Raw genomic sequence first — 72,089 nt, forward strand, 5'->3', positions numbered from 1 at the left:
TTCCTACTCTGAAGGCTGACTGAGGCTCCAGGACTCCCTTCCACCCCTACTGAGCTTCCCTTAGCCTACACAGGGTCTAGGATGCTTCCAGCTGACCTTCCTGCCCTCTCTCCTTCACTGGGACTCAGAGTTGCATTGTGATCTGATGGCTTTTCCAGCATTTCTGTCTCTATCCTGATTTTCTCTCACAAGTATTTCCCCTAATAAATCCTTACACATTTAATCCTGTATTGGGGTCTAAGTTCAGGACCGCAGCTATCACAAGTGGTATCAAGGGCGATCCATGAAAATGACCAAAACTGGAAATTTGAAATAAGCTTTCCCACTGCCTGTCAGGCCAAGAGGATGCCATCTAGGTTAGTGGGGAACAAAGAAAGTCCGTGGCAGAAGTTGCATCTGAGCTGTCGTGGGTCTCACCAGTGCTAACCTGAGAAGATGCTCTGGTTAGGGGAAGCTATGGCAGATGTGGTGATAGAATGACCTGCACAATAATGATGGAGTTGGGGGTAAACCCACAAAGACAGTGGAGTTGGCTGGTTACTTCCCAGCTGTGTTGATGCTCTATAAAAGGATAATGAGAATCTGCAGGTTGTTAACAGCTGTCACTGGCTATGTGTGAGAGTCTCTGCAGTGTCTCATGGAGAGGCCTTTACCTCCTGGATCAAAAGAGCAGATAGCATGGAATGGTAGCTGAACATCATTATGGTGGGCACAGTGCTCTAGAGACGTTTGATACTCAGCCAACACAGGCCTTTTATAGGAAAGTCAGGGCCCTGGTGGGGGAACCTCAGATTCTGCAAACTAGAACAGAGTTATCTGATGGGTGCCCTCCTCCAGGACCCCCTGGGCATGCAGAGGAGGCTCACCCTTCTCTAGTAATCGTTCCCACTTCCTATGCTGAAAGATGCTACAGAAGCCTCACCCCTACGATGCAGCAGGAATCCCACTCAGGAGCTTTGCAGGAACTAGCCAGCATGTCCCCATAGGGGCCTGGGGTGCACTTCTGGGATTGGAATTTGAGGGCATTTGATCAATAAACTAGAATTTCAGTCTGGATGAATAAAAATCCTTTGGCTTGGAGGCACTTTCTCAGGACATGGGTTTATCAAAGACCCCAGGACATGGGGTAAACCCACTACTGGGGTGAGTCCATATAGACTGGAAAAAATGATGCCCAACTCTCAACAAGGTAGATATGACCTAGTTATCCTGGAACATGTAGAGGATGCAATAACAAGGATGAGGGAAGTGGGCGTGATGAAGGCCCACCAGGACCATGCTCCACAAGAGGACCCAGAGGGCACACCTTCCACCACAGCCTCAGGAACATGCTGTGGAGAGGGACCTGCATCACTAAGAAGTGTCGGGGTGTTATCCTCTGCAGGCTGGGGGTGATGATAGTAAAGGTCCCAGAGTTGTGCTTATTCATATCTCTGGGGAGAATGTGGGCCTGAAGAGACTGAGAACAAGTGGTGGCAGTGACCTGCAAAAGCCGGAGGGCATGGTTACCATGGCAACCTCAGAGGAGCAGCCAAGGGGACTCAAGCTGCAGGGAGTGTGGGGAAAGTTAGTAGAGAGGACACCAGGGTTACAAGAGGCAGCCAACAAGGGCACTGCTTGATATATATGATAAGAAAGCAAGAATTGAGGAGCAGGAGGCTGAGGGTGTTCGACCACATACAAAGCCATGATCCCCTTCTCAATGCCTAGACCTCAATCAAGATTCAGACTCAGATCTCGGTGACAGAGGAGGAGTCCATATCCCTAGAGAAAGGACCCTGGGACGCCATGGAGGTATATGGCTGGGACAATTCCCTCAGTCTTTTGGCAAGGGAACCTATAGCTATTTACTCAGGAGACTGTACATTGGGGAAGGGAAATAGGCAGAACTAGGGGGGATCATTTTCATTGCATGTAAGCTGATATTGATGCCCAGATGCCCACAGCACAATCACCTTCTCCATCACAGTGGGGCTTACGGAGGCCAGGGAGTAAACCTGGACACATTATGGCCCGCAATGGGACTACTGGATGCATAGACCCAACCATGATTATCTTCCAATTCCCTGAGTGCATAATTGACACTGATGCTCTGGTAAGTGGAGTCACCCCCACACTGGGTCCCCAGTCTGTGGTATAAGGGATCTCTTGATGCCAAAGGCCAAAGGGAAACCTCTGAAACTGCCCCCATCCTGGCCAAATAAAAAATCATAGTGTGTCCCAGGGTGGGTCTTGTGAAGGACACTGCAAGTATTGTGGGAGTCACACCACCATTACAAAGCTGAAGGAGGCGGGGTGGTGTTGAGGCTGCCTATTGTTTCCATGTAATCCAGCAATCTGTCCCTGAGGAAGCCTAGTGAGGCCTAAAGAATGAATGAGATTACTCCAGATATGGCCAAGTAGGAGTTATAAGTGCAGCTTTTGTGCTGTCTGGATATCACTGGTAGAGCAGATTAACAAAGCCTTGGGCACACAGTGTGCAGCTGTGGATTTGGTGAGTGCATTTCTTTCCATTCCAATTACAAAGGGGATATGGAGTGATTCACATTCATGTGCGATCCACAACACATTGAATTATAGTTTGCCTCAGGACTTTTGTAACTCCCCTGTCCTCTATAGTATAGTCTTATGACTATACTAGACATACTGGATATCCTAAAGGATAATAAATCAGCTCATTTCATTCACAACTTCATGTTGACTGGGGCGAATGAGCAGCAGGTAGAAAGTGCACTGGCATCGTTGGCAAAACATTTGCACTTCAGAAGGTGAAGATAAACCTTACAGAGCTTCAGGAAAGGTCACTGTAGTGAAGTTTTATGAGTCCAGTGTTTAGGGGAATGCAGGGGTGTCCCCTCCTAGGTAAATTACAAAGTGTTGCATTTTGCATCCTTACTGCAAAAAAAGAAAGCACACTCCCCGGTGAGCCTCTTGGAGTTCTGACAACAGCACATTCCACATGTAGAAATGTTGCTTTGGCCCACACTCTAGGTGACACAGGAGGAGGCCAGCTTCAAGTGAGGCCTACACAGGAAAGCACCCTGCAGCAGATACAGGCTGCGGTGCAGCCACCATCCCTCAGACCTCTTGGTACTGGAAGGGGCAGGGGTGGGGAAAGATGCAGGATGGAGCTGAACCAAGCAGCAGTGGGAGAGTCATGGTGGAGGGCCTGGGATCTGGAGTAAGATCATGTCATCCACAGCAGAGACATGGCTCCCCATTAGAAGCAACTTTTAGTGTTCCTGGTCCTGATTCGATAGAATGCTTAACCACAGGACACCAAGCAACGATGTGATTCCAAGTACCTGTGTGAATTGGCTTCTGTGTGACCCAGAAAGTCATAGATTGGACAGGCCCAACAGCATCCATCATGAGGTGAAAATGGTCCACCTGGGTTGTGCTTGAATCCCATGTTGACACCCCCAGAAAACACCCAAGTCTGAAGCAGCACTGAACAACCAAATAGACAAATGGAAGTTAGCCAGCCTTCACCATGGGTCAATGCAGGCCTGGTAGGATGGGCACATGAATGGAGCAAGCACAGTGGCAGGCATGAGGCTACATATGGGGCCAGAAGTACTGACTCCCCATTATCAAGACAGATCCAGCTGCTGCCACCTCTGAATGTCCAACTCATCAGCATTTGAGGCCCACCATGTGCCCTAGTGGGGCACTATTTCTTTAGGTGACTAACTAGCCACTATGTAACAAGTTGACTACATTTAGCTACTTCCATCCTAGAAGGGCCTGAGGTTCATCTTCACAGGGGTAGGCTCATATTCCATGGGTGAGTTTTCCTGTCCTGCTCTCGGACACTCAGCCAGCACCACTCTCTGGGTGCTGTTGACACTCCTAATCCACAGGCTAGGCGGTGCTCCCAACCCAGTATCTGCCTGAAGGACCCACTTGGCAGGGAAAGTTCCAGTGTTTCCGTGGCTATGGGTTTCACTGATCTGATCACCATTTGCACCACCCAGGGGCTGCCAGCCACAAGGAATGCTGGAAATGTCTTCTACAGGCAAAACTCAGTGTCATCCTGGAGGAAGCACTCTGAGGGGTGGGGGCCGTTTTTCAGGACATGGTGCATTGTTTGAATCAGAGACATCTCTATGGTGCTGTGTTCTCAATAGGAAGAATATGTGGGTCTAGAAACCGAAAGTTGGAAGCAGGTTTGTCTCCATGTCCAGTCTCTTAGATTCACCCACTGGGGTATTTTGCACGTTTTATCTCCCAACTTTGGGCTGTTCAGGGCAGGAGGTCCTTAAAAGGAGACACATGACAGCCCATTGAACTACACATTATGGTTGTCACCAGAGAAGTTTGGACAGTATGTGCCCAGAGACCAGCTGGTGAGAAAAGGAGTCTCTTCCTCTCCAGGTGCAGGTAACAGATCCTGATCTCCAGGAGGAGGCATGGCTACTTTCACACAATGAGGGCAGAAGTGTGTGTGTGAAAACCAGAGATCTACTTGGGGGCCTTCTGGTTTGCCTTGTCCCTTTGTAAATGTGAGCAGAATCATCCAGCAATCCAGCCTGAGAGGATTTGATTTCCAAGGGCCCAGACCTCTCAGGACAGAAGGTTTGAGCCACACTCCTGGGTAATCACCCAAGGCCCCACTCCTGTGCTCTGACATCCTCAGTGTCATTGGTGCAGAGACCCTGCTTCCCATGGGCTGTTCCCAGCAAGTGATGGGTCACACCAGTGACACTGAGGCAGGACATTCCTGGGAGACCAGGGACTCCTCTGACGGACAGCAGTGGCTCAAAGACTCCTCCATGGCTTTGCTCAACTCTCCTGAGATTGCCTGTGGTCTAGGACACATCCAGTAAACCTTCTATCCTTCTGTCCATCACTGGGGGTCACATTTGCATCTTGGTCTGTTGCCTTTCCCAGGGTAACCTGCCTCCGTTGCTATATCTCTGACAGGTGTGTCCCCTAATAAAATCCTGTAACTTTAATCCCATGATGACACTTGGAATGCAAAATCATTTTCATCTGCACACCAGTGACCTCTTACTTACTCCAATTTGTAAAATCCTTTTGTTTGTTCAACTTCTTCTACCTGCATTGGCTCCATTTTGCTAGTATTTGTATTATGCTTTTGAGATAGTCCATTTTTGTTGCTTTAAGTCACTAAATTTGGGGGTAGTTTGTTATACAGCAATGGATAACTAATGAAGCCCTCTTACATTTCTGTTATTCTATAGAGGTTAAATACATCCGTTTTATTTCCTCCCATTTTGATAATATTAGCCATATATTGGGTTCCTAGTTTCTCTACGCCTGTTTTTTTCTTTATTTTCGTTTATTTTCTCCTTTATTCCTTCCCTTTCTTCTCACTTCTATCTCTCCCTCCCTCTCTTTCTTTTCTGTTTCCATTTGCCCTCCCTCCCTCCTTCTCTTCCCCTTCCTTCTTTGCTTCCTTCACTCCTTTCTCCTTCTTTCTCTCCTTTCCTCCATTTTTTTTCTTTTTTATTATGACATATTCTGACATATAAAATAACCCTATGTGTTTGTACTATAAGGAAACATTTTCTGAATCTATATGTTAAAAGTATAAAGCCATGGTATATAGGATACAAGTTAACAACAGGAAGTTATTAACAGAGTCTGAATAAGAATGCCTGCTATAGGCTGGGCATGGTGACTCATGCCTGTAATCCCAGCACTTTGGGAGGCCTAGGCGGGCGGATCACGAGGTCAGGAGATAGAGACCATCCTGGCTAACACGGTGAAACCCTGTCTTTACTAAAAATACAAAAAAAAAAAATTAGCCGGCGTGGTGGCGGGTGCCTGTAGCCCCAGCTACTCAAGAGGCTGAGGCGGGAGAATGGCGTGAACCCAGGAGGTGGAGCTTGCAGTGAACCGAGATTGTGCCACTGCACTCCAGCCTGGGCGACAGAGCAAGACTCCGTCAAAAAAAAAAAAAATCTGCTACAATTCTGCAGCCAAGGCAGTTGCTATTAACTCTTAATTCCTTCAACTCAGTGTTTTCAGAACACATCAACATCACATATTACACATTTATTGTAAAAGCTTAAGTTGGCACAATTACTTTGGAAATCATATTATCATTATTTAGTATGGTTAAAGGCCATACAACATATCATCCAACCATCCCACTCCTAATCATACACTCTGGCGGCTTTCTCGCCTATGTGCCCAGGAGACATGCACACTAATGTTTATGGCAAAAACTGGAATCAGCCTCCTATACGTCAATAGCAAAGTAGTGAAATTGTGGTATAACCATAAAATGTAAACCTTCAGCAGTAAAAATGAGTGAATGACAGCCTCCCACACAACAGATAACTCCTATACATAATGTGCATCATGAGAAAAGAAATGCAGTAGGAATTTCTGTACAGGAAGCTTAAAAACCAGTGAAACTAATATTTGGTTTGAGATTATATATACTTATTGTACAAATCTTTAAAGAAATACAAAGTGATAATAAAAACAAGACTCAGGATGGGGTCTCATTCTGGGGGATGTGATTGGGCAGCAGCCCAGGGTGGCTTTGCGGGTTCTGTGTCTTACGCCAGTGCTGGGAACCCAGGTAACTACTAGATTATAACTCCTTAAACAGTATTTTTCAAACTAAAATATACCTGTTTCTTAAAAAATGAAAGAAAAAAATATCAAAGTTCATTGCAAGGATCCGTAACAAGAACTACTTACATTGGAAGAAAACCACAGAGAATTGTAAGGAGCCACATGACAGAGAGGCTCCTTACAGGATGCCATGACAATACCCTTCGCTAAAGGGCCATATGATCCTTGGCTCACAGGCATCTCTCTAGATTTTCAGGTATACAAGATTCAATCTGATGTGCAAGGTAATTCCATCTTGCAAAGGATTTGATTTGTTACATATTCCACACATACAACTGAATTAAACTTTTACAGAATTGGAAATGCACATCATTGATCAAAATAGATGAAACAATAAAAGAGTATAAAGGAACAACCAGTGATGGAATAGCAAATATGAATGGAAAACACAACAGGATTGCTCAAAAAAACTTGAAAGCACAAAATTGCAGTGCTATTTAGAATCATAGTGGTGTCCAAATCACTTCTATCGTATCTGATTCAATACCAGAACAAAAGATGTTAAGTTTATTACAGAATGCTCACCAAATAGCCAGTTTTTGAAAAATCTTATGCCTCAGTTGGAGCTAACCATTTTGGGCTACTGCATCCAACCAAAGCTATTGACATCTTGCTAAGCTAGATGTGTTAACTGAGGTATGAGATTCACATTTTTGTAAATTACAACCAATTAGGCAAATTTTTTAAAGTGAAATCAAGTTTATGAGAGAAGTAAGGAAACAAAAGAATGGCTACTCAATAGATACAACAGCCCTTTTTTTTAAGTGTAGGCAAATGTTTTTTGAAGATGATATTTCAATAAGAAAATTGGCACTTGGGGCATATTTCAACTAAATGTGAGACATCTTAGTTGAAACAAAGACTTATTTTCAAGTCATTATTTTTATGGCACAGAAGTCTTTGGAATATTTGCTCTAGTTACTCTGGGTTCTCAACTGTTGACTCATTGAAGAGAATATTGTTATTAAAGGTATTTGCAAAAAAAACTCAGACATACTATTGTATCCTCTTTCTCTGTCTCAAACTGTTTTCCCCACAACACCCAAGGCTCTGTGATGTCTCAAACTTTTAATCATTAATTTAAAAAGAGAAGCTTATCACAGAATTAGAAGAAACTATTTTAAAATTCATATGGAACCAAAAAAGAGCTCATATAGCCAGGACAATCCTACACAAAAAGAACAAAGTGGGCGGCCTCAGACTACCTGATTTCAAACTATACTACAGGCTACAGTAACCAAAACAGCATGGTAACAGACTAATGGAAGAGAGTAGAGAACTCAGAAATAAAACTGCATATCTAAAACCATCTGATCTTCAACAAACCTGATGAAAACAAGCAACAGGGAAATGATTCCATATTTAATAAATGGTGTTGGGAAAACGGGCTAGCCATTTGCAGAAAACTGAAACTGGACCCCTTCCTTACATCTTACACAAAAATTAACTCTAGATGGATTAAAGACCTAAATGTAAAACCCAAAACTATAAAAACCCAAGAAGAAAATCTAGGCAATACCATTTGCCTGGGCATGGGCAAAGATTTTATGATGAAATCGCCAAAAGCATCTGCCACAAAAGCAAAAACTGACAAATGGGATCTAATTAAACTAAAGAGCTTCTGCACAGGAAAAGACACTGTGATCAGAGTGAACAGACAACCTACAGAATGAAAGAAAATTTTTGTAATCTATCCATCTGACAAAGATCTAATATCCACAATCTACAAGGAAATTAAGCAAATTTACGAGAAAATAACAAACAACCCCATTAAAAAGTGGGCAAATGAAATGAACAGACACTTCTTAAAAGAAGACATACATGTGGCCAACAAACATATGAAAAAAAGCTCATCATCACTGGTCATTAGAGAAATGCAAATCAAAACCACAATGAGATACCATCTCATGCCAGTCAGAATGGTGATTATTAAAAAGTCAAGAAACAACAGATACTGGCAAGGTTGCAGGGAAATAGGAACGCTTTAACTGTTGGTGGGAATGTAAATTAGTTCAACCATTGTGGAAGACAATATGACGATTCCTCAAAGATCTAGAACTAGAAATACCATTTGACCCAGCAATCCCATTACTGGGTATATACCCAAAGAAATATAAATCATTCTATTATAAAGTTACATCCATGTGTATGTTCATTGCAGCACCACTCACAATAGCAAAGACATGGAATCAACCTAAATGCCCATCAACGATAGACTGGATAAAGAAAACATATGACATGTACACCATGGAATACTATGCAGCCTTAAAAAGGAAGGAGATCATCTTTTGCAGGGACATGGAAAAAGCTGGAAGCCATTATCCTCAACAAACTAATGCAGAAACAGAAAAACAAACACTGCATGTTCTCACTTATAATTGGGAGCTGAGCAATGAGAATCCATGGGCACCGGGATGGGAACAACACACACTGTGTCCTTTTGGGGGAGGGCAGAGGTGGGGTGCGCATTAGGAAAAATAGCTCATTCATGCTAGGCTTAATACCTAGGTGCTGGGTTGATAAGTGTAGCAAAACACCATGGCACACGTTTACCTATGTAACAAACCTGCACATCCTGCATATGTACCCTGAAACTTAAAATAAAAATTAAAAAGAAGCTTAAAGCATTAAAGAAAAATAATCACATGAAAGAAGCATTTGATTTACAAAATCCTGAAATAATAATTTTAATTTTGCTTTCAACATGTATGCAAATCCCTTGATACTCCTCCCTTCCAATGGTGCAGCTTAATTCCTTCCCTGTGAGTTCGCCTTGGACTTAATGATGCACTTCTGATATGGCCTCACCCTGTGTCCCCACCCAAACTCATCTTGAATTGTAATCCCCACGTGCTAGGGGAAAGACATGGTGGGAAGTGATTAGATCATGGGGATGTTTCCCTCATGCTGTTCTCATGATAGTGAGTGAGTTCTATGAGATCTGATGGTTTTACAAGAGTCTTCCCTGCCACCCCCGCTCCCCACAACCTTGCATTTCTCTCTCCCACCACCATGTGAAGAATGACATGCTTCCTTCCCCTTCTGCCATGATTGTAAATTTCCTGAGGCCGCCTCCTCAGTCATGCAGAACTGTGAGTCAATTAAACCTCTTTCCTTTATAAATTACCCAGTCTCAGGTATTTCTTTATAGCAGTGTGAGAACAGACAAATACAACTTCTAACTGATAGAGTAGTGCTGATATAACAGTTTTTGACTCTGGGTGTAGAACATAAAACTCACTGCAGCTTCTCTCTCTCTGTCTCTGGGATCATGAGCTCTGGGGGAAGCCAACTGCTGTGCCATAAGCAGCCCTGCAGGAAGGTCCATGTGGCTAAAAACTGAGGCCTCCTGGGACCGGACAACAAGGAACCATGTGAGTGAGCCATGTTTCATGTAAATCCCAAGCCCTAGTGAAGCTCTCAGACGATGCAGCCCTGGACTGGACTGTAACCTTGTGAGAGGCTCTGAGCCAGAAGCACTCAGGGAAACCTTGCTCCTGGATTCCTGACCATTGGAAACTGCGGTAGATGATGTTTGTTGTTTTGCGCTGCTAAGTTTTATGTAATTTGTTATGCAATAGTAAATAACTAATACATTTTCATAAGAGAGGATGATTTATTGCACTTCAATTTTCATTTGCTCTAAATTTATGATCATGATTATTACTATTTTTGAGACAGCATCTTGCTCTGTCACAGAGGCTAGAGTGCAGTGGCATGTTCACCATTCACCGCTGTGTTGACTTCCTGTGCTCAAATATCCTCTGACCTCAGCCTCCTGAGTAGCTGGCTGGGACTACAGGCATGAACCACCATGCCTGGATAATACTCTAATGTTTTCGTAGAGATGGAGGTTTCACCATGTTGCCCAGGCTGATCTCAAACTGTTGGAGTCAATGGATCTGCCTTCCTCTGCCCGCCACAGTGCTAGGATTGTAGGTGCCAGCCACCACACCTGGCATGAATTAATTATAAGCTATTAAACCTGTCACTTGATTTTAAGAGGTAAGGTGAATCTCCATGGCTGAAGAGGATGTATTTTATTATCATTCACAATGATCACTTTACTTGAACTTCAATTTTCAACTGTGTCTCAATTAAACACAAAAGGAAAATCCAACCCTTGCTAGGCTGATTCTATAATAGCCCCAACAACCAGCTCCTGGTCATCCACCTTCCCCCAATTATTCAACCAACTCTACTGTAGGTGCTGCTGTGAAGGGATTTAGCAGATATAATCAAGGTCCTCAATCAGTTGACTTGAGGCTGGGTTTAGCCTGCTTGGACAGTCCTAATCAGGTGAGCCCATGAAAGGACTGGGTTCTTCCTGAGCATAGAGATTCACAGTGTGAGAGGGATTCAGTGTGAGGGGTTTCCTCCACTGTGGGCTTTGAAATTGAAGGGGCTGACTAGAAAAGAATGCTGTTTGGCTCCAGGCATTCAGCACAGCCCTCCCTCCTCTCTACCTTGACAGCTAGCAGGGAACAGGAAACTCAGTCTTAACGACTGCCAGAAACTGAATTCTGCCGCCTCTATATATGCTTGAAGGAGGATTCAAAATGAAAACACAGCTTTGGGAAGCCCTGAATAGAGACCCCGTCTACATCATGCCTGGATTTCTGCCTAAAGAACTGTAAACAGATCAGTGGATGTTGTTTGGGCAGGTGTGGTAGCACACACCTGCAATCCTAATATTTGAGGGGCTTACACAGGAGGATCACTTACACCCAGGAATTTGAGACCAGCCTGGGTAATGCAATGAGACCCTCATCTCTACAATTTTTTTTTTAATTAGCTGGGCATGGTGGCATTTGCCTGTAGTTCTAGTTACTCTGAAGACTGAGCCAGGAGGATCCTTTGAGCCCAGGATTTCAAGGCTGCAGTGAGCCATGACTGTGTGACTGCACTTCAAAATGGATGAGAGAAAGAGACCATTTCTCTAAAAATAAATGAATTAATTAAATAAATGGGTATTGTTTAAAGCCAATATTTGTGATAATTTGTTATGCAGTCATAAAATTCGTACACAGTCTCAACAGACAAATGGAATGAATTTATGAATTGATATGCACACTAGTTACATAAAATAAAAACTTTCTCAATCTTTTCCAGTATTATTTTATAATTTTATGTGATGAAATTAAATTTTAATACACTCATATTTCATTTATTCAGTCAACAAAAATTAATTCGGGGAATAGGAGCAGCTCCAGTCTACAGCTCCCAGGGTGAGCAACACAGAAGACGAATGATTTCTGCATTTCCAACTGAGGTACCAGGTTCATCTCACTGGGGACTGTCAGACAGTGGGTGCAGGACAGTGGGTGCAGTGCACCAAGCATGAGCCAAAGCAGGGTGAGGCCACACCTCACCCAGGAAGCGCAAGGGGTCAGGGAATTCCCTTTCCTAGCCAAGGAAAGGGGTGACAGATGGCACCTGGAAAATTAGGTCACTCCCACCCTAATACTGCACTTTTCCTATGGTCTTAGCAAACGGCACACCAAGAGATTATATCCCATGCCTGGCTCAGAGGGTCCTACGCCCACAGAGCCTCGCTCATTGCTAGCACAGCAGTCTGAGATCAAACTGCAAGGCAGCAGCAAGGCTGGGGGAGGGGTGCCCGCCATTGCTAAGGCTTGAGTAGGTAAACAAAGCGGCCAGGAAGCTCGAACTGGGTGGAGCCCACACAGCTCAAGGAGGCCTGCCTGCCTCTGTAGACTCCACCTCTGGGGGCAGGGCATAGCCAAACAAAAGGCAGCAGAAACCTCTGCAGACTTAAATGTCCCTGTCTGACAGCTTTGAAGACAGTAGTGGTTCTCCCGCATGCAGCTTGAGATCTGAGAACAGACAGACTGCCTCCTCAAGTGGGTCCCTGACTCCCAAGTAGCCTGACTGGGAGGCATCCCCCAGTAGGGGCAGACTGACACGTCACACGGCCGAGTACTCCTCTGAGACAAAACCTCCAGAGGAAAGATCAGGCAGCAATATTTGCTGTTCACCAATATGCATTGTTCTGCAGCCTCCGCTGCTGATACCCAGGCAAACAGGGTCTGTAGTGGACCTCCAGCAAACTCCAACAGACCTGCAGCTGAGGGTCCTGACTGTCAGAAGGAAAACTAACAAACAGAAAGGACATCCACACCAAAACCCCATCTGTACGTCACCATCATCAAAGACCAAAGGTAGATAAATCCACAAAGACGGGGAAAAAACAGAGCAGAAAAACTGAAAATTCTAAAAATCAGAGTGCCTCTCCTCCTCCAAAGGAATGCAGCTCCTCACTAGCAATGGAACAAAGCTGGAAGGAGAATGACTTTGATGAGTTGAGAGAAGAAGGCTTCAGACGATCAAACTTCTCCGAGCTAAAGGAGGAAGTTCGAACCCATGACAAAGAAGTTAAAAACCTTGAAAAAAGATGAGATGAATGGCTAACTAGAATAACCAATGCAGAGAAGTCCTTAAAGGACCTGATGGAGCTGAAAACTACGGCACGAGAACTAAGTGATGAATGCACAAGCTTCAGTAGCTGATTCGATCAACTGGAAGAAAGGTTATCAGTGATGGAAGATCAAATGAATGAAATGAAGTGAGAAGAGAAGTTTAGAGAAAAAAGAATAAAAAGAAATGAACAAAGCCTCCAAGAAATATGGGACTATGTGAAAAGACCAAATCTGCATCTGATTGGTGTACCTGCAAGTGACAGAGAGAATGGAACCAAGTTGGAAAACACTCTGCAGGATATTATCCAGGAGAACTTCCCCAATCTAGCAAGGCAGGCCAACATTCAAATTCAGGAAATAGAGAGAACACAACAAAGATACTCCTCAAGAAGAGCAACTCCAAGACACATAATTGTCAGATTCACCAAAGTTGAAATGAAGAAAAAATGTTAAGGGAAGACAGAGAGAAAGGTCGGGCTACCCACAAAGGGAAACCCATCAGACTAACAGCTGATCTCTCGGCAGAAACTCTACAAGGCAGAAGAGAGTAGGGGCCAATATTCAACTTTCTTAAAGAAAAGAATTTTCAGCCCAGAATTTCATATCCAGCCAAACTAAGCTTTGTAAGTGAAGGAGAAATAAAATCCTTTACAGACAAGCAAATCCTGAGAGATTTTGTCACCACCAGGCCTGCCTTACAAGAGCTCCTGAAGGAAGCACTAAACATGGAAAGGAACAACTAGTACCAGCCACTGCAAAAACATGCCAAATAGTAAAGACCATTGAGGCTAGGAAGAAACTGCATCAACTAATGAGCAAAATAACCAGCTAACATCATAATGACAGGATCAGATTCACACATAACAATATTAACCTTAAATGTAAATGGGCTAAATGCTCCAATTAAAAGACACAGACTGGCAAATTGGATAAAGAGTCAAGACCCATCAGTGTCCTGTATTCAGGAAACCCATCTCACGTGCAGAGACACACATAGGCTCAAAATAAAGGGATGGAGGAAGATCTACCAAGCAAATGGAAAACAAAAAAAGGCAGGGGTTGCAATCCTAGTCTCTGATAAAACAGACTTTAAACCAACAAAGATCAAAAGAGACAAAGAAGGCCAATACATAATGGTAAAGGGATCAATTCAACGAGAAGAGCTAACTATCCTAAATATATATGCACCCAATACAGGAGCACCCAGATTCATAAAGCAAGTCCGTAGAGACATATAAAGAGACTTAGACTCCCACACAATAGTAATGGGAGACTTTAACACCCCACTGTCAACATCGGACAGATCAATGAGACAGAAAGTTAACAAAGATATCCAGGAATTGAACTCAGCTCTGCACCAAGCAGACCTAATAGACATCTACAGAACTCTCCACCCCAAATCAACAGAATATACATTCTTCTCAGCACCACACCACACTTATTCCAAAACTGACCACATACTTGGAAGTAAAGCACTCCTCAGCAAATGTAAAAGAACAGAAATTATAACAAACTGTCTCTCAGACCACAGTGCAATCAAACTAGAACTCAGGATTAAGAAACTCACTCAAAGCTGCTCAATCACATGGAAACTGAACAACCTGCTCCTGAATGACTACTGGGTACATAACGAAAGGAAGGCAGAAATAAAGATGTTCTTTGAAACCAACGAGAACAAAGACACAACATACCAGAATCTCTGGGATGCATTCAAAGCAGTGTGTAAAGGGAAATTTATAGCACTAAATGCCCACAAGAGAAAGCAGGAAAGATCTAAAATCGACACCCTAACATCACAATTAAAAGAACTAGAGAAGCAAGAGCACTCACATTCAAAAGCTAGCAGAAGGCAAGAAATAGCTAAGATCAGAGCAGAACTGAAGGAAATAGAGACACAAAAAACCCTTCAAAAAATCAATGAATCCAGGAGCTGATTTTTTGAAAGACCAACAAAATTGATAGACCGCTAGCAAGACTAATAAAGAGAGAAGAATCAAATAGATGCAATAAAAATGATAAAGGGGATATCACCCCCAATCCCACAGAAATACAAACTACCATCAGAGAATACTATAAACACCTCTATGCAAATAAACTAGAAAATCTAGAAGAAATGGATAAATTCCTCGACGCATACACCCTCCCAAGACTAAACCAGGAAAAAGTTGAATCTCTGAATAGACCAATAACAGGCTCTGAAATTGAGGCAATAATTAATAGCTTACCAACCAAAAATAGTCCAGGACCAGATGGATTCACAGCCGAATTCTACCAGAGGTACAAGGAGGAGCTGGTACCATTCCTTCTGAAACTATTCCAATCAATAGAAAAAGAGGGAATCCTCCCTAACTCATGTTATGAGGCCAGCATCATCCTGATACCAAAGCCGGGCAGAGACACAACAAAAAAAGGGAATTTTAGACCAATATCCCTGATGAACATAGATGCAAAAATCCTCAATAAAATACTGGCAAACCGAATCCAGCAGCACATCAAAAAGCTTATCCACCATGATCAAGTGGGCTTCATCCCTGGGATGCAAGGCTGGTTCAACATACGAAAATCAATAAACATAATCCAGCATTTAAACAGAACCAACGACAAAAACCACATGATTATCTCAATAGATGCAAAAAAGGCCTTTGACAAAATTCAACAACCTTCATGCTAAAAACTCTCAATAAATTAAGTATTGATGGGACGTATCTCAAAATAATAAGAGCTATCTATGACAAACCCACAGCCAATATCATACTGAATGGGCAAAAACTGGAAGCATTCCCTTTGAAAACGGGCACAAGACAGGGATGCCCTCTCTCATCACTCCTATTCAACATAGTGTTGGAAGTTCTGGCCAGGGCAATTAGGCAGGAGAAGGAAATAAAGGGTATTCAATTAGGAAAAGAGGAAGTCAAATCGTCCCTGTTTGCAGATGACACGATTGTATGTCTAGAAAACCCCATCATCTCAGCCCAAAATCTCCTTAAGCTGATAAGCAACTTCAGCAAAGTCTCAGGATACAAAATCAATGTGCAAAAATCACAAGCATTCTTACACACCAATAACAGACAGACAGCCAAATCATGAGTGAACTCCTATTCAAAATTGCTACAAAGAGAATAAAATACCTAGGAATCCAACTTACAAGGGATGTGAAGGACCTCTTCAAGGAGAACTACAAACCTGCTCAATGAAATAAAAGAGGATACAAACAAATGGAAGAACATTCCACGTTCATGGATAGGAAGAATCCATATCGTGAAAATGGCCACACTGCCCAAGGTAATTTATAGATTCAATGCCATCCCCATCAAGCTACCAATAACTTTCTTCACAGAATTGGAAAAAACTACTTTAAAGTTCATATGGAACCAAAAAAGAGACCACATTGCCAAGAGAATCCTAAGCCAAAAGAACAAAGCTGGAGGCATGATGCTACCTGACTTCAAACTATACTACAAGGCTGCAGTAACCAAAACAGTATGGTACTGGTACCAAAACAGAGATACAGACCAATGGAACAGAACAGAGGCCTCAGAAATAACACCACACATCTACAATCATCTGATCTTTGACAAACCTGACAGAAACAAGCAATAGGGAAAGGTGCTGGGAAACTTAATAAATGGTGCTGGGAAAACTGGCTATCCCTATGTAGAAAGCTGAAACTGGATCCCTTCCTTACAACTTATACAGAAATTAATTCCAGATGGATTAAAGACTTCAATGTTAGACCTAAAACCATAAAACCCAAAAGAAAACCTAGGCAATACCACTTAGGAAATAGGCATGGGCAAGGATTTCGTGACTAAAACACCAAAAGCAATGGCAACAAAAGCCAAATTAGACAAATGGGATCTAATTAAACTAAAAAGCTTCTGCACAGCAAAAGAAACTACCATCAGAGTGAACAGGCAACCTACAGAATGGGAGAAAATTTTTGCAGTCTACCCATCAAACAACCCCATAAAAAGTGGGCAAAGGATATGAACAGACACTTCTCAAAAGAAGACATTTATGCAGCCAACAGACACATGAAAAAATGCTCATCATCACTGGCCATCAGAGAAATGCAAATCAAAACCACAGTGAGATACCATCTCACACCAGTTAGAATGGCGATCATTAAAAAGTCAGGAAACAACAGGTGCTGGAGAGGATGTGGAGAAACAGGAACACTTTTACACTGTTGGTGGGACTGTAAACTAGTTCAACCATTGTGGAAGACAGTGTGGCAATTCCTGAAGGATCTAGAACTAGAAATACCATTTGACCCAGCCATCCCATTACTGGGTATATGCCCAAAGGATTATAAATCATGCTGCTATAAAGACACATGCACATGTATGTTTATTGTGGCACTATTCACAATAGCAAAGAATTGGAACCAACCCAAATGTCCATCAATGATAGACTAGATTAAGAAAATGTGGCACATATACACCATGGAATACTATGCAGCCATAAAAAGGATGAGTTCATGTCCTTTGTAGTGACATGGATGAAGCAGGAAACCATCATTCTGAGCAAACTATCACGAAGACAGAAAATCAAACATCGCATGTTCTCACTCATAGGTGAATTGAACAATGAGAACACTTGGACACAGGATGGGGAACATCACACACTGGGGCCTGTCGTCGGGTGGCGGGATGGGGGAGGGATAGCATTAGGAGAAATACCTAATGTAAATGACTAGTTAAAGAGGGCAGCAAACCAACAGGGCACATGCATACATATGTGACAAACCTGCACGTTATGCACATGTACCATAGAACTTAAAGTATAATTTTAAAAAAATGTAAGAGAAAAGAATACCAAAGTTAATTGCAAGGATCCTTAATAAGAACTACTTACATTGGAAGCAAACCACAGAGAATTGTAAGGAGTCATGTGACAGAGAGGACCAGGATGCCATGAAAACGGACTTGGCTAAAAATAGGTCATTTGACCCTTGGCTGACTGGCATCTCTCTAGATTTTCAGTTATACAATGTTCAATCTGCTGTGCAAGGTAATTCCATCTTGCAAAGGATTTGATGTTACATTCTACCACACATACAACTGAATTAAACTTTTACAGAATTGGAAATGCAAATAATTGATCAAAATAAATCAAACAAGAAAAGAATAGGAATAACCAGTGATGGAATATCAAATATGAATGGAAAACAGAATAGGACTGCTAAAAAGAAAAAAAAACTTCAGAAGCACATAATAGCCGTGTTATTTAGAATCATAGTGGTGTGCAAATGACTTCTATCACATCTCATTCAATACCAGAGCAAAAGATGTTAAGTTTATTATGTAATGCCCACCAAATAGCTAGCTTTTGAAAAAAAACTTGTTTCTCAATTTGAGCTAACCATTTCAGGCTACTGCATCAAACCAAAGTTATTGGCATCATGCTAAGCTAGATGTGTTGACTGAAGTATGAGATTCACACTTTTGTAAATGAAAAGCAATTTGATTAGGCAATATTTTCCTAAGTGAAAGCAAGTTTATTAGAGAAGTAAAGAAACAAAAGAATGGCTACTCCATATAGCGGAGTTTTTGTTTTTTTTTTTAAGTGTAGGCAAATGTTTAGTGAAGATGATATTTCAATAAGAAAATTGGTGCTTGGGACGTGCTTCCACTAAATTTGAGATATCTTAGACAAAACAAAGTCTTATTTTCAAGACATTATTTTTATCAGACTGAAGTCTTGGAACTATTTGATCTAGTTACTCTATGTTCTCAACTGTGTTAACTAATTGAAAACAACATTGTTATTAAAGGTATTCACAAGAAAAATTCAGAGATACTGTTGCATATCCTTTCTCTGTTTCAAACTGTTTTCTCCTAAGCACCCAAGGCTCTGTGATGTCTGAAACAGTTAATCATTAATTTTAAAAGATAAGCTTATCGTGGAATTAGAAAAAAAACTATTTTAAAATTCATATGGATCCAATAAGAGCTCATATAGCAAAGAGAATACTAAGCAAAAAGAACAAAGCTGGAGGCAGCACACTACCCCACTTAAAATTATACTATGAGGCTACAGTAAACAAAACAGCATGATACTGGTACAAAAACAGGCACATAGACCAATGGAACAGAATAGAGAATTCACAAAAAAAGTCCGCACATCTACAACCATTTGATCTTCAACAAACCTGACAAAAACAAGCAACAGGGAAAGGATTCCCTATTTAATAAATGGTGATGGGAGAACTGGCTAGCCATATGCAGAAAATTGAAACTAGACCCCTTCCTTACACCTTACACAAAAATTAACTCAAGATAGATTAAAGACTTAAATGTAAAACACAAAATTATAAAAACCCTGAAAGAAAATCTAGGCAATACCATTCAGGACACAGGCATGGGCAAAGATTTTATGATGAAATCGCCAAAAGCGTCTGCCACAAAAGCAAAAATTGGCAAATGGGATCTAATTAAACAAAAGAGCATCTGCACAGAAAAAGAAACTATCAGAGTGAACAGACACCCTACAGAACGGGAGAAAATTTTTGCAATCTATCTATCTTACAAAGGTCTAATATTCAGAATCTATAAAGAACTTAAGCAAATTTACATGAAAAAACTTCATTAAAAAGTGAACAAAGGACATGAAGAGACATTTCACAAAATAAGACGTACATGTGGCCAAAAAAACATGAAAAAAAGCTCAACATCACTGATTACAGAAATGCAAATCAAAACCACAAATGAGATACCATCTAATGCCAGTCAGAATGGCAATTATTTAAAACTACATAAACACCAGATGCTGGCGAGGTTGTGGAGAAATAGGAAGGCTTTTACACTGTTGCTGGAAATGTAAATTGGTTGAACCATTGTGGAAGACAGTTTGGTGATTCCTCAAAGATTTAGAACCAGAAATACCATTTGACCCAGCAATCCCGTTACAGGGTATACATCCAAAGGAAAATAAATCACTCTATTATAAAGATACATGCATGTGTATGCTTATTGCAGCACTATTCACAATAGCAAAGACATGGAATCAGCCCAAATGCCCATCAGTGATGTACTGCATTAAGAAAATATTGTACATATACACCATGGAATATTATGCAGCCACAAAAAGGAATGAGATTCAGTCCTTTGCAGGGATATGGATGAAGCTGGAAGCCATCCTCAGCAAACTAACACAGGAACAGAAAGTCAAACACCACATGTTCTCACTTATAATTGGGAGCTGAGCAATGAAAACACATGGACACAAGGAGAGGAACATCACACACTGGTGCCTGCTGGGGGAGGGCAGTGGTGGGAGGAGTATTAGGAAAAAATAGCTAATGCATGCCAGGGTTAATACATAGGTGATGGTTTGATAGGTGCAGCAAACCACCATGGCACACATTTACCTATGTAACAAAGCTGCGCATCCTGCACACATAACCTGGAACTTAAAATTAAATTAAATTAAATTAAAAGACAAGCTAAAAGGGTTAATGAAAAATAATTAGATAAGAAAATTTTGATTTTCAAAATCCTGAAACAAGAGTTTTAATTTTGCTTTTAATATATATTCAAATCTTTTAATACTGTTCCCTTCCAGAGATGCTGCTTAATTTCCTCTCTTGAGTGTGGCTTGGACTTAATGATGCATTTCTGATATGGTCTGGCTCTGAATTCCCACCCAATTCTCATCTTGAATTGTCATGCAAATTGTAATCCCTATGTATGGGGGGAGGGATCTCCTGGGAGGTGATTGGATCACAGGTTTGGTACCCCCATGCTGCTCTTATGATGGTGAGGGAATTCTCATGAGATCTGATGGTTTTATGAGGTATTTTTCCCCACTTCGATCTGCAATTCTCTCTCCTGCCACCATGTGAAGAAGGACCTGTTTGCCTCCACTTCTGCCATGATTGTAAGTTTCATGGGGCAGCCTTCTCAGCAACGCAGAACTATGAGTCAATTAAACCTCTTTCCTTTATAAATTACCCAGTCTCAGGTATTTCTTTATAGCAATGTGAGAACGGACTAATACAACTTCTAACTGGTAATGCTGACATAACAGTTTGTGACTCTGGGTGTAGAACATAAAACTCACTGCAGCCTCCCCCTTCTCTGTCAATGTCTCTGGGATCATGAGCTCTGGGGGAAGCCACCTGCTGTGCCATAAGCAGCCCTGAAGGAAGTTCCATGTGGCTGAGAACTGGGGCCTTCTGGGAACAGACAACAAGGAACTAGGGCTTTTCCAACAGCCATGTGACCCATCCATGTTTCATGTGAATCCTCAGTCCCAGTGAAGCACTCAGATGATGCAGGCCTAGGCTGACAACTGGACTGCAACCTTGTGAGAGGCCCTGAGCAAGAAGCACTCAGGGAAACCTCTCCTGGATTCCTGACCATTGGAACCTGTGGGAGATGATGAATATTTGCTATTTTGAGCTGCTAAGTTTTACATAATTTGTTATGCAATAGTAAATAACTAATACATTTTCACAAAAGAGGATGTAGTATTACACGTTAATTTGCATTTGCTCTAAATTTATCATTATTATTAATATTATTGTTATTGAGACAGGGTCTTGCTCTGTCACCCAGGCTGGAGTGCAGTGGCATGATCACCATGCACTGCAGTGTCGACTTCCTGGGTTCAAGGGACCCTCTTATCTCAGTGTCCTGAGTAACTGGGACTACAGGCATGAAGCACCACGCCTGGCTAATTTTCTAAATTTTTGTGTAGAGATGGGGGTTTCTCCACGTTGCCCAGGCTGATCTTCAACTTCTGGAATCAACAAATCTGCCTTCCTCTGCATTCCACGGTGCTAGAATCACAGGCGTGAGCCACCACACCTGGCCTAAATTAATTATAAGACATTACACATGTAACTTAGTTTTAAAAGGTAAGGAGAATGTCCATGGCTGAAGAGGATGCATTTTATTACCATTCACAATGATCACTTTACTTGAACTTCAATTTCCAACTGTGTCCAAATTAAACACAAAAGAAAGATCCAACCCTTGCTGGGCTGATTCTATGATGGCCCCCAACAGCCACCTCCTGGTCATTCACTTTCCCCCAGTTATTCAAGCAACTCTAGTGTAGATGCTGCTGTGAAGGGATTTAGCAGATATAACCAAGGGCCTCAATTAGTTGACTTTAGACTGGGTTTATCCTGCTTTGACTGTCCTAATTAGGTGAGTCCTTGAAAGGTCTGTGTTCTTCCTGAGCATAGAGATTTGCAGTGTGAGAGGGATTCAGCATGACGGGTTTCCTCTACCGTGGGCTTTGAAAATGAAGAGGCTGTGTAGGAAAGAACACTGTTAGGCACCAGGAATTGAGCACAGCCCTGCCTATTCTCTGTATTGACAGCCAGCAAGGAACAGAAACCTCAGTCTTACAACTGCCAGAAACTTCATTCTGCCACCTCTGTATAAGCCTGAAGGAGGATTCAAAATGAAAACACAGCTTTTGGAAGCCCAGAACAGGGATTCTATCCACATCTTGCCCAGATTTCTGACCAAGGAAGTATAAGCAGATAAATGGGTGTTGTTTTGCCAGTCGTGGTAGTGCACGAATGAACTGATGAATTGATATGCACACTAATTACATAAAATAAAATCTTTAACTTTTTCAGTATTTTACATTTTATAATTTTCTGTGATGCAATTTAATAGACTCATTTCATTCATTCAGTCAAGAAAAATTAATTTAATCCCTACAATGAACCAGGTGTGCCCTCATATGCTCACGTGCCTGACATTCCAGAAGCTTCACAAGACCAAGGTGGAGCCACTGGAATGTTTTAGGTGGAGAAATGACACACTCTGACTCACAGGAGCAGGACCACTGTGCAGAGAACAGTCACGTAGCAGGTAATGGGACAGTGCTAGTGTCACAAATAAGGAGTGACAAGGTGGTGGGGACTAAGGGGAGAGGAGGGCCTGAGGGATGGAGGGAAGGGCTGGAGATGCAGGAGGTGAGGAAATGGAGCAGAGGGAAAGAATTCGAAAGCAGCAGAACTCAGGTTTAAACACATTGTTTTATATATTTTAATACATCAATCTACAGAGCCTTGCAGGGTGATCTTTGCAGTTGGACTTTAATACCTTATGTGGGTCTGCCTAAAAACTAATTTTTTAATGTTAATCAGGTTTAAAAAATACTAAGTGTTCATATAAAATATACACAACACTTAGAAGTGGATACTTCCTAAAAACAGGCAGTGCATGAGCACTGGTGAGGGGCATTGTGACTGCATTGAGTGCTTGCCACTGTGAGGTGAATAAAGTCTGTACTGGCTCCTGGTTACAACATATAGTAACACAGTGGCTACCTTGTATTAGGAGATGTCCTGGACTCACACAGAAACTCAGGGCTGTGGAATGAAGGTAAATTTAAAATACCAGAAGCGGGAGTCACAGATACATTGTCTGGGAAAGTGAAACTTAGGAGCTTTGTGATTCCTGTTGTAATGCTTTTAGACACATTTATATGTCAAGGGACCAAAGTCACATTTTTGGCCGATTAGATTCCTGATCATTAGGAGTTACCAAGATTCTGCTACCCACTGTAGTTAATAAACAAAAAGCAAACTGGTCTCTATTCTATCTCATGCACTCAGGCACAACTTTTCCAGATTTAAAAAACAAACAAACAACAACAACAAAAAACCCTGTCTCTACACCTCCATTCCCAGGGCAAGCTCACTCTCTGGCAACAAGCTCCCTGGGGTGATTTTTCTTCTAGAAGAGTCCACGGGGACAGGTAAAGAGTAGGAGGCAGGGAGTCCAGTTCTGGGACGGGGATTCCGTGATGCAAAGTGAAGAGAGAGGGACGGGGCCCATTCCGAGGGTTTCTTCCTGGTTTCTCAGACAGCTCCTGGGCCAAGACTCAGGGAAACATTGAGACAGAACGCTTGGCACAGAAGTAGCGGGGTCAGGGCGAAGTCCCAGGGCCTCAGGCGTGGCTCTCAGGATCTCAGGCCCCAAAGGCGGTGTATGGATTGGGGAGACCCAGCGCTGGGGATTCCCCATCTCCGCAGGGTTTCTCTTCTCCCTCTCCCAACCTGTGTCGGGTCCTTCTTCCTGGATACTCACCGGGCTGCCCCAGTTCTCACTCCCATTGAGTGTGGGGTTTCTAGAGAAGCCAATCAATGTAGCCGCGGTCCCGGTTCTAAAGTTCCCACGCACCCACCGGGACTCCGATTCTCCCCAGTCGCCGAGGATGGTGTCATGGCGCCCCGAACCCTGCTTCTGCTGCTCTCAGGGGCCCTGGTCCTGACCCTGACCTGGGCAGGTGAGTGCGGGGTCGGGAGGGAAACGGCCTCTGTGGGGAGTAGCTAGGGGCCTGCCCGGCGGGGGCGCAGGAACCCGGTTGCGGTGCCGGGAGGAGGGTCGGGAGGGTCTCAGCCCCCTCCTTGCTCCCACGCTTCCACTCCTTGAGGTATTTCCACACCACCATGTCCCGGCCCGGCCGCGCGGATCCCCGCTTCCTCTCCGTGCGCGACGTGGACGACACGCAGTGCGTGCGGCTCGACAGCGACGCCACGAGTCCCAGGATGGAGCCGCGGGCGCCGTGGATGGAGCAGGAGGGGCCGGAATATTGGGAAGAGGAGACAGGGACCGCCAAGGCCAAAGCACAGTTTTACCGAGTGAACCTGCGGACCCTGAGCGGCTACTACAACCAGAGTGAGGCCTGTGAGTGACACCGGCCGGGGGCGCAGATCACTACCCCTCCACATCCCCCACGGACCGCCCGGGTCTCCCCGAGTCTCTGGGTCCGAGATCCACGCCGAGGCAGCGGGACCTGGAGACCCTTGACCCGGGAGAAGCCCAGGAGCCGTTACCCGGTTTCATTTTCAGCCAAAATCCCCGCAGGTTGGTCCTGGCGGGGGCGGGGCTCGGTGGGCGGGGCTGGCCGCGGGGGCGGGGCCAGGGTCTCACACCATCTAGAGGATGTCTGTCTGCGACGTGGGGTCGGACGGGCGCCTACTCCGCGGGTATCACCAGCTCGCTTACGATGTCAAGGATTACATCGTCCTGAACGAGGACCTGTGCTCCTTGACAGCCGCAGACACGGCGGCTCAGATCACCCAGCTCAAGTGGGAGGCGGCCCGGGGGGCGGAGGTTCATCCTCACAGGGATAGGCACCTATTAGATGTGGTGTGGTTTTCCTCTCTACTCTTAGACCTTCAGCCAGTATCACTATTGGCATTCCTGAGCCACTGGCTCAGAATTTCAGTACATTACCTGCGCGCGGGACAGACCTCAGAGGGAAGGGGATGAAGCGTGGGCCATGACCATGGCATCCCCTGGTCTTATCACCACCTGCACCTCCCAGGGGCTGCCAGCCACACAGAGTCATGGACAGGTCTCTACAGACACAACTTAGTGCCAGCTTGGATGAAACCCTCTGAGGAATGGCTGCCATCTTTCAGGATGTGGTGCATGTATTGAATCAAAGGTGTCTCTATAGTGCTGTGTTTACAGAAGGAAGAATACGTGGGTCCAAAAACCAAGAAGTAGAAGCAGGTGTGGCTCCATATCTAAACACTTATATTCACCTTCAGGGTGATTTTGCACTTCTCATCTCCAATATCTGGGCTCTGTAGGGGAGGAGGTCCTGGTTTCCCAAAGGGGGCACCCTGGCAAGGAGACATTTAAATGAGAGTCCATGGAACTACACATTATGGCTGCCCCCAGGGATGTTTGAATAGTATGTGTCCAGACACAAGCAGGTGAGAAGAGGAGGAGGCAGGGCTGCTATCACACAAGGAGGGCAGGAGATGTGTGTGTGGAAATAAGAGATCCACTTGGAGACCTTATGTTTCCCCTTGTCCTGTTGTAAGTATGAGCAGAATCATCCAGCAACCCAGCCTGAGAGGGTTTCATATTCAAGAGCCCAGAACCCTCAGGAAGGAAGGATTGAGCGATACTCATAGGTAATGTCCCAAGGCTGTGCTCCTGTGCTCTGACATCCTCAGCAGGATTGGTGCAAAGCCCTGCTTCCCATGGGCTGTTCCCAGCCAGTGACTGGTCACAGCAGGCGTTAAGGCAAGCCATTCCTGGGAGACACGGTACTCCTCTGATGGCCAACTGTAGCTGGAAGACCCCTCCACGGCCTTGCTCAACTCTCCTTAGATTGCCTGTGCTCTAGGATGCGTCGAACAAACTTTCTCTCCTTCTGCCCAGCACTTGGGGTCACACTTGCGTCGTGGTCTGCCGCCTTTTCCAGGGATTTCTGGCTCACTTCCCATATTCCCTTACGGGTGTGTCCCCTCATAAGATGTCGCAGACTTTAAGCTCATCTTGGCCTCTGCTCCTTGGAGGACTTGGACTAAAAATTATTTCTGTCTGCATAGCAATAACTCTTACTTATTCCAACCTGTAAAATCCTTCTCTTTATCCAACTTCTGCCACCCCCACAGAATCTATTTTACTTGTGTTTGTAGTATCTCTTTGAGTTAACAGATATTTGTTCTATTAAGCTACTAAATTTTGAAGTAGTTTGTGACACAGCACTAGATAACTATTAAGGCTTTCTTAAGTTTCCATTATTCCATGGATGTTATCTACATATCTTTTAATCCCTTGCTTTTTAATAACATTAGCTATACTTGCTGTTTCCAACCCTTTCCTCCTATTCTTTTTTGAACATTTTTAAATTTTGTCTTTCTCTGTCCTTCCTTCCTTCTTTCCTCCTTTCCTCCCTCAGAGCTTTCTCCCTCCCTCCATTTTTTCATAAACTCCAAGTGTTTAGGCCAAAAGGAAGCATTATTTGAACTTTATGCTAAAAGTATAATGCCGTAATTTATAATATAAAAGTAAAGAAAAGGAAGTTGTTAATGGAATATGAAAAAATGCCTAGGGTGATTCTATGGCCAAGACAGTACCTTTTAACATTTAATTTCTGCCTCCAACTGAATGTTTTCAGAACACATGAGCAACATGAGCTCTTTCCCATTCTTGGTACAAGCACTTGAGAAATCAAATTAGCCTTATCTAGTATGATTAAGGTCCATACATCATATAATCCCACCATCTGCCTCCTGATCATACACCCTGGGGACATTCTTGGCTATGTGTCCAGGAGACATGTACACCAATGTTTATGGCAAAACTGGAAACAATCACATATACATCAATGGGAATTAACAAAATTGTCATATAATAATAAAAAGTAAAACTTTAGCAGCAACAGTGAATGAACAGCACCCTCCCACATCAGAGATAACTCTCCTACACATAACATGCATCAGCATCACAGAAGAATGCACATTGTGTGAGTTCTCTGTATGGGGAAGTTAAAAAAAGCAGGTCAAACTGTGATTTGGATATATATATACTTATTGTAAAAATCTTTAGAGACAATGAAAAGGAATAGTAAATACAAGACTCAAGATAGAAGTTCCTTTTGGGGAATAGAATTGGACAACAGCTGAGGGTGGCTTCATAGGTTTTGTTTTTTATGCCAGGAGGGGATGTCCAGGTAGTTAAGTTACTTGATCATAAATCTTTATTTATTTATTTATTTATTTATTTATTTATTTATTTATTTTCGAGATGGAGTCTCCCTCTTGTTGCCCTGGCTGGAGTGCAGTGGCGTGATCTCAGTTCACTGCAACCTCCGCCTCCCAGGTTCAAGCAATTCTCCTACCTCAGCCTCCTGAGTATCTGGAATTATAGGCATCCACCACGACACCCAGGTGATTTTTGTATTTTTAGTAGAGACGGGGTTTCACCATGTTGTCCAGGTTGGTCTCAAACTCCTGACCTCAGGTGATCCACCAACTTCGGCCTTCCAAAGTGCTGGGATTACAGACATGAGCCACCATTCCTGGCCCACAAATCTTTAAAGTGTCATTTTTCAAAATGCACCTTGTGTGCCATTCCTGACTGATTATTTGGAAATGAAAGAGAAAAGAAAATACCAAAGTTCATCTCAAGGATCCTTAGCAATAACTACACACGTTAAAACAAAGCCACAGCCAATTGTAAAGAGTCATGTGACAGAGAGGACCAGGATCTCATGAAAAATAGCCTTGGCTAGAAAGAGGTCATTTGACACTGGGCTAATTGGCAACTCTCTACATTGTCTGGCATACAATGTTCAATCTGACGTGCAAGGCAATTGTATCTTGCAAAGAATTTGAGAATTTGATATGTTGCTCACATTTTACCACACATACAAGTGGATTAAACTTTTACACAGTAAAAAAAAAAAAAAGCATTGTTGAGCAAAATAAATTAAATGAAAAGACATAGAGGAATAACTAGTGATGAAATAGCAATAAGAATGGAAAACATGAAAGAGATGCTTGTACAGCAATGATAGCAGCACAAAAGAACAGTGTTTTTCAGAATCATACTGAAGTCCAAATCACTTCTACCACATCTAATTAAAAAACACAGTGAAAGATGTTAAACTTTCATAGGATGCCCACTGAATAGCCAGTTATTGAAAAATCTTGTTCCTAGATTGGAGTAAACAATTTCTGCCTACCCTAGCCAAACAAATTATTGTCATGATGCTAAGCTAGTGTGTAGACAGAGGTGTGAGATTCACATTTTTCTAACTGCAAAGCACCCTGATTAGGCAAATATTTTTGTAGATGCTTGAGTAAGAAAATTGGCATTTTGGGCATTCTTAAACCAAATTAGAAACTTCTGAAGAAAAACAAACGTAGTTATGATTGTAAAGGCATTATTGTATGGCACCAAAGTCTTGGGACACTTTAATTTAGCTACTGTATTTTCTCAACTCTGTTGCAACTTATCAAAGAGAACATTAATATTAAAGACATTTACAAAAAAAATCTGAGATATTGTTGTATCTTCTTTCTCTGTCTCAAATATTTAATCAACTTTACAGAAGAGAATTTTAAAGTATTAAAAAAAGTCAGATACAGGAAGTATTTGATTTACAAAGTCCTGAAACGATAATGTTAATTTTGCTTTTAACATGTTTATAAATTCTTTGATACCCTCCTTTCCAGAAGTGCAGCTTCATTCCCTCCCTGTGAGTGTGGCCTGGACTTAATGACTCACTTCTAACTGATAGAGTAATGCTGACATAATAGTTTGTGATTCTGGGTGTAGAACGTAAGACTCACTGAAGTCTCTACTTTGGTTCTTTCTTTCTCTGGAATCATGAGCCCTGGGGGAAGCTGGCTGTTGTGTCATAAGGAGGCCTGTCGTCCATGTGACTAGGAAGTGAGTCCTCCTGGGACCAGACAATAAGAAGCTAAAGCCTCTTCCGAAAGCCACGTGAGAGATTCTTGTGTCTTGTGAATCCCCGGCCCCATTTGAGCCCTCAGATGATTCAGCCCTGGAAGACAACTAGACTGCAACGTTGTGCGAGGCCATGAGCCAGAAGCATTCAGAGAAACTTCTCCTGGATTCCTGACCATGGATAACTGTGGGAGATGATAAATATTTGTTGATTTGAGCTGCTAAGTTGTAGGTGACTTGTTATGCAGCAGTAGATAACTAATACAGCTTCACAAGAGAGGATGAATCACTGAACTTTTTCATTTGCTCTAAATTCATTATAAGATATTAAACATGTCATTTGCTTTTCATATTTAATAAAAATTTCCATGGCTATATAAGATATATTTTATTATCATTAACAATGATCTATTTTTTGATCTTCAACTTGTATGTTCTATTTAAACACGAAAGGAAGATCCAGGCTATGCTAGGCTGATTCTATGATGACACCCCAATAACCACCCTTGGTTACTCAGGTTACCCCAGTTACTCAGTTGACACTAAAGCAGGTGCTGCTGTGAAGAGGTTTTGCAGATATATTTAAAGTCCCCAGTCAGTTGACTTTAAGATGAGGATTATCCTGCTTAGACGGTCCTAATCAGGTAAGCTCTGAAAAGGACTGGGTTCTTCCTGAGAATAGAGACTCACAGTGTGAGAGGGATTCAGCGTGAGGGGCTTCCTCCACTTTGGGCTTTGAAAATGGAGGGATCATGGGGAAAGAACACTGGTGGCCAATAGGAATTAGAAGCCCTCCCCACTGTCTACTCTGATAGCCCGAAGGAAACAGGGACCTTAATCCTACAATTGCCAGAAACCGAATTCTGCCAACAAACTCTACATAAGCTTGGGGGAGAACCCCAATCTTAAGATGAGGATACAGCTTTGCAAAACTCTGAACAAAGAGTCTATCACATTAGGCCTGGATTTCTGATGAAGGAAATGTAGACAAATAAATGGGTGCTGTTTTCAGCCACTACGTTTGTGGTAATTGGTTATGTACTACCAGGAAATAAATAAACAGATTCAAAGGATAAGTACATGACATTTTCTCCACCGGAATGAATTCATGAACTGATATGCATAGTAGTTGCATAAAACCAAATATTTCCTAACTTGCTTTGCATTTTCCATTTCATGATTTTTGTGCGATACAATTTTGAACACAATTATATTTCATTCATTCATTCAACAAAAATTAACTTAGTGCCAACTATGTGGCAGATATACTTTTATATTCTGTAGACACAACTTTGATCAAAACAACCCAAAGCCCCTGTGCTTGTGCCTTCCATTCTAGAGGCTTCTTGAGAGTAAGATGGAGCCATTAGAGGCTTTTAAGTGAAGAAATGACACAATCTGACTCACATTAGCAGGATTGCTGACCTTTGTGGGGAGAACAGTCATGGGCAGCAGGCGAGGGACAGAGCTAGGGTCACAATTCAGTAGTGACAGAGTAGTAGAGACTAAGGGGAGAGGAGGGCCTGAAGGATGACAGGAACAGAGAGAAGGGCTGGAGAAGCAGGAGGTGAGGTAAAGGAACAGAGAGAAAGAATTCTAAAGCGATGGAATTCTCAGACTTAAATACAGTGTTTTATAGATTTTTAATGCATTTATCCGCAAAGCCTGGCACAGTGTTACTTGCACCTTGGTCTTTAATGCATTCTGTGGGGCTGTCTAAAACCTAATTGCCTCTCTAAGATAAAAAGGTTAAAAAAGGCCGGGCGCGGTGGCTCACGCCTGTAATCCCAGCACTTTGGGAGGCCGAGGCGTGTGGATCACAAGGTCAGGAGATCGAGACCATCCCGGCTAACATGGTGAAACCCCGTCTCTACTAAAAAATTACAAAAAAATTAGCCGGGCGTGGTGGCGGTCACCTGTAGTCCCAGCTACTTGGGAGGCTGAGGCAGGAGAACGGCGTGAACCCGGGAGGTGGTGCTTGCAGTGAGCGAGATTGCACCACTGCACTCCAGCCTGGGCGACAGAGCGAGACTCCGTCTCAAAAAAAAAAAAAAAGGTTAAAAAAGAATACCAAATGTCTCGATAAAATATACACATAGCTTAGATGTGAATAATTCATAATAATAGGCAAGTGCATGGGCCGGCCATTATAGCTCTTGCCTGTAATACCAGCATTTTGGGAGGCTGAGGCAGGAGGATTGCTTGAGCCCAGGAGTTCAAGACCAGCCAGAGAAATTTAGGGAGACCTCATCTCTACAAATATTATTTTTAGAAAAATTAGCCAGGAGTGGTGGCACAAGCCTGTGGTACCAGCTACTTGGGAGGCTGAGGGAGGAGCATTGATCACATGAGCCAAGGAGGTCGAGGCTTCAGTGAGTCATGAGCGTGCCACTGCACTTCAGCCAGGGTAACAGAGTGACGCCCTGTCTGTAAATAAATAAAAAATAAAAAAATTAATAATAAAGGGAGTGCATGAGCACTGGCGAAGGGCACTTTGGCTGCATTAAGCACTTGCAATTCTGAGGTAATTAAATTCTGTACAGGCTCCTGGTTGCAATATACGGTAATACATTGTGCTTCATATTGAGATGTCCTGGACTCGCACACACAAACTCAGAGCTATGAAATAAAGATACTGTAAAAATACAACAGACCAGAGTCACAGATACAGTCTGGGAAAGTAAAACTTCACTTTGTGAGTCTAATTGCAATGCGTTTAGACATATTTATATATAATGGGGCCAAAAATCACCTCTTTTACAAATTAGATTCGTGACCATTCAGGGGCTACCAAGATTGTGCTACCCACTGTAGCACAATCGGAGACCCACCCCGAGGCTGCGGGACTCGTGGAGACCCTCGACACAAGAACCCCAGGTGCCTATACCCGATTCCATTTTCAGTTCAGGCCCAAATCCCCGGGGGATTGGTCGGGGCAGAGGAGGAGCTCAGTGGCTGAGGCTCAGTGGCTGAGGCTGACCGCGGGCTTGGGGACAGGGTCTCCCACCTCCAGTGGATACACAGCTGCGACCTGGACCCGGACCGGAGCTTCTTCGCGCGGGGATGAACATACCCTACGATGGCGCCAGTTACCTCGTCCTAAACCAGGAACTGCGCTCTTGGACCGCAGCGGACAAGGCGGCTCAGATGTTTTGGAGGAGGAACATGCAGAGCTGCTCAAAACCTACCTGCCCGGAAGGTGGGCGGAGTGGCTCAGCAAAGCCCTTAAGAATGAGACGGAGAGGCTGCAATGCGCAGGTACCAGAGGCCACGGGGCGCCTCCCTGATCTCCTGCAGATATCCCTGAGCCACCTTCCAAAAGAAGGGGAGGAAAATGGGACCAACGCTAAAATATCCCTCTCCCTCTTGTCCTGAGGCAGAAGAGTCCTCCTGGGTTTCTAAATCCTATACCAGAGAGTGACTGAGGGCCCGCCCTGCACTCTGGGACAATTAACGGATGAAGTCTCTGCGGGAAAGGAGGGGAAGACAATCCCTGGAATACTGATACGCGGTCCCCTTTGACCCCCCAGCAGCCTTGGGCACCAGGAATTTTCCTCTCAGGCCTTGTTCTCTGCCTCATACTCAATGTGTGTGGGGGTCTGATTCCAGCTCTTCTGAGTCCCTCGGCCTCCACTCAGGTCAGGACCAAAAATCTCTGTTTCCGCCTCAGACACTAGAACTTTCCAAGGAATAAGAGATTATCCCAGGTGCCTGTGTCCAGAATGCTGTCTGGGTTCTGTGCTCCCTTCCCCACCCCAGGTGTCCCGTCCATTCTCAGGATGGTCACATGGGTGCTGTGTCTCATGAGGAATGCAAAGTGCCTGAATTTTCTACCTCTTGCCCTCAGATCCCCTAAAGGCACAGGTAACCCACCACCCCATCTCCAACCATGAGGCCATGCTGAGGTGCTGGGCCCTGGGCTTCTACCCTCTGGAGATCACACTGACCCAGGAGTGGGATGGGGAGGACCAAATTCAGGATGCAGAGTTTGTGGAGACCAGACTTGCACGGTACAGAACCTTCCAGAAGTGGGCAGCTGCAGTGGTGTCTTCTGGAGAGAAGCAGAGGTACACATGCCATGTGCAGCACGAGGGGTTGCCTGAGCCCCTCACACTAAGAGGGGGTAAGGAGACGAATGAGGGGTCATGTCTCTTCTCAGGCAAAGCAGAAGTCCTTCTGGAGCCTTTAAGCAGGGTCAGGGCTGAGGCCTGGGGGTCAGGGCCCCTCACGTTCACCTCCTTTCTTAGAGCTGTCTTCCCAGCCCATCATCCCCGTTGTGGGCATCATTGCTAGTCTGGTTCTTCTAGTTGCTGTATTCACTGTAGCTGTGGTCGCTGCTGTGATGTGGAGGAATAAGATCCCAGGTAGGAAAGGGGTGAGCTCTGAGTTTCCTTCTTCCATTGGTGGATTTCAAGCCCCAGGTAGGAATTGGCTCATATCTTGCCTAGTTGTGAGGCACCATCTCCATGCACATTTACCCTGTTCAGAGGCCCTGTCTATCAACACTTACTCTTTTGTAAAGCACCTGTGAAAATGAAGGACAAATTTATCACCTTGATTGTAGTCATGGGAACCTGACTCCCAGCAGTCACAGGTCAGGGGAAGGTCCCTGCTGAGGACAGACCTCAGGAGGACAATTGGTCCAGCTTCAACACATCCTCTTCCCTCGGTTTTTCTGATCCTGACCTGGGTCTGCAGTCACAGTTCCGGAAACTCCTCTGGGATCTCATGCCCTGCCTCCTCCCTGGCCTCTCACAGTTTGTTTTCTTTCCACAGATGGAAAAGGAGGCAGCTATGCTCAGGCTTCATGTAAGTGTGGTAGGGGTGGGAAGAGTGATCCCTGAGATCCTTGGGATAATGTAGACAGGAGCCCATGGGGGAGCTCAGCCACCCCAAAATTCCTCCTTTAGTCACATCACCTGTGGGCTCTGACCAGATTTTGTTTTTGTTCCACCCCAAACAGGAACAGTACCTGGGGCTCTGATGTGTCTCTCAAGGCTTGTAAAAGTGACACCTTAGAGGGTCTGAAGTGAAAGAGGAGTTGGGCAGAGGGGACACAACTAGGCTCTGGAGATTCTTTGATTTGGAATTTTTCAAGTTGTGGTGGGCTGTTCAGTGTCACCACTTACTGTGACTGACCTGGATTAGTTCATGACTATGTTTTTTCTAAGATTGCCTTGTGAGGGACTGAGATGCAAGATTTGTTCATGCCTCCTCTTTGTGACATTAAGGGCCTCTGGCTTCTCTTTCTGCCAAAGCGTCTGAATGTGTCTATGTCTACGGTAACAGGTAAGAAATGGGAGACCAGCCCATCCTCATGTCCACCATGACCCCTGATATTGTTTGGATCTGTGTCCCCACCCAAATCTCATGTTCAATTGTAATCCCTAATTTTGGAGGTGGTGCCTGGTGGCAGGTGATTGGCTCATGAGGATGGATCCTTCATGAACTGTTTAGAACCATCTCTTTGGTGCTATTCTTGTGATAATTCTCACAAGATCTGGTGTTTAAAAATCTGTGTCACCTCCCTGCTCTCTCTCCCTCCTGCTCCAGGCATGTAAGTAATGTCTGCTTCCCCTTAACCTTCCAGCATAATTGAAAGTTCCCTGAGGCCCTCTCATAAGACAAGCAGATGACAGAATCATACTTTCTGTATAGCCTGCAGAACCATGACCCAATTTAAACCTCTTTTCTGTTTTTGTTTTGTTTTTGTTTTTTGAAGGAAAATTTGTATTATTTTAATTATTTTTACATACAGAAAACTCAACAGTGTACATTTCACCCAATTTAGTGGCATGTTCTTTACCCTTTGCCTTTTTGAGCTTGGCAATGCAAACCACATACTTGAGACCCAGGATACTGTCTCCCCAGTGACGGCGGATCTCATCGTATCTGTCATTGTAATTGGTCCTGAGAACTTCCACCAGCTTAGCCAAAGCACCTTTGTCTTCCGAGTTAACCTGTGTGAAGGTGACAGTGGTGCAGGTCTTCCTATGGACTAGATGTCCCAGTCTTGCCTTCCCTTTGATAATGCAGTAAGGGACCCCATTTTATGACACAGGACAGGCAAGAAGACAACCAGCTTGATGGGATCTACATCATGTGCAATCACCACCGGCTGAGCTTTCTTGTTCTCCACCAAGGTGGTGATGGTGTTAACTCCTGCTCGAAGGACAGGTGGTCTCTTAGTGGGGAATGTCCCCTTTGCCAGCAGCTTTCTTCTTGGCCCGGGCCAACAGCCTCTGCTTCTTCTCTTGGTTTGTCTCTGGTCTGTATTGTGGGCCAGCTTAAGCAGCAGAGTAGCTGTTTGGCTGTCTGGTGCCTGGGTGAACTGGTTAATCGCAGGAGGCACTTTCAGCCACTTATAGAGGATGGTTCTCTGCTGCTGCAACCTGATATAGCAGGGCCATTTCACAAAGTGGGTGAGGTCTCTTTTGGGCTGGATATCCTGTCCAATGCCAAAATTCTTAGGCCTTTTCTCAAACAAGGGATTTACCACTTGCTTGGCCTCCTGCTTCTTCACGACAGCAGGGGCTGGAGCCACCTTCTTCTCCTTGGCCTTCTTTCCTTTTGGCATCTTGGATGGTGGGAGGAGAAAGAAAGAAACCTATTTTCTTTATAAATTACCCAGTCTCAGGTATTTCTTTATAAAAGTGTGAGAATGAACTAATTCAGAAAATTGGTACCAGGAGTTGGGTATTACTATAAAAATTGTTGAAAATGTGGAAACGGCTTTGGAACTGGGTAACAGGCAGAGGTTGGAAGAGTTTGGAGAGTTCAGAAGACAAGAAAATGGGGGAAAATTTGCAACTTCCTAGAGATTTGTTAAGCTGTTGTGACCAAAATGCTGATAGTGATATGGACAATAGAGTCCAGGCTGATAAGGTCTCACATGGAGATGAGGAACTTATTGGGACCTAGAGGAAAGGTCACTTTTGTTATGCATTGGCAAAGAACTTGGAGGCATTGTTCCCCCTCCCTAGGGATCTGTAGGACTTTGAACTTGAGAGTGATGCATAAGGGTATCTGGTGGAAGAAATTTCTAAGCAGCATAGCATTCCAGATTTGGCCTGCCTGCTTGTAATAGCCTATGCACATATGCGTGAGCAAAGACATGACCTGAAACTGGAACTGATATTTAAAGGGGAAATTTAATATCCAGGACAATTCCTAGTGGAGCTGCAGGAACAGGACCCCTGCCAAGACTACTAAATCATAGAGCCACTGGCAATATGCAAGTTCAGCCTGGAAAAACCATAAGCATTCAATGTTCACCCATGAGAGCAGCTATATGGATTATGTTCACCAAAGCCATGGATATGAGGCTGCAGATGGCATTGTGAGTCCGTTGCTTGCACCAGCCAGTGTGCTCAGGGTTCAAGATATACAGTCAAAGGAGATTATTTTAGAGCTTTAAGTTTTAATGTCTGCCATGATGAGTTTCAACCTTGTGAGGACACTGCATTCATTTCTTTTGGCCCATTTATTTCTTTTGGAATGGAAATGTATAGGAAATGTCTCTACCACTGTTGTATTAATATTTTAGAAGTAAATAACCTTTTTTAATTTTACAGGTGCACAGCTATAAGAACTTACCTTGAGTCTCAGATGAGACTTTGGAATTTAGAGTTGATGCTGGATCAACCCAACACATTTTGGACAATTGGGAGAAGATTATTGTCTTTTGCAATGTGAGAAGAATGTGAGCTTTGGCTGGCTAGGGACAGGATGCAATGATATAAATATTTATCCCTGGATACCTCATGTTAAAATCTAACCCCCAATGTTGGACTTAGGGCCTAATGGGTGGCGTTTGGGTCTTGGGGGCCAATCTTTTATGAACAGAGAGATACTGCCCTCTCTCGGGAGTCAATGAATTGTTGCCCTATTAGTTTCCAAAAGAGCTAGTTGTTAAAAGAGTCTCGCAGCTTCCTACTCCCTCTGTTCCTCTCTTACCACGTGACTTCTGCACATACCAGCTCCCCTTTGCCTTCTGCCATGAGTGGAAGCAGCCTGAGGCCCTCATTAAATGCTCAAACATTTCCAGACATCAGAATCCTGAGCCAAATGAACCTTGTTTATATAAATTAGTCAGTCTCAGACATTTCTTTATAGCAACACAAAACGGAAAAAGACAGCCCTCTCATCATAGGTATGTGTCTGTGGCAGCCAGCCCCCATTCTCAAGGTATCCAGGATCCACTCAGCCAAGAGTCCTTTCCTCAGTATTCTAAGGACACTCTAATAACTCAAGAGATTCTAAGGTTTTTAGGAGAAACCAGGGACAAGACTAAATGTTTTTGTGATAACTCATATTACCCCCTTTTCTTTGACCACATATTTTTCATATGAAAAGGATTATAACAGTAAAGAAGCATTGGCATATTATCCAAGTCTCATTCGGTCATTCAAAATTAAGCCAGTTTATCATCCTCTTGTATGAATATGTCTCCCAGAACGACATCACTCAGCTTTGCAGACACCACTCAATCTTAACAGGTTCCAAAAACAAGAATGGTCTCAGGGACATACAGCTTCACCCTTTTAGGCATCCAGTATAGTTGACCTAAGAGACAACATCTCTTGCTCACACCACTTTTGAGGAGATAAGCTAATATTGAATTTTCCTCATTACATAACCCTTTGATTTATTCACTTACCCTCAGCCACTATTCCTCCTTCTGCCCCTTTATATCAGTCTTTTCCAGTTCTAGAAGTGACATTAGGTTTGGCTGCTGTGCTGGCCTAGACTGCATGCAGCAATAGTATTCTACCATGTCTTCTCTTAATCTACCCTTGATCATAGACGGCAGGTTACATAGGTTAGGAACTAGTGCAGACTATCTGACCACCAGTCTACGTAGCTCTACTTACAGTTAATCCCGACTTTGCCAGATGAAATGAAGGCACAGCACAATCCTTGATTTGCTTGGGAATTCTTACATAAAGGTATAAAAATATAGTTATGGTTTTTTCCTTAGGGATAATTCCTGTTTCTGGCAGTTCGATTTGCATCCCTGTTCCTGGTACCACTGCACCCTGTGTAAAAAAAGAAATAAGAAATGAAGTGTAGTCATTATTCCAGCATCCTCCCCTTAAGAAGAATTGTATGTACAGTCATAACAGCATCACCCTGATCCATCAGGAAAAAGAGAGGAAGCTACCTAGTGGAGTCAGTTTCGCAGCCCCACCCATGTTGACAGTAAGCACATTCATGAAGATATAAAAGCCAGTCCTTCATGTTTAGAATTGCCCAACAATTATATTGGCAGTTTTCATTGTCTTTCTTTTTTTTTTTTTTTTCTTTTTTTTTTTATTATACTTTAAGTTTTAGGGTACATGTGCACATTGTGCAGGTTAGTTACATATGTATACATGTGCCATTCTGGTGCGCTGCACCCACTAACTCGTCATCTAGCATTAGGTATATCTCCCAATGCTATCCCTCCCCCCTCCCCCCACCCCACAACAGTCCCCAGAGTGTGATATTCCCCTTCCTGTGTCCATGTGATCTCACTGTTCAATTCCCACCTATGAGTGAGAATATGCGGTGTTTGGTTTTTTGTTCTTGTGATAGTTTACTGAGAATGATGGTTTCCAATTTCATCCATGTCCCTACAAAGGACATGAACTCATCATTTTTTATGGCTGCATAGTATTCCATGGTGTATATGTGCCACATTTTCTTAATCCAGTCTATCATTGTTGGACATTTGGGTTGGTTCCAAGTCTTTGCTATTGTGAATAATGCCGCAATAAACATACGTGTGCATGTGTCTTTATAGCAGCATGATTTATAGTCCTTTGGGTATATACCCAGTAATGGGATGGCTGGGTCAAATGGTATTTCTAGTTCTAGATCCCTGAGGAATCGCCACACTGACTTCCACAATGGTTGAACTAGTTTACAGTCCCACCAACAGTGTAAAAGTTTTCCTATTTCTCCACATCCTCTCCAGCACCTGTTGTTTCCTGACTTTTTAATGATTGCCATTCTAACTGGTGTGAGATGATATCTCATAGTGGTTTTGATTTGCATTTCTCTGATGGCCAGTGATGATGAGCATTTTTTCATGTGTTTTTTGGCTGCATAAATGTCTTCTTTGAGAAGTGTCTGTTCATGTCCTTCGCCCACTTTTTGATGGGGTTGTTTGTTTTTTTCTTGTAAATTTGTTTGAGTTCATTGTAGATTCTGGATATTAGCCCTTTGTCAGATGAGTAGGTTGCGAAAATTTTCTCCCATGTTGTAGGTTGCCTGTTCACTCTGATGGTAGTTTCTTTTGCTGTGCAGAAGCTCTTGAGTTTAATTAGATCCCATTTGTCAATTTTGGCTTTTGTTGCCATTGCTTTTGGTGTTTTGGACATGAAGTCCTTGCCCATGCCTATGTCCTGAATGGTAATGCCTAGGTTTTCTTCTAGGGTTTTTATGGTTTTAGGTCTAATGTTTAAATCTTTAATCCATCTTGAATTGATTTTTGTATAAGGTGTAAGGAAGGGATCCAGTTTCAGCTTTCTACATATGGCTAGCCAGTTTTCCCAGCACCATTTATTAAATAGGGAATCCTTTCCCCATTGCTTGTTTTTCTCAGGTTTGTCAAAGATCAGATAGTTGTAGGTATGCGGCGTTATTTCTGAGGGCTCTGTTCTGTTCCATTGATCTATATCTCTGTTTTGGTACCAGTACCATGCTGTTTTGGTTACTGTAGCCTTGTAGTATAGTTTAAAGTCAGGTAGTGTGATGCCTCCAGCTTTGTTCTTTTGGCTTAGGATTGACTTGGCGATGCGGGCTCTTTTTTGGTTCCATATGAACTTTAAAGTAGTTTTTTCCAATTCTGTGAAGAAAGTCATTGGTAGCTTGATGGGGATGGCATTGAATCTGTAAATGACCTTGGGCAGTATGGCCATTTTCACGATATTGATTCTTCCTACCCATGAGCATGGAATGTTCTTCCATTTGTTTGTATCCTCTTTTATTTCCTTGAGCAGTGGTTTGTAGTTCTCCTTGAAGAGGTCCTTCACATCCCTTGTAAGTTGGATTCCTAGGTATTTTATTCTCTTTGAAGCAATTGTGAATGTGAGTTCACTCATGATTTGGCTCTCTGTTTGTCTGTTGTTGGTGTATAAGAATGCTTGTGATTTTTGTACATTGATTTTGTATCCTGAGACTTTGCTGAAGTTGCTTATCAGCTTAAGGAGATTTTGGGCTGAGACAATGGGGTTTTCTAGATAAACAATCATGTCGTCTGCAAACAGGGACAATTTGACTTCCTCTTTTCCTAATTGAATACCCTTTATTTCCTTCTCCTGCCTGATTGCCCTGGCCAGAACTTCCAACACTATGTTGAATAGGAGTGGTGAGAGAGGGCATCCCTGTCTTGTGCCAGTTATCAAAGGGAATGTTTCCAGTTTTTGCCCATTCAGTATGATATTGGCTGTGGGTTTGTCATAGATAGCTCTTATTATTTTGAAATACGTCCCATCAATACCTAATTTATTGAGAGTTTTTAGCATGAAGGGTTGTTGAATTTTGTCAAAGGCTTTTTCTGCATCTATTGAGATAATCATGTGGTTTTTGTCTTTGGCTCTGTTTATATGCTGGATTACATTTATTGATTTGCATATATTGAACCAGCCTTGCATCCCAGGGATGAAGCCCACTTGATCATGGTGGATAAGCTTTTTGATGTGCTGCTGGATTCGGTTTGCCAGTATTTTATTGAGGATTTTTGCATCAATGTTCATCAAGGATATTGGTCTAAAATTCTCTTTTTTGGTTGTGTCTCTGCCTGGCTTTGGTATCAGAATGATGCTGGCCTCATAAAATGAGTTAGGGAGGATTCCCTCTTTTTCTATTGATTGGAATAGTTTCAGAAGGAATGGTACCAGTTCCTCCTTGTACCTCTGGTAGAATTCGGCTGTGAATCCATCTGGTCCTGGACTCTTTTTGGTTGGTAAACTATTGATTATTGCCACAATTTCAGCTCCTGTTATTGGTCTATTCAGAGATTCAACTTCTTCCTGGTTTAGTCTTGGGAGAGTGTATGTGTCGAGGAATTTATCCATTTCTTCTAGATTTTCTAGTTTATTTGCGTAGAGGTGTTTGTAGTATTCTCTGATGGTAGTTTGTATTTCTGTGGGATCAGTGGTGATATCCCCTTTATCATTTTTTATTGTGTCTATTTGATTCTTCTCTCTTTTTTTCTTTATTAGTCTTGCTAGCGGTCTATCAATTTTGTTGATCCTTTCAAAAAACCAGCTCCTGGATTCATTGATTTTTTGAAGGGTTTTTTGTGTCTCTATTTCCTTCAGTTCTGCTCTGATTTTAGTTATTTCTTGCCTTCTGCTAGCTTTTGAATGTGTTTGCTCTTGCTTTTCTAGTTCTTTTAATTGTGATGTTAGGGTGTCAATTTTGGATCTTTCCTGCTTTCTCTTGTGGGCATTTAGTGCTATAAATTTCCCTCTACACACTGCTTTGAATGCATCCCAGAGATTCTGGTATGTTGTGTCTTTGTTCTCATTGGTTTCAAAGAACATCTTTATTTCTGCCTTCATTTCGTTATGTACCCAGTAGTTATTCAGGAGCAGGTTGTTCAGTTTCCATGTAGTTGAGCGGCTTTGAGTGAGATTTTTAATCCTGAGTTCTAGTTTGATTGCACTGTGGTCTGAGAGATAGTTTGTTATAATTTCTGTTCTTTTACATTTGCTGAGGAGAGCTTTACTTCCAAGTATGTGGTCAATTTTGGAATAGGTGTGGTGTGGTGCTGAAAAAAATGTATATTCTGTTGATTTGGGGTGGAGAGTTCTGTAGATGTCTATTAGGTCCGCCTGCTGCAGAGCTGAGTTCAATTCCTGGGTATCCTTGTTGACTTTCTGTCTCGTTGATCTGTCTAATGTTGACAGTGGGGTGTTAAAGTCTCCCATTATTAATGTGTGGGAGTCTAAGTCCCTTTGTAGGTCACTCAGGACTTGCTTTATGAATCTGGGTGCTCCTGTATTGGGTGCATATATATTTAGGATAGTTAGCTCCTCTTGTTGAATTGATCCCTTTACCATTATGTAATGGCCTTCTTTGTCTCTTTTGATCTTTGTTGGTTTAAAGTCTGTTTTATCAGAGACTAGGATTGCAACCCCTGCCTTTTTTTGTTTTCCATTTGCTTGGTAGATCTTCCTCCATCCTTTTATTTTGAGCCTATGTGTGTCTCTGCACGTGAGATGGGTTTCCTGAATACAGCACACTGATGGGTCTTGACTCTTTATCCAACTTGCCAGGCTGTGTCTTTTAATTGGAGAATTTAGTCCATTTACATTTAAAGTTAATATTGTTATGTGTGAATTTGATCCTGTCATTATGATGTTAGCTGGTGATTTTGCTCATTAGTTGATGCAGTTTCTTCCTAGTCTCGATGGTCTTTACATTTTGGAATGATTTTGCAGCGGCTGGTACCGGTTGTTCCTTTCCATGTTTAGCGCTTCCTTCAGGAGCTCTTGTAAGGCAGGCCTGGTGGTGACAAAATCTCTCAGGATTTGCTTGTCTGTAAAGGATTTTATTCCTCCTTCACTTATGAAGCTTAGTTTGGCTGGATATGAAATTCTGGGTTGAAAATTCTTTTCTTTAAGAATGTTGAATATTGGCCCCCACTCTCTTCTGGCTTGTAGGGTTTATGCCGAGAAATCCGCTGTTAGTCTGATGGGCTTCCCTTTGAGGGTAACCTGACCTTTCTCTCTGGCTGCCCTTAACATTTTTTCCTTCATTTCAACTTTGGTGAATCTGACAATTATGTGTCTTGGAGTTGCTCTTCTCGAGGAGTATCTTTGTGGCGTTCTCTGTATTTCCTGAATCTGAATGTTGGCCTGCCTTGCTAGATTGGGGAAGTTCTCCTGGATAATATCCTGCAGAGTGTTTTCCAACTTGGTTCCATTCTCCGCATCACTTTCAGGTACACCAATCAGACGTAGATTTGGTCTTTTCACATAGTCCCATATTTCTTGGAGGCTTTGCTCATTTCTTTTTATTCTTTTTTCTCTAGACTTCCCTTCTCGCTTCATTTCATTCATTTCATCTTCCATTGCTGATACCCTTTCTTCCAGTTGATCGCATCGGCTCCTGAGGCTTCTGCATTCTTCACGTAGTTCTCGAGCCTTGGTTTTCAGCTCCATCAGCTCCTTTAAGCACTTCTCTGTATTGGTTATTCTAGTTATACATTCTTCTAAATTTTTTTCAAAGTTTTCAACTTCTTTGCCTTTGGTTTGAATGTCCTCCTGTAGCTCAGAGTAATTTGATCGTCTGAAGCCTTCTCTCAGCTCGTCAAAATCATTCTCCATCCAGCTTTGTTCCGTTGCTGGTGAGGAACTGCGTTCCTTTGGAGGAGGAGAGGTGCTCTGCGTTTTAGAGTTTCCAGTTTTTCTGTTCTGTTTTTTCCCCATCTTTGTGGTTTTATCTACTTTTGGTCTTTGATGATGATGATGTACAGATGGGTTTTCGGTGTGGATGTCCTTTCTGTTTGTTAGTTTTCCTTCTAACAGACAGGACCCTCAGCTGCAGGTCTGTTGGAATACCCTGCGGTGTGAGGTGTCAGTGTGCCCCTGCTGGGGGGTGCCTCCCAGTTAGGCTGCTCAGGGGTCAGGGGTCAGGGACCCACTTGAGGAGGCAGTCTGCCTGTTCTCAGATCTCCAGCTGCGTGCTGGGAGAACCACTGCTCTCTTCAAAGCTGTCAGACAGGGACATTTAAGTCTGCAGAGGTTACTGCTGTCTTTTTGTTTGTCTGTGCCCTGCCCCCAGAGGTGGAGCCTACAGAGGCAGGCAAGCCTCCTTGAGCTGTGGTGGGCTCCACCCAGTTCGAGCTTCCCGGCTGCTTTGTTTACCTAAGCAAGCCTGGGCAATGGTGGGCGCCCCTCCCCCAGCCTCGCTGCCGCCTTGCAGTTTGATCTCAGACTGCTGCGCTAGCAATCAGCGAGATTCCGTGGGCGTAGGACCCTCCGAGCCAGGTGTGGGATATAGTCTCGTGGTGCGCCGTTTTTTAAGCCGGTCTGAAAAGCGCAATATTCGGGTGGGAGTGACCCGATTTTCCAGGTGCGTCCGTCACCCCTTTCTTTGACTCGGAAAGGGAACTCCCTGACCCCTTGCGCTTCCCAGGTGAGGCAATGCCTCGCCCTGCTTCGGCTCGCGCACGGTGCGCGCACCCACTGGCTTGCGCCCACTGTCTGGCACTCCCTAGTGAGATGAAGGCGGTACCTCAGATGGAAATGCAGAAATCACCCGTCTTCTGTGTCGCTCACGCTGGGAGCTGTAGACCGGAGCTGTTCCTATTCGGCCATCTTGGCTCCTCCCCCTATATTGGCAGTTTTTAGACAATTAGACAACCAATGTTTCAACTGACTATTTCTTTTTTTTTTTTTTTTTTTTTGAGATGGAGTCTCACTCTGTCACCCAGGCTGGAGTACAGTAGTATGATCTCGGCTCACTGCAACCTCTGCCTCCCAGGTTCAAGCAATTCTACTGTCTCAGCCTCCCGAGTAGCTGGTAATACAGGCGCCCACCACCACACGCAGCTAATTTTTGTATTTTCAGTAGAGACGGGGTTTCACCATATTGGCCAGGATAGTCTCAAACTCCTAAACTCAGGTGATCCGCCCGCCTCGGCCACCCAAAGTGCTGGGATTACAGGCATGAGCCACCGCGCCTGGTCAGCCATTTCAATATTCTATCAAAGTTTCCCCTGAATAGGACATTTCCCTGTGCATTGTTGGCTGTTTGAGGCTGTAAAGTGTGTTTTCTTGTGTAAAGAAATGTGACTCAACAGTCCAAATTGGTGCAATCTCCATTTTTCTGGTTCTTGTATAGCCCTTGAAGCATTGACATCTACCCCTGGTTGAACATAACCCAATCCAGAGTCAGTGACTTCCCTGTCAAGATCCATTGGCAGCTCCTCTGGGGTTGCTGGCATCAGTCTGGCTTGCCAGCTATGAATGATCAAAGATTCCCACTAGAGAATCTGTCACAGAGCTGCCTCTGTCTGTTTTCTTGACCAAAAGTCAAAACAGACAGTACGAGAAATGAGATAAATTACCAAAATTGTGAACACGAGAGAGTATCACTAATGACACTTTAGAAGTTAAAAAACATTATAAGTTAATACTCTGAAAAACCTGAAGCCAATCAGTTAGACCACTTAGATAAAATGGACAGATTTATACAAAGATAGAAATTGCTGAAACTGACTCAAAAATAAATAGAAAATCTGAAGAGAACTGTACACTAACACAGTAATTTTAAAACCTTCTCACAAAGAAATGCCAAAGCCCAGATATCTTCACTGGTGAATTCTATCAAATATTTCAAAAGCTCTTTCAGACAAGAAGAGAGGAGGGAAGACTTTCTAGCTCATTTACAGAACTGACATTACCCTAATATCAAAGTCAGAGCAAGACTGACAAGAAAAGAATACCATAGACCAGTGTCACCAATAAACATAAATGAAAACATCCTTAACAAACATTGGCAGACAATAGAAAGCCACGTAATAAAGGATTACATTCCATGACCAATGGGATTCATCCCAGGAATATATGGTTGGATTAACAATTAGAAATCAATTAATGGAATGCACTGTAGTAATGGAATAAAAGACATAATTATCTCAAAAGATACAGAAGAAACAGTTGACAAAAATGTTAACACCACTCATGTCCATAAGTTTCGACAAAATAAGAATGGAGGGGACCTTCCTCACCCTGATAAAGGGCATCTATAAAAAACCCACAACTAAAATCATGCTTACTGAAGAAAGACTGAATGCTTTTCTCCTAAGATGGAGATCAATGCAAGGATGTCCAATCCCAACACTTCTATTTAACATTGTACTGGAGATTGCAGCTGGTGCAATAAGGCAAATAATTAAAAGTTAAAGGCATCCAGATAAAAAGGAAAACATAAAACTCTATTCACAGATAACATGACCTTGTCTGTAGAATTCACAGGCAGATAAAAGCCTGCTAGCACTAACAAATGAATCCAGAAGCTCCCATAGGATATAAAATCAAATTAAAAATTATTAACATATTTCTCTATACAAGCAATGAAAATCTAAACTTTCCTATCACAGTAGTTACAAAAAGAGAGAAATAGGAATAAATTTAGGAAGAGAGCAGAGTTTGTTCGCTGAAAACTACAAAACATTACTGAGAGAAATTAAAGGTCTAAATTCATGGAGAGATGCGGTTGGAAAGCTCAATAATATTGTTAAGATGGCAATTCTCCACCAAGAGATCTATAGGTTCAGTACAATCTCTATCAAAACCCCAGCAGGCATTTTATGGAAAATTGACAATTTAATCCTAAAAATGTATGTGAAAATGCAGAGGATGCAGAAAAGCCAACGCAAATTTGAAAAAAAATGGAATGTCATATAAAACTACAATAATCCAGACAGTGTGAAAGCGAGAGACACAGAGATTAATGAACAGAAGTGAGAATCTAGAAAGACATTCTTACATTTTTTTGTCAATTGATCTTCAATGAAGTTGCATAGGTAATATGATGTAACACTCATTGCCATAGAAAATATAAGCTCAAACAAATTAGAGACCTAAACAGCTAAAATTTATAAGTTAAAACCATAAAATTTCTAAAAGAAAATATAGGAGAAAATTTTTGTGACGTTGAGTAGTTAGGCAAAAGATTCTTACATAAAATACAAAAAACATGATCTACAGATGAAAAAGAAGTGAGAGACAAATTGGGCTTAGTTAAAATTTAAAACTTAAGTGCTCCAAAAGACAATATTGAGAAAATGAGAAGACAATCCGTAGATTGAGAGAAAATATTTCACAATTTATCACAAATTACATCTGTGATGAAGAACATGTATCCAGAATATGTGAAAAGTTCTTAAACTCAATGTAAGAAGATGAGCAACTCAACTAAAAATGAGCAAAACATGCTCAACTGACTTTTACAAAAGCAATTCAATGAACGAAGGAGAGCTTTCCCATCAAATGGTGATGGAACAACTGGACAACCACAGTGGAAAAAAAATAGCCTGAGCCAAAACCTCATGCTTCACACAAAAATAACTCAAAATGAGTCACAAGCTTTCATGTAAAGCACAGAGTTAAAATGGCAAACATTGAGCCAGGTGTGGTATCACAGGCCTGTACTCTCAGCTACTCAGGAAGCTGAGGTGGGAGGATCCCTTGAGCCCAGGAGTTCAAGGCCAGCCTAAGCAAGAATTTTTTTTCTAAAATAAATAATAAATTTAAATTTTTAAATTACAAACCTTTTAAGAAAAAGTCATCAGAGCTAAGACTGGACAAAGAGTTCTTAGACATAACACCAAAAGTATGATCCATAAAAGTTAATAAATTGGATCTTATCAACACTAAAAACTGTTGTTCTGTGAGAGACCTATGAAGAGCATAAAAAGACAAGCTACAGAATGAGAGAAGATATTTGCAGGCAACATATTCTGTAAAGACTGTATTCAGAATATATGAAGAAATTTTAAAACTCAACAATAAAAATGAAATCCAAATACAAAACAGGCAAATGAGCAAGACATGAACAGACATTTCACTGAAGAGGATAAATACTGGGCTAATAAGCAGATGAATAGGTGCTCAACATCATTATCCAGTAGGAAAATACAAATTAAAACCACAGTGATGAGAATGGCTGAAATACAAAATAAAGGTAGCAACAGATGCTGGCAAGGACGCAGAGGAAGTGGGACACTCTTATATTGCTGGTAGGGATGTATTTTAAAATGGTACAGCCACTCTGGAAATGAGTATTGCAGTTTTCTTCAAACCGAACATGCAATTTACCTTATGACTAGCAATTGCCCTCCTAGGCACTTATTTCAAACGAGGGAATACTTTATGTTCACGAAAATCCTGTGCACAAATACTCTTGCAGCTTTATTCATGATACCCCCAAACAGGAATTAATACAACTGTCTTTCTGTAGGTGAGTGAGATCCGCTGGTTGAAATCATAACTGAGTCACACAAGTGCCCTTTCTCAAGGCTACCATCCTGCTTCTCTGTGCAGTAAGTGTTTTATGCATATTTCCCATTTTCTCACAAAGAATATTAAAGATGTATACTCAAGGATCAAACTTTAATCAACATAAATTTTTTACTGCTCCATCAAAGACATTCTTAAATGGAACTGCAGTTTGGAGCCACTGCCTGGTTCTGCTAAGGTGCTGGGTGTGTTACCGACCTTGGCATTTGCAGCACTAATGGAAAAGTCAACACAATGAAACAGGCAGATGGCATCTTGGTATTACTGTGAAAACAAGTCTGCCTCCAGGACTCTCTGAAGGCTGCTCAGGGGACACACTTTCAAAATGGCAAAGATCAATTATGGTTCCTAGTGGGACACAACCCCTAGCCTATTCCTATTCAGCACTGTCTTGCTCTCTATTTTCCCTCATTCTTCCAACTTATAACCGTATAAATTTTCAAATGTGCAAAGAAGCTGAAAGAATGGTGCAGTAAAATTCAAGTTACCACTCTGCCGTATTTGGTTAATATCTCTTTATATACATAAAAGGAGAGAGTGAAATGATGGACCATGGAGACCCAGAAGGGTAAGGGGGTTGGCAGTTGGTGTATAATAGAGGGGTTTCTTGATGGGTACAATGTGCTTGTCTCCAGTGCTGGATGCTCTGAAGGCCCTGACTTTACCACAACCAATATAGCAATGTAGCAAAATTGCACTTGTGCCTCATGAATATATATGAATTTAAGAAATAAAAAATAAAATAACATAACATGTCTCTTTATAGATACAGGTAGACATGTTTGTATAGCATGTGTGTGAATGTGTGTGTGTGCCTGTGTGTGTCCGCCTGTGTGTGTGTGTCCGTGTAGAGAGGCAGCACAAATTAAGAGATTAAGATTTTGTGACTGAGCTTTTCCAAAGTAACTTAAACATAAAATACACATGGATAAATGTGTCTGTGACAACAAACCTGAATACAAACATGAAATAATATGTCTATAAACACATCTCTAGATAGATAGCTTATGAATGAATTCCCTACCCCAGCTCCCTTACTGGTTGCCCTGTGAACACAGGCAGGCAGGGAACAGGACCCAGCTAGGGTCCCTCATCCTTCTCTTGCATCCAGGCAGGTCCTGCATCCACTCTGGCTGCACAGAAGGCTCCCATCCCTGCCTTGGTCTGTTTCACAGGTGCTCCCCTAACTCTCTCTGCCACCACTGCTTTATCTGGATGGAGCTGAGGCTGCCCTGACCAAGAACAGCACCACCCATCTGTGTCCCCAAGACCAGGAAGTTAGGAGGAACCACACAACAAGGTCAGGAACTATCCCACCTCCCCAATCAGTCTGAACTGATGGCGGGAGATGCTGATGCTTGCTTTACTCATCCTCAATCCCAGCTCACTTATTCTTCATTAATTCAATCCAATCTCCCCAGCAGTCACTTCACCCCAGAAGCTGACTGACCTCTACTCTTCGTAATCAGGAAACCACAAAGCACTCTCCGTCCCCTCCCTGATATCACCCTTCAGCTCTACATCATCATATGTGGGCTCTAACTCTGCAGGGAAGATGTTGCCCCACAGGGTCAGCCCCTGAACACTGGCTGCAAATGTCCCCCCCATCCCTTCCCAGACCTTTCGGTGTTGCTGTGAATCTGTCCCTCACTGAGAACTGGCGGGGAGATGTGGGGGAGGAGGGGAGATTTCTTTGTGCTGTGTCAAAGCATCAACACAGACCTCTCCTTCTCCCCTGAACCTCACACTATCCCTTCCCAGACACCTGAAATAAAACGCAGACCAGAAATGTCTATTTAAGAGTTAAATATCTATAGTATAAAATATGAAGACAGAGTAGAATGGGGTAATGCAGGAGAGCATGACAGAGATGACAGGACCTCAAGGTGCCAGGAAAGCTGGTGCTGGGCCAGGACCAAGGAGCCATCAGCAGGACACTCACTCATAAAGCTCACCTATAATAATACAATTACTGCATATGTAATATATCAAAATATAATAAAATAACAAAATAACAAAAATAATATGGCACAGCTGCAAATACCGCATATATACTAACCCTTTTCATTCATCCAACCACAAGAAATAAATGCTCGTAGTTTCCCCATGTCATAGATGAGGAAAATGAGGCACGAAGAGAGAACATGCTGGTGAGGCCTAGGCAAGGAGTTGAATCCAGACCGCCTGGCTGCAGAGTCTAGATGCCCTCAGTGGAGCCAGCGAACCCAGGAGCTGACACCAGAGACTGAGATCTCAGCTGTGCACTGCCCTGGTGGTCTCCTGTCCCAACCAGGTGTTGACCCAGGCCTTGCAGGCTCATGCGCTCTGGAAAAAAGAGAGAAAACAATAAATGCTCCCCTGGGTGCAGAGTGCTGCTTTTTATTCCCTGAGGAGTTCTCCCTCCTCAGTCACTCCCAAATCAGATTTACCCTTTCTCTGATGGAAGATGACGTCCCCAATTTTTTCTCCCTCCCATGGCACTTTTCCAGCCCCTGCCAGTCCCCTCCCATGACTCCATCAACATCAGCACCTGCCCTGTGTCCACCATCCATTGTGCAGTGAGTGAAAGGACCCAGGACTAAAGAACAAGACCCAGGAGGAAATTCAGTGCCCTTTCCTCCTCCTCTCAAGCCTGACCAGCCCCGACACAGTGAGAGGCCTCCCCAAAGAGAGGCCCTGGCCCTGTCTCCATGTCCTTCCAGGTCTGGGCCAAGTCACACACAGTCCTTCTCTTCCTGAGACCCCAGGCCCTCTTCACCTGCAGAGGCACCTGCACACCAGGGCAGGCCCTGCACACTGTGGGTTCTGCCCTCCACCAGCAGCTCACTGTTCCTCCCCTCCCAGCTCTGAGCAGACAGCTCCTAACTAGAGATCCCATCAGGAAGCCCTGGGGCTCACAGGCCCGGCATGGAAATATGTGGCTGCCATGGAGTCTGCACCTGACCTGATGCTGGGGACCCCCTTGCTCAAGGAGGCCCAGCCTGCCCTCCCCATAACCTGCATTTGGGCTGTGCTTGCTCCTGCCTGTCCACTCAACCCTGGAAATGCAGCTCCACCCCAGGGCTGCTGCTTGGTGAGGCTGCAAGCCCTTCCTGTCCCATTCCTGGGCCTGGATTCCACCCAGGCCACTGCCATCGCAGCTCACAGGGGATCTTCTTTGCCTGTGGAGTAGGGGGTTTCTTCAGACCCCTCATCCTGAGGCTGCCTCTACGCACCCTCTGCACCTGGGGATTGCCACTGCCACAGGCACCGTCTCCCACATGGACCCTCTGAGAAATGAAGCCCCAAATTTGACTTCCTGTTCTATTCAACATCCTTTACAACATGAGTATTGGAGGACATCCTATTAAGATTATCCAGCTGAAATTATGTTGATGGACACCAATACTTAAAGCAGGAATTTTGAGAAACTAACATGTAATTTTCATGCCCTTTTTCTGGCCAATGTCCCAGTGACCTACGAGAAAACCATTCCTGCCTACAGGGAACCAGAACTGACAATCCCTCTATAGGAGACACCGCAGGTGAGAGCAGGAGCAACCACAGACCTGCACTGCCCATGCTGTGGTTGCCTCCTGGACGGGGCCCTCTTGCTGCAGGGCAGGGGATGAACCGTCCCATCTGCCCAGGCCTGAGTGGCCAACTAACTGTGCAATTAGGTTCAAGGATGAGTCACCACCACCTCACTGGCCAGACACACGGAAGTGGAGAAATGGCAGAAAGACTCGGGTTTCCTGGACACCCCAGACTCTCATTGTCCCCTGCACTGCCTCTGTCTTTGCAGAAACTCAAAACTTTCTGCTTGCTCTTTTCCTCTCCCCTCAAACAACCTGACTGTGGGGGAAATGATTCTGACTGTCTCTTATTTTAAACTTACCAGGCAATGACTACGCTAAGAACAAAAAAATTGGCTCAGGAAAGGCAAGGTGAGGCCACAGAGCACAGAACAAAGCCCAAAAAACAGCCCACTGGGGACTATGACCCTCGGGGGCTGGAAAAAGTAACACCTGGACATGGGATGAAAACAGGGACCACAGCTGCCCTGACAGAGGGCTGGTCTCCACTCCCCAAATAGCCCAGGGACATCTGCTTATCACCTGGTCCATATTATCTGCAAGGAAACACAGGGAGACAGGGGCCATATGGTGGGAACCCAGAAAAAGCACGGTCTCGAGGGACCCAGAGGACATGACACCCCTGAGACAGCTCCCAGATGAGGCATATGGGGAGCTGCAAAGTGGACAGAGGATGGCCATGTGCACTCAGGACTCTCCCTGTTACAAGGGGACCTCAAAGGGGCTGTACACATGGGGGCCCTCATTCTGGGCCTCGTGGGTCTTTTTCTTGATGTCCTCCTGATGGCTGGAGAAACAGGGGAGGGGGATGCAGAGAGGAAGGGACTAGAGGCACCACCTCTTCTTGGATTCCTCTCCAGTTTCTAGCCCTCCCTAGATCACATCTGCCTTTACTATTTTCTCCCTCTGCGATAGTGATCATCCAGGCCCTCAGCAGTCAGCACGCAATTCCCAACTCACCCACCTGGATGCGACCTGGTAAGCCTGAGAGACAGAGACCGGGATGGGGACAAAGCAGGCACCACGGCCCTCCCTGCTGCCCTTCCTCACCTGCAGCAGGAGGAGGCCACAGCTGGATGTTCGAGGGCCTTGGCCCAGCCCTGGCTTGGGCAGGACTTAAGGGTGTAAAAAATAACCTACATGTGATGGTTCATTTTCAATTCTATGTGCCTTAGTATAGGTTTAAGCAGGCCACATGGTCATAAAGAGATAAAGAAGGAAAATGTACTAAGCCACCATCCCCCCTACTTCTTGCTTTCCCTTTCATGCACTGGCCAGACACCTATCGGTTGGGGCCCCCTCAACGACCCCTTCCCCACCTCACCAAAAAATGTAGTTTAGGCTAGCTTGCAACATAGATAATTGTACCCTTCCTTATCAACTAAGTGCAGCCATTAGGGACATAAGTCAAATGTTTAAAGAGTCCTGAGACAATCACAATGCATTATGGGCTGCAACAAAATGCAGCAAAAAAAAAACCCTAAGGAACATACTTGAAGTCTTAAACTACCAAGAGGTGACATCCGGGAAGATCGTAAGTCCTTGGTACTCAGCTAATGAGCAACTGGGGGAGGGAGTTGAGCACTAGGGAATAAATTGTTGAAACTCTCCCTGGTGTGCCTGCATTCCAGACACCCAATATTGCAAAACCGTCACTAACACTCTCACTTTTGCTGTTCTCTGGGTCTCAGAGTCCATTCTTTGGGTTTGGATGGGTGCGTTTGTTTCTCATAATCTAGTTGCCTATATGGGGATCTCTGTGCTTGTGTGAAGTGAGTGAGACTCTGCCTGAAAGGAGAAACACGTACCAATTGATTCATGTGGCCCATTCTATCTGGATGTCCTGGCTCCTCGCAGAAGCCATAGACAAACTTGAAACTGTTATTCAGGACACAATGAAAGTGACATGGGGGTACGGGAGGGTGGGGTGGAAAGCGGGCACCACAGCAACCAGGCAATCTCATGTGTCTTGTGGAAGGCACTGAAAGTACTGTGGGGGTCACATCACCATGAGAGAGCTGAAGGATGTGGGGTGGTGTTGGGGCTGTCTATCGTCTCTACGTAATCCAGCAAACTGTCCCTGAGGGAGCCTGATGAGGCCTAAAGAATGAATGAGATTACTCTAGTCATGGCCAAGTAGGAGTTATAATTGCAGCTTTTATGTTGTCTGGATATCACTGGTAGAGCAGATTAATAAATCCTTGGGCCCACAGTGTGCAGCTGCGGACTTGGTGAGTGCATTCCTTTCCACTCCAATTAGAAAGGGGATATGGAATGATTCACATTCATGTGGGATCCACAACACATTTATTTATCATTTGCCTCAGGGCTATTGTAACTCCTCTGCCCACTATAGTATATAGTCTTAAGACTACACTAGACATACTGGATATCCTATAGGATATTAAATCAGCTCATTTCATTGACAATTTCATGTTTACTGGGGTGGATGAGCAGCAGGTAGAAAGTGCACTGGAGTCCTTGGCAAAACAAGCACACTCCAGAAGGTGAAGGTAAACCTTACAGAGCTTCAAGAGTGGCCACTGAAGTGAAGTTTTATGGGTGAACAAGTGCCAAGTGTTTAGGGGAATGCAGGTGTGTCCCCTCCAAGGTAAAAGACAAACTGTTTCATCTTGCATCCTCACCAGAAGGAAGGAAGCACACTGCCTGATGAGCCTCTTTGAGTTCTGATGACACCACATTCCACATTTAGGTGTGTTGCTTTGGCCCACACTCTAGGTGACATAGGAGGAGGCCACCTTCATGTGGGGCCCACACAGGAAAGGACCCTGCAGCAGATCCAGGCCATGGTACAAGCAGCCAGCATCCCTCAGACCCCTTGGGGCTGGTGGTGCCAGTGGTGGGGAAAGATGCAGGATGGAGCTGAACCAAGCACCAGTGGGAGAGTCACAATGGAGGGCCTGGGATTCTGGAGTAAGATCATGTCATCCACAGCAGAGACATATGCCCCCTGTTAGAAGCAACATTTAGTGTTACTTGTCCTGATTTGATAGAATGCTTGACCACGGGACAACAAACAACAATGTGGTTCCAAGTGGCTGTGTGACCCACAAAGTCATAAATTGCACAGGCCCAACAGCATTCATCAACAGGTGAAAATGGTCCACCTGGGTTGAGCTTGAATCCCATGTTGACACCCACAGAAAACACCCAAGTGTGATGTGGCACTGAACTACCAAACAGACAAATGGCAGTTAGCCAGCCTTCACCATGGGTCAGCCCAGGCCTGGTAGGATGGGTGCATGAATGGAGCAACCACAGTGGCAGGCATGAGGCTATGTATGGGGCCAGCAGCACTGACTCTCCCAGCCCTACCAAGGTAGATCCAGCTACTGCCACTCCTGAATGTCAACTCGTCAGCATTTGGAGCCCATGATGTGCCCTAGTGGGGCACTATTTCTTTAGGCGACCAGCCACTAAGTAACAAGTGACTACATTTAGCTACTTCCATCCTGGAAGGGCCAGAGGTTCATCTTCACAGAAATAGGCTCATATTCCATGGGTGGGTTTTCCTGTCTTGCTCTGACACTCAGCCAGCACCACTCTCCGGGTGCTGTTGACATTCCTGATCTGCAGGCTAGGCGGTGCTCCTAGCCCATTCTCTGCCTGAAGGACCCATTTGGCCTGGAAAGTTTTAATATTTCCATGGCTGTGGGTTCCACTAATCCTATCACCATCTGCACCACCCAGGAGCTACCAGCCACAAGGAATGCTGGACAGGTCTTCTATAGGCACAACTCAGTGCCAGCCTGGAGGAAGCACTCTGAGAGTGCCATCTTTCAGAACATGGTACATTGTTTGAATCAGAGATGTCTCTATGGTGCTGTGTTCTCAGTGGAAGAACATGTGGGTCCAGAAATCAAAAGGTGGAAGCAGGTATGGCTCCATGTCCAATCTCTTAGATTCACCCACTAAGGTATTTTGCCTTTTTTATCTCCCAACAATGGGCTGTGCGGGTTAGGAGGTCCTGGTTTCCAAAGGAGGGTACCCTTAAAAGTAGACAAAAGAGAGCCCATTGAACTACACATTACTTTAGTCACCAGAGAAGTTTGGAGAGCATGTTCCCAGAGACCACATCATGAGAAGAGGAGTGTCCTTCTCTCCAGGCCCAGGTAATAGGCCCTCATCCCCAGGAAGAGGCATGGCTACTTTCACACAATGAGGGCAGAAGTGTGTGTGGAAACCAGACATCCACCTAGGAACCTTCTGGGTCCCCTTGCCCCATTGTAAGTGTGAGCAGAATCATCCAGCAATTTAGCCTGAGAGGATTTGATTTCCAAGAGGCCAGACCCATCTGGGCAGCAGGTTTGAGTCACACTCCTGGGTAATCTCCCAAGGCCCTGCTCCTGTGCTCTGACATCCTCAGTAGCATTGGTATGGAGGCCCTGCTTCCCATGGGCTGTTCCCAGTCAGTGATGGCTCACACCAGTGACACTAAGGCAGGACATTCGTGGGAGACAGGGGACTCCTCTAATGGCCAATGGTGGCTCCGGGTCTCCTCCATGGCCTTGCTCAACTCTCCTTAGATTGCCTGTGGTCTAGGAAACATCCAGTAAACCTTCTCTCCTTCTGTCCATCACTGGGGGTCACACTTGCATCTTGGCCTGTTGCCTTTCCCAGGGTAACCTGACTCCCTCACAATATCGTCTGACAGGTATGTCCCCTAATAAAATGCTGTAACTTTAATCCCATGATGGCACTTGCTTTTTGGAGGATTTGGACTACAAAATCATTTTCATCTGCACACCAGTGTCCTCTTATTCCAGTTTGTAAAATCCTTTTGTTTATTCAACTTCTTCTACTTGCGTTGGCTCCATTTTGCTGGTATTTGTATTATGTTTTTGAGTTCGTCAATGTTTGTTGATTTAATCACTAAATTTGGGGGTAGTTTGTTATGCAGCAATGGATAACTAATGAAGCCCTCTTACATTTCCATTATTCTATACAGGTTACGTACATCTGCTTTATTTCCTTCCATTTTCATAATATTGGCCATACCTAGGGTTTCTAGTTTCTCAACATCTATTCTTTTCTTTATTTTAGTTTCTTTTCTTTTTTGTTCCTTCCCTTTCTCCTTCCTTCTGTCCCTCCCTCCCTCTCTTTCTTCTCTATTTCCATTCAACCTCTCACCTTCCCTCCTTTTTACTCTGCTTTCCTTCCCTTTTCTTCCCCTTCCCCTTCCTTCTTTTCTTCTTTCACTCCTTCTTCTCTTCCTCCTTCTTTCCCTCCCTTCCTCCATTTTTTCCTTTTTATTATGAAAATTTCCTAACATATAAAATAACCCTATGTGATTGTGCTATAAGTAAGCATTTTCTGAATCTGTATGTCAAAAGTACAATGCCACGGTATATGAGAAACAAGTAAACAACAGAAAGTTATTGACAGAATCTAAATAAAAATGCCTGCTATAATTCTGCAGCCAAGACAGTGGCTTTCAACTCAATTCCTTCAACTCAGTGTTTTCAGAACACATCATCAACATCAAGTATTACACACTTATTTCAAAAGTTTAGGCCAGGCTTGGTGGTTCACGCCTGTAATCCCAGCACTTTGGGAGGCTGAGGTGGGTGGACCACCTGAGGTCAGGAGTTCAAGACCAGTCTTGCTAACATGGTAAAACCCCATTGTCGCAATCGGTCACTATGGGATATAATGAAGGGGGATGAACACAGAAATAAAGACAAAGACAAAAAGATCTGTTCTAAAAGAAGGGGTCGGGGGCTTCTTGCTTCTAGTGATTCCTTCTGGCAGCAAACTCAGTTTGTCAGTTTGCCAACATCCTGCTTTCATGAGAACAGTTTGCTGTTTGCTCATATAGCCTCCAGTGGTATACTGAGTTGATCACGGCCCTCATTCTTTCGGCCTCCAATACCCCGACTCTACCAAAAATACAAAAATTAGCTGGGCGTGGTGGTGCATGCCTGTAATCCCAACTACTCGGGAGGCTGAGGCAGGAGAATTGCTTGAACTGGGAGGTGGAAGTTGCAATCAGCCAAGATAGCACCACTGCAGTTCAGCCTGGGCAACAGAGCAAGACTTCGTCTCAAAAATAAATAAATAAATAAGTTTAAGTTGGCACAATCACTTTGGAAATCATATTATTATTATCTAGTATGGTTAAAGTCCATACAACATATCATCCAATCATCCCACTCCTAATCATACACTCTGCGGGCTTTCTTGCCTATGTGCCCAGGAGACATGCACACTAATGTTTATGGCAAAAACTGGAATCAGCTACATATATATCAATAGAAAACTAGTGCAATTATGGTATAACCATAAAATGTAAACCTTCAGCAGTAAAAATGAATGAATGACAGCCTCCCACACCACAGATAACTCCTATATGTAATGTGCATCATGGGAAAATAAATGCAGTAGGAATTTGCTGTACTGGAAGCTTAAAAACCATCAAAACTAACTAATATTTGGATTGGGGATATATCTATACTTATTACACAAATCCTTAAAGAAACTCTAATTTCTTTATAGATATTATGAAAACAGCAAGGTGCTGGTACAAAAACAGGCACATAGACCAATGGAACAGAACAGAGAACTCAGAAATAAGACCACACATCTAAATAAAGGAATAATAATCACAAGACTCAGGATGGAGTCTCCTTTTGGGGGATGTGAATGGGCAGCAGCCCAGGGTAGTTTACAGGTTCTGTGTTTTACAACAGTGCTGGCTAAAGTCCAAACAACATATCATCCATTCCCTTTTAAAATGGAACTTTTAAAATAAATGTGTAATACTTGATGTTGATGATGTGTTCTGAAAACACTGAGTTGAAAGAATTGACTTAAATTCCTAATTCCTTAAACAGATTTTTTCAAAGTAAAATATGCTTGGTTTTTATAAAAATGAAAGAGAAAAGAATACCAAAGTTCATTGCAAGCATCCTTAACAAGAACTACTTACACTGGAACAAAACCACACAGAATTGTAAGGAGCCATGTGACAGAGAGGACCACGATGCCATGAAAATGGCTTTGGCTACAAATAGGTCATTTGATCCTTGGCTCACTGGCATCTCTGTAGATTTTCATGTATACAATCTTCAATCTGATGTGCAAGGTAATTCCATCTTGCAAAGGATTTGATGTTACATTCTACCACACATACCACTGAATTAAACTTTTACAGAATTGGAAATGCACATCATTGATCAAAATAAATGAAACAAGAAAAGAGTAGAAAGGAATAACCAGTGATGGAATAGCAATATGAATAAAAAACACAATAGGACTGCGAAAACAAAGAAACAAACAAAACCACTTCAGAAGCACCTGATGGCATGCTATTTAGAATCATAGTGGTGTCCAAATCACTTCTATCACATATCATTCAATAACACAACAAAAGATGTTAAGTGTATTATAGAATGCCGATCGAATAGCCAGTTATCGAAAAAACTAGTTTCTCAATTCGAGCTAACAATTTCGTGATACTGCATCAAACCGAAGTTATTGGCATGCTAGATGTGTTGACTGAAGTATGAGATTCACATCTTTGTAAATGAAAAGCAATCTGATTAAGCAATATTTTTCTAAGTGAAAGCAAGTTAATTAGAGAAAGAAACAAAGGATGGCTACTCCAGAGACAGAGCAGTACTTCTTTTTTTAAGTGTAGGCAAATGTTTTTTGGAAGACGATATTTCAATAAGAAAACTGGCACTAGGGGCATACTTCCCCTAAATTTGAGACATTTTAGACAAAACAAAGACTTATTTTCAAGGCATTATTTTTATAGCACTAAAGTCTTGGAACTATTTGATCTAGTTATTCTATGTTCTCAACTGTGTTAACTCATTGAAGAGAACATTGCTGTTATTAAAGATATTGGCAAGAAAAACTCAGAGATACTGTTGTATCTCCTTTCTCTGCCTCAAACTGTTTTCCCCTCAACACCTAAGGCTCTGTGATGTCTCAAACTTTTAGTCATTAATTTAAAAAGTGAAGCTTATCATAGAATTAGAAAAAAAACTATTTTAAAATTCATATGGATCCAAAAAAGAGCTCGTATAGCCAGAAGAATCCTAAGCAAAAAGAACAAAGCTGGAGGCATGAGGCTACCTGACTTAAAACTATACTACAAGGCTACAGTAACTGAAACAGCAAGGTACTGGTACAAAAACAGGCACATAGACCAATGGAACAGAATAGAGAACTCAGAAATAAGACCACACATCTAAAACCCTGTGATCTTCAATGAGCCTGACAAAAATAAGCAATGGGCAAAGGATTCCCTATTTAACAAATGGTGCTGGGAGAACTGGCTAGCAATCTGCAGAAAATTGAAACTGGACTCCTTCCTTACACCTTGCCCAAAAATTAACTTAAGATGGATTAAAGACTTAAATGTAAATCCCAAAACTATAAAAACCCTGGAAGAAAATCTAGGCAATATCAATCAGGACATAGGGATGGGCAAAGATTTTATGATGAAAATGCCAAAAGCAACTGCCACAAAAGCAAAAATTGACAAATGGGATCTAATTAAACAAAAGAGCTTCTGTAGAGTGAAAGAAACTATTATCAGAGTGAACAGACATCCTACAGAATGGGAGAAAATTTTTGCAGTCTGTCCACCTGACAAAGGTCTCATATTCAGAAGCTACAAAGAACTTAAGCAAATTTACACCAAAAAAAAAAGCTTCATTAAAAAGTGGACAAAGGACCTAAACAGACACTTCTCAAAAGAAGACATACATGTGGCCAATAAACATAAGAAAAAAAGCTAAACATCACTGATCATTAGAAAAATGCAAATCAATACTACAATGAGATACCATCTCATGCCAGTCAGAAAGGCAATTATTAAAAGTCAAGAAACAACAGATGCTGGCAAGGTTGCAGAGAAATAGGAAGGCTTTTACACTGTTGGTGGAAATGTAAATTGGTTCAACCATTGTGGAAGACAGTGTGGCAATTCCTCAAAGATTTAGAACCAGAAATACCATTTGACCCAGCAATCCCATTACAGGTTATATATCCAAAGGAATATAAATCATTCTATTATAAAGGTATATGCATGTGTATGTTCATTGCAGCACTATTCACAATAGCAAAGACATGGAATCAACCCAAATGCCCACCAATGAGGGACTGGATAAAGAAAATATGGTACATATACACCATGGAATATTATGCAACCATAAAAAGGAATGAGATCAAGTCTTTGCAGAGATACGAATGAAGCTGGAAGCCATTATCCTCAGCAAACTCACACAGGAACAGAAAACCAAACACCGCATGTTCTCACTTATAATTGGGAACTGAGCAATGAGAATACATGGAACCAGGGAGAGGAAAAACACACAATGGGGCCTGTTCAGGGAGGGCAGTGATGGAGGGATCATTAGGAAAAATAGCTAATGCATGCCAGGGTTAACACCTGGGTGATGGGTTGATAGGTACAGCCAACCACCATGGCACACGATTACCTATGTAACAAACCTGCACATCCTGCACATGTACCCTGGAACTTAAAATTAAATTAAATTAAATTAAATTAAAAGATAAGCTTAAAGCATTAAAGAAAAATAATTAGATAAAAGAAGTCTTTGATTTACAAAATCCTGAAACAATAGTTTTAATTTTGCTTTTAACATATACGTAAGTCCTTTAGTACAGCTCTCTTTCAGAGGTGCAGCTTAATTCCCTCTCTTGAGTGTGGCTTGGACTTAATGATGCACTTCTGATATGGCCTATCTCTGTGTTCCCACCCAAATCTCATTTTGAATTGTCATGCGAATTCTAATCCCCACATATTGGCGGAGGGACTTCATGGGAGGTGATCGAATCATGGGGATGGTTTCCCCAAGCTGTGGAAGTCAGCGGTTGAACCTATTTTTCCTAATGCTCCCCTCAGCACTGCCCTCCCATAATAGGCTCCAGTGTGTGATGTTCCTCTCCCTGTGTCCACGTGTTCTCATTGCTCATCTCCCAGTTATAAGTGAGAACATGTGGTGTTTGGTTTCCTGTTCCTGTGTTAGCTTGCTGAGGATAATGGCTTCCAGCTTCATCCATATCCCTGCAAAGGATTTGATCTCATTCCTTTTTATGGCTGCATAATATTCCATGGTGTATATGTACCATATAAGGGGATTTTCCCCACTTCACTCTGCATTTTTCTCTCCTGCCACCATGTGAAGAATGACATGTTTGCTTCCCCTTCTGCCATGATTGTAAGTTTCCTGGGGCAGCTTCCTCAGCCATGCACAACTGCGAGTCAACTAAACCTCTTGCCTTTATAAATTACCCAGTCTCAGGTATTTCTTTATAGCAGTGTGAGAACAGACTAATACAACTTCTAACTGATAGAGTAATGCTGACATAACAGTTTGTGACTCTGGGTGTAGAATGTGAAACTCACTATGGCTTCCACCTTCTCTCTCTCTGTCTCTGGGATCATGAGCTCTTGGGGACCCAGCTGCTGTGCCATAAGCAGCCCTGCAGGAAGGTCCATGTGGCTAAGAACTGAGGCTCCCTGGGACCAGACAGCAAGGAACTAGGCTTTTCCAACAGCCATGTGACTAAGCCATGTTTCATGTGAATCCCCAGCCCCAGTGAAGCCCTCAGACGATGCAGCCCTAGGCTGACAACTGGACTGCAACCTTGTGAGAGGCCCTGAGCCAGAAGCACTCAGGAAAACCGCTCCTGGATTCCTGACCATTAGAAACTGTGGGAGATGATGAATATTTGTTGTTTTGAGCTGCTAAGTTTTACATAATTTGTTACACAATAGTAAATAACTAATACATTTTCACAAGAGAGGATGTATTATTACACGTTAATTTGCATTTGCTCTAAATTTATCATCATCATATTACTATTTTTGAGACAGGGTCTTGCTCTGTCACCCAGGCTGGAGTGCAGTGGCATGATCACCATGCACTGCAGTGTCGACCTCCTGGGCTCAAGGGATCCTCTGATCTCAGCCTCTTGAGTAGCTGGGACTATAGGCATGAATTAACATGCCTGGCTAATTTTCTAATTTTTTTGTAGAGATGGGGGTTTCACCATGTTGCCCAGGCTGATCTTGAACTTCTGGAGTCAAATCTGCCTTCCTCTGCCTTCAACAGTGCTAGGATTGCAGGCGTGAGCCACCACACCTGGTCTAAATTAACTATAAGATATTAAACATGTAACTTAGTTTTAAAAGGAAAGGAGAAGTTCCACGGCTGAAGAGGATGTATTTTATTACTATTCACAATGATCACTTTACTTGAACTTCAATTTCCAACTGTGTCCAAATTAAACACAAAAGGAAGATCCAGCCCTTCCTGGGCTGATTCTATCATGGCTCCCAACAACCAGCTCCTGGTCATTCACCTTCCCCCAGTTATTCAACCAACTCTAATGTAGGTGCTGCTGTGAAGGGATTTAGCAGATATAATTAAGGGCCTCAATTAGTTGACTTTAGGCTGAGTTTATCCTGCTTGGACTGTCCTAATAAGGAGAGTCCTTGAAAGGACTGGGTTCTTCCTGAGCATAGAGATTCACAGTGTGAGAGGGATTCAGCATGAGGGGTTTCCTCCACTGTGGGCTTTGAAAATGAAGGGGCTGTGTAGGAAAGAATGCTGGTGGGCACCATGCATTGAGTGCAGCCCTCCCTGTTCTCTACAGTGACAGCCAGTGAGGAACAGGGACCTCAGTCTTACAACTGCCAGAAACTGCATTCTGCCACCTCTGTATAAGCCTGAAGGAGGATTCAAAATGAAAACACAGGTTTAGGAAGACCGGAACAGAGATTCCATCCACATCATGCCCAGATTTCTGATTAAGAAACTATAAACAACAAATGGGTGTTATTTGGCCAGGCGTGGTAGTGCACACCTGTATCCTAACATTTGAGGAGCTGACACAGGAGGAACACTTGCAGCCAGGACTTTGAGACCAGCTAGGATAATATAGTGAGACACTCGTCTCTACATTTCTTTTTAATTAGCTGGGCATGGTGGCACTTGCCTGCAGTCCTAGCTACTCTGAAGACTGAGGTAGGAGGGTCCCTTGAGCCCAGGAATTTGAGGCTGCAGTGAGCCATGATCATGTGACTGCACTTCATCCTGGATGACAGAGCGAGACTCTGTCTCTAAAAATAAATCAATGAATACAATAAATGGGTGCTGTTTAAAGCCAATGTTTGTGACAATTTGTTACCCAGTCTTATAAAATTCATACACAGACTCAAAAGACTCCTGGAATGAACTGATGAATTGATACGCACACTAGTTACATAAAATAAAATCTTTTTTAACTTTTTCAGTGTTTTGCATTTTATAATTTTCTGTGATGCAATTTAATACACTCATAATTCATTCATTCAGCCAAGAAAAAATAATTTAGTCCCTGCAATGAACCAGGTATGCCCTCATATGCTCAAGTGCCTGACATTCTAGAAGCTTCACAAGAATGAGGTGGAGCCACTGGAGTGTTTTAGGTGGAGAAATGACGCACTCTGACTCATAGTAGCAGGACCACTATAGAGAGAACACTCATGTAGCAGGTCATGGAACAGTGCTAGAGCCACAATTCAGGAGTGAGAGGGTGGTGGGGATTAAGGGGAGAAGAGGGCCTGAGGGATGAGAGGGACGGAGGGAAGGGCTGGAGGAGCAGGAGGTGAGGAAAAGGAGCAGAGGAAAGAATTCCAAAGCAGTGGAACTCTTAGGTTTAAACACATTGTTTTATAGATTTTAATACATCCATCTACAGAGCCTCGCTGGGTGTTCTTTGCAGTTGGCCTTTAATATCTTATGTGGGTCTGCCTAGAAACTAATTGTTTTTTATGTTAATCAGGTTTAAAAAATACTAAGTATTCCTAAAAAATATACACTCCACTCACATGTGGATACTTCCTAAAAACAGGCAGTGCATGAGCACTAGTGAGGGGCATTGTGACTGCACTGAACACTTACAACTGTGAGGTGAATAAAGTTTGTGCTGGCTCCTGGTTGCAACATATAGTAACATAGTGTGGTACTTTGTCTTGAGGAGATGTCCTGGACTCACACGGAAACTTAGGGCTATGGAATGAAGGTAAATTTAAAATAAAACAAGCGGGAGTCACAGATACATTGTCTGGGAAAGTGAAACTTAAGAGCTTTGTGAGCCTGTTGTAATGCTTTTAGATGCATTTATATACCAACGGGCCAAAGTCACATTTTTTACCGATTAGATTCCTGATCATTCAGGGGTTACCAAGATTATGCTACCCACTATAGTTAATAAACAAAAAGCAAACTGGTCTCTATTCTATCTCATGCACTCAGGCACAACTTTTCCAGATTTAAGGGGGGAAAAAACCCCTGTCTTTACACCTACAATCCCTGGGCGAGCTCACTCTCTGGCACCAAGCTCCGTGGGGTGATTTTTCTTCTAGAAGAGTACAGGAGGACAGGCAAGGAGTGGGAGGCAGGGAGTCCAGTTCAGGGACAGGGATTCCGGGATGAAAAGTGAAGGGAGAGGGACAGGGACCTTGCCGAGGGTTTCTCCCTGGTTTCTCAGACAGCTCCTGGGCCAAGACTCAGGGAGACACTGAGACAGAACGCTTGGCACAAGAGTAGCGGGGTCAGGGCGAAGTCCCAGGGCCTCAAGCGTGGCTCTCAGGGTCTCAGGCCCCACAGGCGGTGTATGGATTGGGGAGGCCCCGCCTTGGGGATTCTCTCCTCCTTCTCCTAACCTGTGTCGGGTCCTTCTTCCTGGATACTCACCGGGCGGCCCCAGTTCTCACTCCCATTAGGTGACAGGTTTTTAGAGAAGCCAATCAGCGTCGCCGCGGTCCTGGTTCTAAAGTCCTCGCTCACCCACCCGGACTCATTCTCCCCAGACGCCAAGGATGGTGGTCATGGCGCCCCGAACCCTCTTCCTGCTGCTCTCGGGGGCCCTGACCCTGACCGAGACCTGGGCGGGTGAGTGCGGGGTCAGGAGGGAAACGGCCCCTGCGCGGAGGAGGGAGGGGCCGGCCCGGCGGGGGCGCAGGACCCGGCAGCCGCGCAGGGAGGAGGGTCGGGCGTGTCTCAACCCCTCCTCGCCCCCAGGCTCCCACTCCATGAGGTATTTCAGCGCCGCCGTGTCCCGGCCCGGCCGCGGGGAGCCCCGCTTCATCGCCATGGGCTACGTGGACGACACGCAGTTCGTGCGGTTCGACAGCGACTCGGCGTGTCCGAGGATGGAGCCGCGGGCGCCGTGGGTGGAGCAGGAGGGGCCGGAGTATTGGGAAGGGGAGACACGGAACACCAAGGCCCACGCACAGACTGACAGAATGAACCTGCAGACCCTGCGCGGCTACTACAACCAGAGCGAGGCCAGTGAGTAACCCCGGCCCAGGGCGCAGATCACGACCCCCCACCTCCATGCCCCACGGACGGCCCGGGTACTCCCGAGTCTCCGGGTCTGGGATCCACCCCGAGGCCGCGGGACCCGCCCAGACCCTCTACCTGGGAGAACCCCAGGCGCCTTTACCAAAATCCCTGCGGGTGGGTCCGGGCGAGGGCGAGGCTCGGTGGGCGGGGCTGACCGAGGGGGTGGGGCCAGGTTCTCACACCCTCCAGTGGATGATTGGCTGCGACCTGGGGTCCGACGGACGCCTCCTCCGCGGGTATGAACAGTATGCCTACGATGGCAAGGATTACCTCGCCCTGAACGAGGACCTGCGCTCCTGGACCGCAGCGGACACTGCGGCTCAGATCTCCAAGCGCAAGTGTGAGGCGGCCAATGTGGCTGAACAAAGGAGAGCCTACCTGGAGGGCACGTGCGTGGAGTGGCTCCACAGATACCTGGAGAACGGGAAGGAGATGCTGCAGCGCGCGGGTACCAGGGGCAGTGGGGCGCCTCCCTGATCTCCTGTAGACCTCCCAGCCTGGCCTAGCACAAGGAGAGGAGGAAAATGGGACCAACACTAGAATATCGCCCTCCCTCTGGTCCTGAGGGAGAGGAATCCTCCTGGGTTTCCAGATCCTGTACCAGAGAGTGATTCTGAGGGCCCGTCCTGCTCTCTGGGACAATTAAGGGATGAAGTCTCTGAGGGAGTGGAGGGGAAGACAATCCCTGGAAGACTGATCAGGGGTTCCCTTTGACCCCACAGCAGCCTTGGCACCAGGACTTTTCCCCTCAGGCCTTGTTCTCTGCCTCACACTCAATGTGTGTGGGGGTCTGACTCCAGCTCCTCTGAGTCCCTTGGCCTCCACTCAGGTCAGAACCGGAGGTCCCTGCTCCCCCGCTCAGAGACTAGAACTTTCCAAGGAATAGGAGATTATCCCAGGTGCCCGTGTCCAGGCTGGTGTCTGGGTTCTGTGCTCCCTTCCCCACCCCAGGTATCTGGTTCATTCTTAGGATGGTCACATCCAGGTGCTGCTGGAGTGTCCCATGAGAGATGCAAAGTGCTTGAGTTTTCTGACTCTTCCTTTCAGACCCCCCCAAGACACACGTGACCCACCACCCTGTCTTTGACTATGAGGCCACCCTGAGGTGCTGGGCCCTGGGCTTCTACCCTGCAGAGATCATACTGACCTGGCAGCGGGATGGGGAGGACCAGACCCAGGACGTGGAGCTCGTGGAGACCAGGCCTGCAGGGGATGGAACCTTCCAGAAGTGGGCGGCTGTGGTGGTGCCTTCTGGAGAGGAGCAGAGATACACGTGCCATGTGCAGCATGAGGGGCTGCCGGAGCCCCTCATGCTGAGATGGAGTAAGGAGGGAGATGGAGGCATCATGTCTGTTAGGGAAAGCAGGAGCCTCTCTGAAGACCTTTAACAGGGTCGGCGGTGAGGCCTGGGGGTCAGAGACCCTCACCTTAACCTCCTTTCCCAGAGCAGTCTTCCCTGCCCACCATCCCCATCATGGGTATCGTTGCTGGCCTGGTTGTCCTTGCAGCTGTAGTCACTGGAGCTGCGGTCGCTGCTGTGCTGTGGAGGAAGAAGAGCTCAGGTAAGGAAGGGGTGACAAGTGGGGTCTGAGTTTTCTTGTCCCACTGGGGGTTTCAAGCCCCAGGTAGAAGTGTGCCCTGCCTGGTTACTGGGAAGCACCATCCACACTCATGGGTCTACCCAGCCTGGGCCCTGTGTGCCAGCACCTTCTCTTTTGTAAAGCACCTGTGGCAATGAAGGACAGATTTATTACCTTGATGATTGTAGTGATGGGGACCTGATCCCAGTAATCACAGGTCAGGGGAAGGTCCCTGGCTAAGGACAGACCTTAGGAGGGCAGTTGGTCGAGGACCCACATCTGCTTTCCTTGTTTTTCCTGATCCCGCCCTGGGTCTGCAGTCACACATTTCTGGAAACTTCTCGAGGGTCCAAGACTAGGAGGTTCCTCTAGGACCTCATGGCCCTGCCACTTTTCTGGCCTCTCACAGGACATTTTCTTCCCACAGATTGAAAAGGAGGGAGCTACTCTCAGGCTGCAAGTAAGTATGAAGGAGGCTGATCCCTGAGATTCTTGGGATATTGTGTTTGGGAGCCCATGGGGGAGCTCACCCACCCCACAATTCCTCCTCTGGCCACATCTCCTGTGGTCTCTGACCAGGTGCTGTTTTTGTTCTACTCCAGGCAGTGACAGTGCCCAGGGCTCTAATGTGTCTCTCACGGCTTGTAAATGTGACACCCCGGGGGGCCTGATGTGTGCGGGTTGTTGAGGGGAACAGTGGACATAGCTGTGCTATGAGGTTTCTTTGACTTGAATGTATTGAGCATGTGATGGGCTGTTTAAAGTGTCACCCCTCACTGTGACTGATATGAATTTGTTCATGAATATTTTTCTGTAGTGTGAAACAGCTGCCCTGTGTGGGACTGAGTGGCAAGATTTGTTCATGCCTTCCCTTTGTGACTTCAAGAACCCTGACTTCTCTTTCTGCAGAGACCAGCCCACCCCTGTGTCCACCATGACCCTCTTCCTCATGCTGAACTGCATTCCTTCCCCAATCACCTTTCCTGTTTCAGAAAAGGGGCTGGGATGTCTCCGTCTCTGTCTCAAATTTGTGGTGCACTGAGCTATAACTTCTTACATCTATATTAAAATTAGAATCTGAGTATAAATTTACTTTTTCAAATTATTTCCAAGAGAGATTGATGGGTTAATTAAAGGAGAAGATTCCTGAAATTTGAGAGACAAAATAAATGGAAGACATGAGAACTTTCCACAGTACACGTGTTTCTTGTGCTGATTTGCTGCAGGAGAGGAGAGTAGATGGGGCTGCGCCCAGTGGGTGCTCAGGCCACCATGAACTTTATGTGGTCACTGCTCAGCTGGGTCATCTTTGCTGCTCCATTGTCCTTGGCCCTTCAGTAGAACCTTGTCCCACCAGGACCTGTGATCACATAGACTTGGATATCACCTAGGGTGGTCCCTACACGTAGAAGTTCCTGTGTTATCAGAAGAAAAATTTTCAGACCCCTACACCTCTTCCCCTCCTTCCAGGTCTCTTTCAATTGTATTTTCCATCTTTTTTTTTTTTTTTTTTTTTTGAGATGGAGTCTTACTCAGGCTGGAGTGCAGTGGTGCAATCTCGAATCATTGCAACCTCCACCTCCCGGGTTCAAGCAATTCTCCTGTCTCAGCCTCCCTAGTAACTGGGAGTACAGGCACATGCCACAATACCCAGCTAATTTTTTGTATTTTTAGTAAAGACGGGATTTCACCATGTTAGCCAGGATGGTCTTGATCTCCTGACCTTGTGATCTGCCCGCCTCTGCCTCCCAAAGTGCTGGGATTACAGGTGTAAGGCACCATGCCTGGCTTCCCCAACCTTCTTAAAGGAAGCAGATTCTGAAACTTCCCGAGAGGAGAGGTCCCAGAGTTTTTCATTGTAGGTTACTTTCTGTTGGAACTCCTCTTCTGCTCTCTCTCCTACTCTTCTTCCTGCCCTGAGTTGTAGTAATCCTATTGCTGGCTCCAAACCAAACTCATGGATTTGTAAAGCAGAGTCTAATTTAGATTCATATGTGGTTGGATAATTGGAGCCATAAGCCTTGGGTTATCTTTCCTGAAGAGACAAATATGGTTGTGTGCTGCAGTGTGCAGGAGGATTGGTGTGGGAGGAGGGAGGGAGGGAGGACACAAAAGCAGCCCTGGTGAGAAAAGCACTGGTGCATTTATGTCCACATGAGATAATATTTTTCCACAGCGGCTACAAAATGACATTTGGCCTGAGTCTACATTAATAAAGATATTGCCTTTAGAATAGGGGGGTGCACTGCAGTGATCATCCATTCAAGTGGCATTTGTTGTCTGCTAGGTATTTGACTGTTTTTGCATTTAGAAAACATCGTTAAAGTAAAAACAGAAAAATTTATGGCCTTGTGGTGTATACATTCTAGATGCAAGCTTGTCCAACCTGCAGCTCTCGGGATGCATGTGGCCCAGGACAGCTTTAGAATGTGATGATTTTTTTGCTTATCTGTAGTGGCAGATATCATGAAAATTATCCATGCATTTTTTTTTCTTTTTTTCTATTTTTTTTCTGCTCATCAGCTGTCATTAGTGTATTTTTTGTGTGGCTCAAGACAATTCTTCTTCCTATGTGACCCAGGGAAGTCAAAAGATTGGACACCTCTGCAGGCAGATGATATAGTATAAGCAGAGTAGGAACAGAAAATGCTTGAGTTAGAAGGTGGCAAGTGCTGTGTGGCAGGTGATCCAGAGGGTGGGCTGTGGGTACAGGGAGGTGGCTGTTGTGCTGGGTGGTCAGCATGGGCCTTGTTGCAAATGTGACCTTGGAGTAAAGATTTGAGGGATGTGAGGAGTTGTCTACAAGGATGTCTGGGAAAGTTCTTTTCAGGCAGGGGAACCTTCAGTGCAGATGCACTAGGGCAGGAAATTGTCTTTGTTCCTGGAAGGAGGAAGAGGCCAGAAGTGTTGAACAGAGAGAAACTGAAATGAAGTCAGAGGTGTGCCCAGAGCAGGTTGCCCTGGAGGGTGTGGGAAGGATGTTGACCTTTGCTCTGAATGACATGGGGAGTTAGAGGACAGTTTTGGAAAGTGGGACATGGTAGGACTTATCCTTTGAAAGCTTCTCTCTGGCTGCTGTGCTGAGAACAGAATTGAGAGGTGGGGGACTAGTGAGGCAGTGGGGAAAACGGTGGGAAAGGAGTGCAGTATTCCAGGATGGAGACGTCGCTTACCTTGATTGGGGTGTGAGCAGGGGAAATAGTGGGAAGTGATGGGATTCTGGATGAATTCATAGCACTTGCTAATGGATTTATCTGTGGTGTGAGAAAGAAGAATCAAGGACACCCACAGTATTGGACTGAGTGAGCAGAAGGGTGGAGCTGCTGTCAGTGGAGATGGGGAGACTCTGGCAGGAGCATACAGAGGAGAGGGCATTGCAGGCATCCAGTGGAGGTGACATCTACGAGGAATGCAGGTGAGGGGCCCAGATGCCTCTGCAGCTACAGATTCATCATCCAATCACTCTCCTACTCCCACCACCCTGTGTCTCAGAGCCAGAGCACTGATTCTCCCCTGGGCTGTGTGCACATGTAGGTGAAAGTCAGGGAAGTTATGGTCTGCTGTTGGATATAATAAGTCACAGATTATTGTGCTTTCTCAGATAATTAAAGAAATAATAAGAGAATTTGTAACTAGAACACTTACTGAGAAGACCACAATAATGCAAAGTTTTTTATTCATCTAAAGAAGGCAACAGAAGAAAAATAGTTGAGCAAGAAAGATAATATTAGAAGGCAGTAAATGAAAATGGACAGACTTAAACCCAACGAGGTCAACAATGACATTAAACATAATGGACTCAGACACTCCAATTACAAGACAAATAGTGCAGAGGGATAAAAATAAATAAGAAAATAAATAAATAACCGTAGGCTATTTACAAAAGCCATAATTTCAGTAGAAGGTACAGAAAAGTTGAAAGTAAAAAGATAGAAAAGAAATACCAGACAAACATTCATGAAAGACCACATGGAGATGCCATTTAGAAAAATTACAGCACATGAGTCTCCTGAGACATAGAGTACATGTAGACAGCTCACAGTGTCTTTTTCCTTTTTTTCAGAGACAGGGTCTGTTGCCCAGGTTGAAATGCAATGGTGATATCAGAACTTACTGTAACCTCAAACTCCTGGGCTGAAGCAATTCTCCTGCCTCAGCCTTCTGAGTAGCTAGGACGAGAAGCCTGTGCCGCCACACCTGGCTATAATGTCTCATTTTCTCATTTGCTGTGGTGTGAACAAGGAAACAATACCATGCCATGTATTTGACTT

General features: G+C 44.1%; 2 protein-coding genes and 1 pseudogene across 3 annotated transcripts; 2 read left to right on the forward strand and 1 right to left on the reverse strand.

The window, feature by feature from the left end:
* Positions 1-23,965: 23,965 nt before the first annotated feature.
* LOC101144465 (patr class I histocompatibility antigen, A-126 alpha chain-like) lies at positions 23,966-34,281 on the forward strand. Its single transcript, XM_055391585.2, has 6 exons — positions 23,966-24,314; positions 24,446-24,715; positions 33,096-33,371; positions 33,496-33,612; positions 34,025-34,061; positions 34,212-34,281. Exons 1-6 carry the CDS (start codon positions 24,017-24,019, stop codon positions 34,279-34,281), a joined length of 1,068 nt encoding a protein of 355 aa, XP_055247560.1. The 5' UTR covers positions 23,966-24,016.
* Positions 34,282-35,164: 883 nt separating this feature from the next.
* Positions 35,165-35,825, reverse strand: LOC101150101 (large ribosomal subunit protein eL8-like; annotated as a pseudogene).
* Positions 35,826-65,600: 29,775 nt separating this feature from the next.
* Positions 65,601-68,472, forward strand: LOC115930068 (HLA class I histocompatibility antigen, alpha chain G). Of its 2 annotated transcripts, XM_055389871.1 has the most exons (7): positions 65,601-65,785; positions 65,915-66,184; positions 66,411-66,686; positions 67,286-67,561; positions 67,684-67,800; positions 68,246-68,278; positions 68,421-68,472. In XM_055389871.1, the coding sequence occupies exons 1-6, from the start codon at positions 65,713-65,715 to the stop codon at positions 68,248-68,250; spliced, it is 1,017 nt and encodes a 338-aa protein (XP_055245846.1). In that variant the 5' UTR covers positions 65,601-65,712; the 3' UTR covers positions 68,251-68,278; positions 68,421-68,472. The 2 variants fall into 2 exon arrangements, with proteins under 2 accessions (XP_055245846.1, XP_055245845.1); XM_055389870.2 differs by having other exon boundaries at positions 65,686-66,184.
* The last annotated feature ends 3,617 nt before the right edge of the window (positions 68,473-72,089 follow it).

The sequence above is a fragment of the Gorilla gorilla genome, chromosome 5, assembly GCF_029281585.2.
Source record: "Gorilla gorilla gorilla isolate KB3781 chromosome 5, NHGRI_mGorGor1-v2.1_pri, whole genome shotgun sequence".
Lineage (NCBI taxonomy): Eukaryota > Metazoa > Chordata > Mammalia > Primates > Hominidae > Gorilla > Gorilla gorilla.

What these genes read in the sequence shown, in the direction of transcription:
- LOC115930068 (XM_055389870.2), top strand. Translation starts at nt 65,713, where the DNA reads ATGGTGGTCATGGCGCCCCGAACCCTCTTCCTGCTGCTCTCGGGGGCC. An exon ending in CTACAACCAGAGCGAGGCCA is followed by an intron (nt 66,185 to 66,410) that starts GTGAGTAACCCC and finishes GGGTGGGGCCAG; the next exon opens with GTTCTCACACCCTCCAGTGG. An exon ending in GGAGATGCTGCAGCGCGCGG is followed by an intron (nt 66,687 to 67,285) that starts GTACCAGGGGCA and finishes TCTTCCTTTCAG; the next exon opens with ACCCCCCCAAGACACACGTG.
- LOC101144465 (XM_055391585.2), top strand. Translation starts at nt 24,017, where the DNA reads ATGGATTGGGGAGACCCAGCGCTGGGGATTCCCCATCTCCGCAGGGTT. An exon ending in GCCCCTCACACTAAGAGGGG is followed by an intron (nt 33,372 to 33,495) that starts GTAAGGAGACGA and finishes CTCCTTTCTTAG; the next exon opens with AGCTGTCTTCCCAGCCCATC. An exon ending in GTGGAGGAATAAGATCCCAG is followed by an intron (nt 33,613 to 34,024) that starts GTAGGAAAGGGG and finishes TTCTTTCCACAG; the next exon opens with ATGGAAAAGGAGGCAGCTAT.